The following is a 72,089-nucleotide window of genomic DNA, read 5'->3' on the forward strand; positions in this document are numbered from 1 at the left end:
CAGTAACATAGTGACAGAACAACCTAGTAACAGATTTAAAAAGAAACCAGCAGAATTCCAGCAACACCCAATGAAACAGTAGCAAATAACCAATAGCAAACTCAGGAAGAACCAATTGAAACCCCAGAAATACCAACCAACAACACCAATGAAACAACAACAGTACTAGTTCTGATATTCAGCAGTAAAAGAAAAGACCTCACTTTTCAGTTTCTTAGCTCTCAAACACTGAACCTTTTAGGATTTAAAACCAGCCTGTTTTTTACTCTCAAATTACTAAACTTTTAAATGTTAAAAATCCAACCTAGACTCTCTAAAAAAACTGAAAGAGAACTGATTTTTCTCCCCCCAAAAAACCAGCCCCAAATCTGTCTTAAATGACTCTATTTATAACCCAAAAACAAGCCTGCTATTTCTGCCTTGAAACTATCAGATTCTAACTGCCCATCCCCCTTTGAGTCCCATTACTTAATGTCTTCTTGTTTGAAGTTATTTTGTTCCCCATACTGGCATGCCTTGTTCCCCACTATGTATTAAACAATGCCTTATTTTAATATTATTAGTGCTTAGTAGACAGAGCACTCAAATTAATCATTTTTTAAAACTTTAAATCCCAAAATACCCCTGAAACTATTGAAATTGCTATTCTATCCCATCAGCTATATCCAATCCTCCTAATCAATTAACCAAACTATAGCAGCTATAACCAATCTAAGTGAGAAATCCTAACAATTGACTAATCAAATCATATGAGACTAACTCCCAATTGACAACACTTAGGAATCAGTTCATCATGGTCAGATTCATATCAACTATCAAGATCAGATTCATATCATAACAACATTAAGATTCATCAAACTCAAATCACAATTTAAACTTGAAACTCAATTCAGACCAAATATCATCAAAATAAAGATTCAGTGATTAAACTAACACACTTCTAGATTAAACCTAAACAAGAACAAATGAACACTGTCAACATACTGAATGAAAACAAACTGACTTCATATGCAAGAAAGGATGAACAACGACAAGAAAAGAAACAACATAACATAACTAAGAAAAGATAGAAACTAGAACGAGGAAAGATAATTAAAACAAGCAAGAAGAACTACAGATTCATGAACTTGTACTACTGCTCACTACGTTCGATCATGGAAATACGCAGCTCATTGATATCCGTTTAACCAAAAGACAAGATGAAAATAAAAAGGAAATAGACCTTCATTGTTGCCAAAATGGATTTCCCAAGTGATTGAATACAGAAAACTCTTTGAGCAGAGCTGTACAGCAAAGGCAAATACCGAACAAAAGCTTCAAGCTAATGTTCCAAGAAATTCGAGCAAATCTAGAACCAAGACCCCGTCGGAAACTCGAACTCGCAGACTGAAAATGAGTCATTTTTTAATGGAGGGTTTTGAAGGTTTTGAGCCAAAGTTTCATGGCTGCTCGAGCATGATGACTGACGGAGTGTGTGGTCATTTCTGTGAAGGCTGCTGGTCGACGACTGTGGAGCTGGAGTGGCGGACTGTTGGTGACTGGTTGACGAGTGATGATGTTGGGTCTGTTGGTGGTGTTGGACGTCGATTGAGAAGGCTGGCCAGTGATCAGCAGTGCAGTGACGGGCGAACTGGCTGGAGCTCACGACTGGAGGGTCGTTGGGCTGTAGGTTGTCGACGGGTTGATGGAGTCGACGGTGGTCGTTGGTAGCAGGGTTGGCGTGAAGGGAGGTGGTCGTTTGGACGAAGCTGGTGGTGGCTGCTGGACGTGGTCGTGGTGGACGTGAGGCGGGTTGTCGACGAGTTGATGGAGTCGTCGGTGGTCGTTGGTTTGAAGAAGAAGAAGAAGAAGAAGGGCAGCCATGGATGTCGAGGGAGAAGGAGGGGTCGTTTGGAGAAGATGAATAGAAGAGGGGCGGGTGGTTTAGGGTTTTTTTGTTAGGGATTGGAAATGAAAATGAAAATGGAGAAAGGGGGTGGTCGTTTGGGCTATGGGGCAGACCGGGTCGGGGATGGGGTATGGGCTGGGTATCTGGGCTATCTTGGATGGGTTTCAATTTCAAGGGGAAGAAAATTGTTTGGGATAATGGACTTTAAATTGATTTGGCCCAAATATGACTTAACACTCTTTTATTTTGCTTTTCTTTTTCTGAAACTAATAAAACAAAAAATTCCAAAAATCTTAAATTAACTTATAGGACTAGATTAGTTTATAAAAGTACTAATTAACTTTTAATAACAATTAATACACACACAATTAAATAAAATCACACAACTTAGACATTAAATGCTAAAAATGCAAAATACATTATTTTTGTGATTTTTTTATTTTTGTAAAACAAACTTAATTACTCCTAATTGTAGAATTAAATCCTAAATGCAAATGCGACATATTTTTTTGTATTTTCTTATTAATTAAAAAAATAAACATGCACAGACAAATACAAATAACTATCCAAAATGCCACGAAAATTCTCAAAATTGCACACAAAGGAAAATTGTTTTATTTTGAATTTTTTGGGAGTAATTCTCATATAGGACAAAAATCATGTGCTCACACTGGGGGCCTCGGGTAAGTTTCGAGGGGTTGAACGGATCATTTTTAAGTTAAAAAAATTGCAGATTTTGGTTTTAGCTGTTGCATGCATTTTGGTCTTTGCGTTCGCGAGTGGACCCGTGCATTTGCGAAGGGTCAGGAAGGGAGGCGTTAGGTTTGTCCTTCGTGCTCGCGAAGGGCCGGAATGGTAAGCATCACGTTCGCGAGAGGCCTGGTCGCGTTCGTGTAGGTTGGTGAAGCTGAGGCATCGCGTTCGCGAAGAAGAGTTTTGGTCAACGGAATTTTTTTGCTTCGCGAACGCGAGGCGCTGACCGCGTTCGCGAAGAAGGAAATTAAGACCTGGGCAGAAGGTTTAAAAGGTCATCTTGTCCGGAAATGTGGGGTTTATTTCTTCCATTGCTGGTTGTTTTTGAAGGGGATTGAAGAGGGATTCAAGGGGAATCACTTGGAGGTAAGATTCTTGGACTTAAAACTCGATTCTAATGTGAATTCCACCTAAATAATCATGGAAATTAAGCCAAAAATTGAAGAACTAGGGCTTGGAAATTCATACCTTTGATTGAGGATTTGAAGGACAATTTGAGGTCGGATTTCAGAACTTTTGATATGTATGAACTCGTGGGGAGATAAGAAATCTATTGATGTAAAAATTATCGCATTCCGAGACGTGGGCCCGGGGGTCGTGTTTTGGTATTCGGGATTTTGTGTCGTATTTTGATTATTTTTGCTTGGGCTTCGTTCCCTTAGCATATTTTGATGTCCTCGTTCTGATTTTGGATAGATTCGACGTGAGTGGAGGTCGATTCGAGGGGTAAAGGCATCGTGAGCTAGAGATTTAACCGGTTCGAGGTGAGTAATGATTGTAAATAATGTTCTGAGGGTTTGAGACCCCGGATTGTACATCGTAAAGCTATATTGAGGTGACGCACACGCTTGATGACGAGCGTGGGGTCGTGCACTATTAGGGGATTGTGACTTGGTCCGTCCCGAATGACTATTTTACCGCGTATTTGACTGAAACCTATTTGCTATCATCATGATTTAGGCTGACTGCCATATTTGGGCCTTGTGCCAACTATTTAAACCCTTCGGGGATTTTTACTGGTATTTCCTCACTGTTTTGACTTTTTACTGAACTCAGTCATGTTATATTTCACTATTTTTCGTAGTCAGCCATGTTTACTTTGTTTTGACACTTGCATGACCTTTTTAATGATATTTTTAGGCTAAGAATCATGTTTTACTATTGCCCGAGTGGCTTGTGAGGATTTTGACTGAGTAAGGCCGAGGGCCTATGTTGTGAGGAAATATTTGATACTGATTATGAGGGCGAGGGCTTGAGATATGTATGCCACGAGGTGGCTTGATTGATATGAGGTCGAGGGCCTCGCGATGATGCCACGAGGTGGCTTGATATTGCGCTTGGGCCGTAAGGAGCCCCTCCAAGAGTCTTTACACCCCCAATGAGTGCGGGTACCCATTGTGATGCGAGATTGAGCCCGAGGAGCTGGTATTATTCTATGTGATTGCCCGAGGGGCTGGTACTGTTCTATGTGTTTGCTCGAGGGATTGGTACTGTTCTGAAATGTTGCCCGAGGGGCAGATTTGTTGACATGGTGCCCGAGGGTCGAACCCTTATGTGTTTATCTTTTTCTTATTTGCCTGTAACATTACCTGCTTAATTGTTGAAAATGGCTTTTCATGAAGTAAATTTTGGGTTAAAGGATTTTACCTATCTTTCACTGGTTTACTGTTTTAAATGGTTTTACTGGTTCATTATAGCATGCTTTTGTGCCTTAAGTGATTTCCTGCTTTCAGTCTTTATTTATGATTATTACTCACTGAGTTAGAGTACTCACTTTACTCCCTGTACCCCGTGTGCAGATTCAGGCGTTGCGGATCCTGCTAGTGCGAGTTGAGAGCTCCCGACAGATTTTGGAGTCCACGAGGTAGCTGTTTGGCATCCGCAGTCCCGTGTTTCTCCCCCTTATCATTTCTATCGCTTTATCAGACAGTTTGTAATAGTTTATAGACTTCTCAGACTTGTATTAGAACTTGTAGATACTCATGACTAGTGACACCCCGGTATCGGGCTGTGTTGGGTTATTTTTCGCGAATTATGCTATTATCTGTTAACTTTGGATTATATTATCATGCTTTAGATTTATTTCTTATGGTTTAATTGTTAATAATTGGATATGGGAAGTGTCGGCTGGTCTTGTGTTCACGAGAGGCGCCATCATGATCGGGTCCAGGTTTAGGGTCGTGATAATATCGCGCAAGGTCCAAGTCTGGTTCGATCTCAAAAGAATGACGATATTCTAATCATTGTATCACAATCCTTATGGTTAAGTCCTATTTAACAATTCTATCACTACTAGGAATTCGAAAAAAAAAATGTCTAAAAAAATCGACCAAAGTAGGTCGGTAAAGGCCAATAACTATCCAAAACGCGATCATTAACATGCGATCGATATTTTGAAGGTCGGAAGGGCCTATCGACCAACTTTGGTCGGTCAATTAAATTCAAAACAAAAAAATTGCCGAAAAAAACCAAAGTCGGTCAATTTTTTCCGACTAAAGTCTGTCGGTATTTTAATTATGTAATTAAAAAATGCACCATCTGGGAATCGAACTGGGGTCTGTACTGTGGCAGGATACTTATTTACCACTAGACCATTGGTACATTTTGTTTTAAGACTGTCTTTTATTTTATTTATACTCTTTAATTGTATTTTACCACTAGACCATTGGTACATTTTGTTTTAAGACTGTCTTTTATTTCATTTATACTCTTTAATTGTATTTTCGCACGAAAACAACCGACCAATGTCGGTAGGTTTTATTAAAAAACAAAATTACCGACCGAATTCGGTCGATTTTTTAAAATGACCAACCGAATTAACCGGCCGATTTCAGTCAGTTTTTTTAATATTTATTTTAATTTATTTTAAATGAAAAACCGACCAAAGTTGGTTGGTTTCTTCAAAAATAAATTTCACGGGACTCAAAAATAGTTTCCCGCATTATTGCGCCAAAGAAAACCAACCAAAGTTAGTCGGTTTCGTATAAAAAAAATAATTTTTTTTTTAAAAATCAGTTTTTGACCACGGTCGATTTTTGCCGAATTTCTAGTAGTATATCTCTATGTGTCGGTTTCTACAATTTTTCATGAGCTTGACACTAGCTAATAAGGAGTTTATGTTAAGTGTACTGAAACTATGATCACGCCCAACTATGCCTTATAAAAAGGACTAAGCGATCATTGCAAATATAATCCGGTTTACAAGTCCAAAGTCGAATCCCACAGGGAATTAACGTACTAATCACAACTGCTAGTTGCGGAAGAATTCACGTACTCAACTTCCAAAAATATTGAATAATGAGTTGAGTATTTACTAACTAACAACAAGGTAATTAAAAAGTTGTAATTTTATTACTAACAAAGCAAATGTTGTAGACAAGATTGGAAAGGTCTAGGGTTATGATTTCCCCTCTTATCGGAATCCTCTCTGTTACGTCTCTTATAAATTTGCCTAGATACTCTCTACCGATCGTGAGCACTTTAGGTTTCGTAATTCTCTTCCGAGCAAATACAACAATTTACTAAATGTATTCATCCGAACTACGCTAGCTAGCACTAATTCACCGCTCACTAAGATCGCACCAATGTTTCGTTATTCCTAATCCCACCTTTAAACCCTCGATATTGATCCCTCATATGTGTTAGGAGTGATGTTGTTCAACAACTACCTAAATATGTACCATTTTCCAAGTAGTACACACTAAATAGGCATAGCCGATTGATGGCCCTTCAATCAACCACAATAATCACGTAGTTGAACAAGTAGATAAAATTCAATGGCAAATTTATATTAAACGCAACAAAAATTCTTCCTCCAAGAGGTTCCATCAAACCCTAGAATAAAGAGTTTAGCTATTCATAATTGTTTTCAAAACTACAATATAAGAATTCATCACCAATAATAGAAAAAGGAAAGAAAAAAGATAAAAACTTGTTTCCGAATCTTCCGTCTTGCTCCTTGCTTGTTCTTGCCTTCAAAGTTCTCCTATAATCCAAGATACCCTCTTTTTGGACGAGCTGGGCTTCATATAGGTCAAGGGAAGTCGCCTCAGGAATCACAATTTTAGCCTTGGAATATATTTTCTTTGCGCGAACGCGCACCTGGGCAGGTGACCGCGCATCTGGCCGCGCACTTTGGCCAGTTTCTGCTTGACTGGCGTGGCCTAGTGCGCGGCCGCGCACCTAGGCAATTTTTTTCACTCTTCTTCGTTCTTCTTTTTTTCTTCTTTTTAAGTACACTAACCTCCTTTGATCCTCGAACGAACTCTCAATTTACTCCATAAGTTTTTACTTGGCCTTCAATGCTCCACATTAGCTCAAAAAAAGCTCCCTAACCTCATTGTAGCCACGTATTGCTCCAGCAAAGCATAAAGTGCTCAGTTAGAGAAATTTACATACTCCCTCTGTTCCAATTTATGTGAACCTATTTCCTTTTTGTCCGTTCCAAAAAGAATGACCCCTTTCTAAATTTGGAAACAATTTAGCTTAAACTTATAATTCTACTCTTAATGAGAAGCTTTTATAATCACACAAATATTCTGGACCCTTTTTTGACTTGTTTAGGACCACAAATTCCAAAAGTCTTCATTTTTTCTCAAACTCCGTGCGTAGTCAAACATGTTCACATAAATTGAAACGGAGGAAGTACCATTTAACACTCAAATATCAGTAAAGTACAGCAAATTAGAGTGTAAATAGTGGCCAAAATACATAGTAATAGCCTACCATCAAACTACATATAATATAATATAATATAATATCACGTCAAATTATCCGAACTGTTTATAATAAACAAGATATGATAACCTGAAAATTCGAATAGACCAAAAATAAATTATACACGATTAAAGTAAAAATCCTTTATACTAACTTCAATGTAATTGCGTGATATTTCAGCACTGCAATTTTACACTAATTTGTTGGAAAACGAAAGGAAAAACTGTTGTGGTTGATTTCGTAGACATGGCTTGAAATCCAATCCGATATTGCCATGGAAATAAGACATACCTTTATGTTTCTGTTGCATATAAAAAATGATTATAGCTACCAAGAAAATATTCATCTGATATAGACTTAAATATAAGAAAAAAAACAATATCCATGAAATTTGCCTTAGTTTTTACGTCTACTAAATGGGCATTTTAGATCCCTTAAAAGCCAAGCTTGTTAATATTTTGGACCATTTTCTGTTACAAGACAACCCTTGGAAGAAATTAAAAAAGAAATCCCCCTATATATAACTCAAGATTAAAAATTCAACCTTCAAATTCTTCATTTCCAACCAATTCTTGGATAATTCTCTCAAATATGGCAACCAAGAAATCTAATTCTATGGCCATTTTAATTTTCCTTTTCCTTCTTTGTCACATAAACTTCTCTATAGTAGAATCAGCCAATAAAATACGCGCTCGCCACCCGTGTAAAACCCTAATGTTTTATTTCCATGACATAATCTACAATGGTGAAAATGCCAAAAATGCAACTTCAGCTATAGTTGGAGCTCCAGCATGGGGAAATTTTACAAAATTGGGAGGACAAAACCATTTTGGAGATTTAGTTATTTTTGATGATCCAATTACTTTGGATAACAACCTTCATTCAACTCCAGTTGGAAGAGCACAAGGTTTTTATTTTTATGATAAAAAAGAAATATTCACTTCATGGTTAGGGTTTTCATTTGTTTTCAATTCTACTGAACATAAGGGTAGTATTAATTTTGCCGGAGCTGATCCATTAATGAACAAAACTAGGGATATTTCGGTAATTGGTGGAACTGGTGATTTTTTCATGACAAGAGGAATTGCTACTCTCAGGACTGATGCCTTTGAGGGTGAAGTTTATTTTCGACTTCGTGTTGATATTAAACTTTATGAGTGCTGGTAATAATTTTAGACGTTATTATTGTTGTTATTATTGTTGGCATTCTTTTTTTGTTTTTTTCTTTTTTATGTGGGAGAAAGAGAAGAGGTTGGTTGTTTTTGTCTTTATTTTGGAGGGTTTATTGTTGGTTAAAACATCCAAGAATTTTGTCAAATAAGATGCAACATTTAATTTTCAATTTAAGTTTTTTTGTATTGATAGTGTAAAAGTATTAAATACACATTTATCCTGAGGTTTGCGAAATGGTTCAAATTTACCCTTTGTTAATAGTTAAGGTAAAATATACCCCTATCTTCCGAATTATATTGAACTAGCCAGATCCCACTTGTAGAATTTTACTGGGTTATTGTTGTTGTTGTTGTTGTTGTTGTTGTTGTTTTACCATCAAAGGATGTGGTTTAGTGGATGTGACTGATCTTCCCTTAACCAGAGATCTCGGGTTTAAGCCTAGGATATGGAAAAATCCTTGGTAGGGAGCGCTTTCCTCTGAATGGAGCCTTACGCGGCGCGAACCCGAATATAATCGGGTTCCAATACAGATACCAAATAACGGGTGAAAAATAAAAAAGAAAATCTATACTTTTACAAAGTCTCATGTGTTGGAAAGCTTCTTCCTTTAGTAATTAAGGCATATTTTGATTAATTTTGTAACAGCGGGATTATATTTGATCCCAACTTTAAATTAAGAACAAATTTGAACTATTACACAAAATTCAAGGAAATTTTGGACTTTTTTCCTTAATACAATCATGTCACTTATAAAGTATTTGTAGATAATTTTTATGATAAAATTGATTAATAGGCTAATGAAAATGTACAATTGACCCACTATAAAATGTTAAATTATAAATAGTTGATTTAACTTTCCATGCTCATAGAATCTCCTCTTTTCTTGTTTTCCCACCAGTGTCCAAGCTTAGACATATGGTACTGTAATAAAATAAGTCAAAATTTGTGACAGCCCAGATCATATTGTCCGCTTTGGACTTAGGCCCGTACGGTTTTAAAATACGTTACTAGAATTTAAAGTTTGTCTACTTATATATCTAATATCTCTCCCGTGTTTTATCGATATGGAATTCGCCCAGGGTGTCACAAAATTCCTGCTTATTAGCTGATTACTTTAGTTTCAAACATATTGGGTAATCAGAAAAACCTGCTTGCTTACCTACGTCGAATCTTCACAAGAAGAAAAAAAGGGGAATTTTATAGTATTTGCTTTAATATTAAGGTTTTGTTATTGGCTTAGACAAGATTTAACTTCTCTCTTTTTTTTGTTGGTCAACTTTTTCTTTGTTAAATTATAGGCTAACCTGATATTCTGTTAAATTGACATCTTAACTGCCTAACACACTTATTAATCAACTTCATACCCGAATTTTAGCTAATCAACTTCCTAATGCAAAGTCAATACTTAGCTTCCTAATGTTTTTTTTTTTTCCTTTCATCTATCAGTTTTCATTTTCTCTTTTGTCACTTTAAATAATGGCTCGCTTCTGTTTTACTTCCTAACTTCATTTCTCTAAAGAATTTGAAAAATGTTTTACAATTTCAGGCTTGTAAATTAAAGATTTTTAATCTATATGTAGATGACATTATGTACACAGAACACCCTGCTATCATTAGGACACTATATATTTCATACTTTGCTGTAGCATTATCATTTATCCAAGATCACGTTACGGAATGATTTCCTTCATTGGCTTTGAATATTCATGGATCTACTGGTTCTTTTTATTTTACCTGAGCCGAGGGTCTATCCAAAACTGCCTCTCTTCTTTTTCATGGTAGAAATAAGGTCTGCGTACATACAGGGGTGACCCTTCCCTAAAGTATATATAGCAACTGCTTTAAACCCCACATTTGTGGGGGCCCATTATTTTACACCTAAAAGGCTACATATACGTTTAAAAAAAGCTTCTGCAAGGTGAAAAGGTTTGATTTCTTTTTTTAACATGTATAGATAATAAGGATTTGCAACTCCTATAATTTCTGTCAAAGAAATTTCATTTGAAATGAATATTGAATCCGAATTTTGTAAGAAACGTGTGATATATAGGTAGAAACAATTTGATGAGAATGTTGTTAATGAAATCTCAAAATCTCTCGAAGAGTCCTTTAGAGTTGATTACTTTTTATATATAATAGACAAATCTATTATTTTTTTACTTCAAAATAGATTTGAACAATTCGAAGCATATAAAAATATTTTTGATTTTCTATTTAGCGGTAAAATATTAAGATCACTAGATGATGAAAATTTGAAAAAAATATTGCCTTAATTAATCTTGAATATTCCTTAAAGCATAATAATCAATTTGATATTGATGGTTTAGATTTATTTTCTAAATTAAAAGTGTTAGGAAAAATAGTACAATTAGAAAAAAAATATTTTAATTGATATACTCAATCAAATGAAAAGATTTGCTTCTTTTCCAAATACATATATTGCTTATAGAATAATGTTAATAATTCTTGCTATTGTTGCTATAGCAGAAAGAAGTTTTTCAAAATTAAACTTGATAAAATCTTATCTAAGATCAATAATGTCTCAAGAGAGATTAAATTAATTGGCTACATTGTCAATTGAGAAAAACTTATTAGGAGAAATTGATTATAAAAAAATTATTAATAACCTTGCATATGAAAAAACTAGAAAAATAGACTTTAAATAAATAAAAATATTTTTTCAAAAAAAAGTTAAGGGATCTCATAAAGTTTGGCTTTAAGCCACAAATTAAATTTGTAGGAATATCCCTACGTACTATCCTTCCCAGACTCCACCTATGTGATTCCACTGAGTTGTTATTGTTGTTACTTTGAATATTCGTGGACAAGTGAGAGACGAAAGTTAATTATAGTTCAAGTCAGATAAATCTCGTCCACTAAAATTATACTGTAACGCTTGTCAAAAATCCAATATTCCGCCTAAACATATTGGATGGAAGTGTACTGGACTGAATGTTAACCCAAGTCTATAACAATTACTACTTGAAATACTGTTTATGGAAGTAAAATACGTACATTTACTTGAATTAAGGAATATTTCAAAGTTTCCTCTCCTAATCCAACGAATTTGTGACATTACTAGTGTGATCAAGGTGTTGAATGTCAAAGTCCCGTAAAAGGAGGCCTAATGTTTAGGATTTAAATATACCTCTTATTTGTTTCCTCATTTTTTTAAGGCATTTGTATCTTCTCTCTTTAGTATTATTTCACTTGTAATTTTGGAGTTGAATAAAATATTGGTTGTGTCTGAGGAAGTAGGCAAAATTGGCCGAACCTCGTAAATTCTGGTGTTCCTTTTATTGTTGTCTTATTGTCTTATTTATTATTTAGTGGCTGCCATAATTTTTGGTATAGTAGTTGTGACTCATTCACATTATATACATTTGGCTTCCGCAACAATTGGTATCAGAGCCAAGGTACTGCCTAAGTATGCTCTGTGGTTGCAGCATAGTCCGATCTTCCACATCAGAAAAGATTTATCTTGGTAACTGAGTCAAGGTTCTGTCTGAGTATGCTCTGTGGTTCCAGCTTATTCTGATCTTCCACGCTAAAAAGGATATAATCTTGATTTGTGTCATCAGCTATTAAATAATATTTGTGTCAAAGATGGGAGACAATAAATAAGAAGAATCTACATCAAGTGTCAATAATACGTCATCATTGGCATCTTCGCTTATAGAATTGTGTCAAATGCGAAATTTGCGGTAGAAATTTTTGACGGGTCAGGACATTTTGGGATGTGGCAAGGCGAGGTTCTAGATATCCTTTTTCAATAAGGGCTAGATCTTGCTATTGAAGAAAAGAGACCAGATGTTATTGGAGAAGAAGATTGGAGAATTATCAACCGTGTTGCTTGCGGTACCATTATATCCTACCTTGCTAGAGAGCAAAAATATCCATACACAAAGGAAACTTCTGCAAGTAAATTATGAAAAGCACTTAAGGATAAATTTTTGAAGAAAAACAGTCAAAATAAATTGTACATGAAGAAGAGATTGTTTCGCTTCACTTATGTTCCTGTTATCACGATGAATGAACATATCACCAGTTTCAATAAGTTGGTCACAAATTTGCAAAAGAAGGATGTAACTTTTGATGATGGTGACTTGGCCTTGATGTTGTTGGGGTCACTTCCTGATGAGTACGAGCACCTTGAAACTACTCTACTCCATGGGAATGACGAAATTTCTCTCAGAGAAGTTTATTCGGCTTTGTACATCTATGAACAAAGAAAGGGAGAAAAACAAAAGGACGGAGAAGGAGAAGCACTGGTTGTGAGGAGTCGTTCTCAAAACCAAATGAGGACAAAGAAGGGAAAATCCAAGTCAATATCTAGAACCAACAAAGATGAATGTGCCTTTTGTCGAGAAAAGGGGCACTGGAAGAAAGACTGTTCGAAATTGAAGAGTAAGGCCAAACATAACAATGGAAAGGCCATTGTGGATTCAAATGTAGCTGATTGTGATGATTCAGACTTCTTATTAGTTACAACAGAGTCATCAACATCATCAGACATATGATTGATGAATTCGGCTTGTAGCTATCATATGTGTCCCAACAGGGACTGGTTCGTGGATTTTCAAGAAGGAGAATATGGAGTCATCCATACAACGGATAACAGCTCTCTTACCTCATATGGAATTGGTTCAATACGTTTAAGGAACCATGATGGAATGATCAGAACATTAACAGATGTTCGATATGTACCGGATTTGAAGAAGAATCTCATCTCTGTGGGAGCCCTAGAATCAAAAGGGTTCAAAATCATTGCAGAAAATGGGGTGATGAGAGTATGCTCTGGTGCACTAGTGGTAATGAAGGCCAATCGGAAGAATAATAACATGTACCGTTATCGCAGTGGTACAGTTATTGGGATAACGACAGTAACATCCAGTGACGAAAAAGAGGCAGAAGCAACCAGACTATGGAATATGTGTTTGGGACATGCTGGAGGAAAATCCTTGAAAACTCTATCAGATCAAAGATTGTTAAAGGGAGTAAAGGTTTGCAACTTGGAGTTTTGCGAGCATTGTGTCAAAGAAAAACAAATAAGGATTAAATTTGGTACAGCGATCCATAATACTAAAGGCATTTTGGATTATGTACATTCTGATGTTTAGGGTCCTTCCAAAACACCTTCATTGGGTAGGAAGCACTATTTTGTAACCTTTGTTGATGATTTTTCCCGAAGAGTGTGGGTGTATACAATGAAGAGAAAAGATGAAGTGTTGGGAATTTTTCTCAAATGGAAGACGATGGTGGAGAATCAAACAGGCAGGAGGATCAAGTGTATTGCACAGACAATGGAGGTGAATACAAAAATAATCATTTCAATAAGGTCTGTGAAAATAATGGCATCATCTGACACTTTACTGTCAGACATACACCACAACAGAATGGAGTGCCAGAACGTATGAACTGGACCTTGCTGGAGAAGGTACTGTGTATGTTGTCCAATACTGGCTTGGGCAAAGAATTTGGGCTGAGGCAATTACATATACATGTCACCTCATTAATCGCTTACCATCTGTTGTTATTGATGGCAAGACACCATTTGAAAAATGGTATGGAAAGCCTGTTGTAGATTATGACTCTTTGCACGTATTTGGCTCAACTGCATATTATCATGTGACAGAGTCAAAATTTAATTCAAAGGCAAAGAAGGCTATTTTTATGCGGATTACTTCTGGAGTCAAAGGATATCGCGTATGGTGTCCTATGACAAAGAAAGTAATATTCAGCAGGGATGTTACCTTTGATTAATATGTTGTGGTAAATAAGGTAACAGAAGATACCAAACAAAATGTGGGTGCTTCTAAGTAGGTGGAGTTTGAGGAAAAATTTATTATTCCTACACAAGAAGCAGAGGAGGAAACAAATGAAGATTATCCTCTGGAAGAAGAGCCAGTAGAGAGGGAGATTCCAACTCAGGAACCTCAACAACAACTTGAATCAATAGCAACCAGTAGGCTAAAAAGGACAATAACAAAACATGTTCGTCTTATAAAGATGGTTGCTTGTGCCGCCTCAATTGTAACTGATGATATTCCTACCACTTATAAAGACGCAGTCCAAAGTTCAGAAGAAGATAAGTGGAAGATTGCCATGAATGATAAAATATAGTCCCTTTATCAGAATCATACATGGAGATTGGCCAATTTCCCGAAGGGAAAGAAAGGAATTGGGTGCAAATGGGTATTTGCAAAGAAAGAAGGATTTCCTAACCAAGAAGATGTTCGCTACAAAGCAAGATTGGTGGCCAAAGGATATGCTCAAAAAGAGGGAATTGATTACAATGAAGTATTTTCTCCAATTATAAAACATTCCTCCATTAGAATTATGTTGGCTTTGGTAGCACATTTGGATTTAGAACTATTTCAAATGGATGTAAAAACTGCATTTTTACATGGAAACTTAGAGGAAGAAATCTACATGACTCAGCCAGAAGGATTCAAAGTTGCTGGAAAGGAAAATATGGTGTGCAAACTTGAAAAATTGTTGTACGGATTGAAACAATCTTCTAGATAATGGTACAAATTATTTGACAAGTTTATGTTGCGGCAAGGGTACAAGAGAAACAAGTACGATCATTGTATGTATTTGCGCAAGCTTAAAGATGGTTCCTTTATATACCTTCTCCTATATGTTGATGATATATTGATAGCTTCCAAGAATTCGAAAGAAATTGATAAGTTGAAGATTCAACTGAAGAAGGAGTTCGAGATGAAGGATCTGGGTGAGGCAAAGAAAATTCTTGGCATAGAGATAATAAGAGATAGACGTTCAAAGAAACTTTGTTTATCTCAGAAAGAATATTTGAAAAGATTACTACAACGTTTTGGCATAGATGAAAAGACTAAGCCAGTTAGTACTCCACTTGCTCCCCATTTCAAGCTAAGTACTACTATGTTGCCAAAAGAAGAAGCTGAACGAGAGTATATGTCAAAGGTACCATACGCAAATGATGTAGGTAGCTTGATGTATGCAATGGTCTGTACGAGACCTGACATTTCACAAGCTGTTGGAGTTATTAGCAGATATATACATAATCCAAGAAAGGAGCATTGGCAAGCTGTGAAGTGGATTCTACGGTATATTCATAATATTGTAGATGTTGGGTTATTTTTTGAGTAGGAATGCAATCAGTCTGTAGTTGGATATTGTGACTCAGATTTTGCGGGTGACCTGGACAAACGAAGATCAACTACTGGTTATGTGTTTACTTTTGCAAAGACACCAGTTAGTTGGAAGTCTACTTTACAGTCAACAGTTGCTTTGTCTACAACAGAGGCAGAGTACATGGCTATTACAGAGGCTTGAAGGAGGCAATTTGGTTTCAGGGGTTGCTTAAATAGCTTGGTATTGGACAAAAAAGTATCACAATTTTTTGTGATAGTCAAAGTGCTATTCAATTAGCGAAGAACTAAGTTTATCATGAAAGGACGAATCACATTGATGTTCGGTATCATTTCGCACGAGAAATCATAGATGAAGATGGAGCAACGGTGAAGAAAATTCATATTATGGAGAATCCTGCCAATATGCTAACAAAAGTGGTGACTGCAGTCAAGTTTCAACATTGTTTGGATTTGATCAATATTATTTAACACTAAAGATTGAAGATGAAGACACAATCAAAATTTGTTATGGAGAGAAAATTGAAGATGTGGAATTTTGCCAATGTGGAGATTTGTTGAATGTCAAAGACCCACATCGGTGGCTTGACATATTTGGTTGGGAATTTTTCCCTATAAAAGGAGGCCTAATGTTTAGGATTTAAACACACCTCTCATTTGCCTCCCCATCTTCTTAAGGCATTTGTATCTTCTCTTTTTAGTATTATTTCACTTGTAATTTTGGAGTGGAATAAAATATTGGTTGTGTCCGAAGAAGTATGCAAAATTGGCCGAATTTCGTAAATTCTGGTGTTCCTTTTATTGTTGTCTTATTTATTATTTAGTTGCTGTTATAATTTTTGGTATAGTAGTTGTGACTCATTCACACTATATACATTTGGCTTCCGCAACACAAGAAACCTTGACTCTGTTTACTTCAACGTTACTCCATGTAATACTGTAATTAATCATCAAACCTATAATTAATATACACTAGTTACAATATTTTAGCTCTGTATTAGCTGAAAGCAGGTTCAACAGATGGAAAGCATTTCAAAGGTCGGAAATGATGAATATTTTTATTAAATGTAGGGTTAATTAATAAAACAAATTAATTAATGTTGAGACATCACTATCCTTATTCTGGAAGCATGGTGTTTAATAATCCAAAACCTTAGTATTTTTTAATTTATTTTATCAAAACACACACACACTCTTCTATATAAAGAGACCAAGAATAGCAAGTCCTTCCCACTACTCACAAAGCCAATTAGAGCTCTTTTTCTCTCCCAAATTTTGTATAACAATAGTTTCTAAGTCATTATTTATAATTCTATGCATTCTTCTTCTCTCCATTTCTGCACAGAGCTACACTCGTCGTGCTCGCGCTCCTTGTAAGGAAATGGTATTTTATTTTCACGACATTGTTTATAATGGCAAAAATTATAAAAATGCGACTTCAACCATAATTGGCGCGCCAGAATGGGGCAATAGGACCATAATGGCAAGTCCTAACAATTTTGGGGACTTAATTGTGTTTGATGATCCAATTACACTAGACAATAATTTACACTCAACCCCAGTTGGAAGGGCACAAGGCATGTATTTTTACGATCAAATGGACACTTTTAGTTCTTGGCTTGGTTTCTCTTTTGTGTTTAATAATACAGATTATAAAGGAAGCTTGAATTTTGCTGGCCATGACCTTTTGATGAACAAAACTAGGGACATTTCAGTAATTGGTGGAACTGGTGATTTTTTATGGCTAGAGGAATAGTTGTTGGGAATAAACCCCCTATTAAAATAATATTCACGGTAATAAAAGCGGAATAATAATGTAGCACCGAGATACGGTAATTAATAAGAATAAAAGAGTAACAATGACACCAAGATTTTTACGTGGAAAACCCTTCTGAATAAGGGAAAAACCACGACCCCGAGAGGAACAACTGATATCACTATAGTAAGGAATTTACACTTTGTAGGCCCGAGTAAAATACTACAAAGACCACTACAATACTCAAAAGAGATAAACCTCTTTTGATATTTCACCTCACTACAATATTGCTCACACTCTCTATTTTCTTCATAGACTATTTTCTTATACCCTGTCTGTGAAACCTCACTCTTTCTTTCTAGCTCTCAGATATATTTTCCTCTAATATTGTGACGATAAAAATGAGAGCCGAAGCTCTCATTTTATAGGCAGAATACAACCTACCTCATTTGACAGCTTCATCTCTGTAGCGTGCCATTTTTGACAGAAAACAAAAACGTGGGCTGCTGCTATTACCAACTTTGACAAAAGTGAGGAAGGAAGAAAATTTCTTCCTTGAAATGTGGGCTGGACCCCACAAATCTCCCCCTCCAGTCTCATTCACCCGAAGGAGGTAACTTCGCAGTTTCTAGTTTGAGTGTATGCGGACAAGTTCTTTGCATAGCTCAAACTTGTCTCTTGGTACCACTTTGGTCAGCATATCCGCAGGATTTTCGCTTGTGTGAATCTTTTTGACCTGTAAAGATTCGTTCGCCACCTGCTCACGAATATATTGATATCTCACATCTATGTGTTTGGTCCTTGCATGGTACATAGAGTTCTTGCTAAGGTCTATTGCACTTTGACTGTCACAATAGACGACATATTCCTTCTGATGCAATCCAAGCTCTTGAAGGAACCGTTTGAGCCATATCATCTCCTTGCCAGTTTCTGTAGCGGCAATGTACTCTGCTTCAGTTGTTGAAAATGCAACACACTTCTGCAACTTAGACTGTCATGATATAGCTCCCCCTGAAAATGTAAACAAATATCCAGTAGTGGATTTTTTGTTGTCAATGTCACCTGCCATATCAGCATCTGTATAGCCTTTCACGATTGGATCAGATCCTCCAAAGCACAAACAATCTCCCGTGGTACCTCTCAGGTACCTGAGTATCCACTTGACTGCTTCCCAATGTTCCTTTCTAGGATTTTCAAGAAACCTGCTGACAACACCAACTGCGTGAGCAATATCAGGTCTAGTGCATACCATTGCATACATTAAGCTTCCGACTTCTGAATAATAAGGAACTTTAGCCATGTTCCCTTTCTCCTCCACTGTTGTAGGACACATCTTCTTACTCAACTTTATATGACCAGCAAGAGGTGTGCTGACTGGCTTAGCATTCTTCATGTTGAAGCGTTCTAGTACACGTTCAATGTACTTCTCTTGAGATAGCCACAACTTTCTACTTGTTCTCTCTCGAACTATCTTCATCCCTAGAATTTGTTGTGCTGGGCCCAAGTCTTTCATATCAAATGACTTGGACAGATCTCCCTTCAACTTTGCTATCAGCCCCTTGTCTTTTCCTACAATTAACATGTCATCCACATACAACAACAATATAATAAAGTTATTCTCAGAAAATCTTTTGAAGTATACACATGGATCAGAATAGGTCTTTAGGTATGTTTGACTTTTCATGAATGAGTCAAACTTCATGTACCACTGCCTTGGTGTCTGCTTCAATCCATAAAGACTCTTATTCAATTTGCACACCATGTGTTTCTTTCCAGCTACTTCAAATCCTTCTGGCTGCTCCATATAAATCTCCTCTTCCAAATCTCCATGAAGAAATGCAGTTTTCACATCCAACTGCTCCACTTCAAGATCTAGGCTAGCTGCTAAGCTCAAAATTGTTCGAATAGAAGTCATTTTGACAACAGGTGAGAAAATTTCGTCAAAATCAATACCTTTCCTTTGTTCGAAGCCTTTAACCACCAATCGAGCTTTGTATCTGACAGCTTGCCATTTCCATCTTTCTTGAGTTTAAAGACCCATTTGCATTTGAGTGGTCTTTTACCCTTTGGAAGTTCAACCAGCTTGTATGTGCCATTTTTCTGTAGAGATTCCATCTCTTCTTGCATAGCTTTCATCCACTGGTTCTTTTCTGGATGGGACAACACCTCCTTAAGACTTTCTGGCTCCCCCTCATCACTGATGAGGACATACTCTGTGGAAGGGTACCTGCATGACTCTACCCTTGGCCTCTCTGATCTCCTCAGAGGTTGAGGTTGTTCTTCTCCCTGAGTGGGGTGCTCCACTTCCTCGACACCTTCATCAAGTTGCTCCCCCTGCTCAATAACCTCACCAGGTTGCTCCCCCTGCTCGGCAACCTCGTCGGTCGTACTTTCTGCACTTTTGGGATTGTTAGAAGTAGAAGGAATAGTAACAAGGTTAGGAATTATACCATTCTTCGCCTTTTCTGACATATCAGCAGCAGTTCCAACTTCACTTTCTCGAAAGACTACATCTCTGCTTCTGATGACCTTCTTCTTTACAGGATCCCACAGTCTGTACCCGAACTCTTCATCTTCATATCCGATAAATATGTAGGGAACAGATTTATCATCCAGCTTTGTTCTCTGCTCTTTTGGTACATGTGCAAAAACTCTGCAACCGAACACCTTCAGATGCGAGTAGGACACCTCCTTGTTGGTCCAAACTCTCTCTGGGATTTCAAATGCCAACGGAACTGATGGACTCCTATTGATCAGGTAACAGTCTGTCTAAACTACTTCACCCCAGAATGACTTAGGCAGTTTAGCCATTCTGAGCATGCTTCTCACATTCTCCACAATGGTGCGGTTCATCCTCTCGGCTATGCCATTGTGCTGTAGGGTTCCAGGAATTGTCTTTTCATGTCTAAACCCATGACTTGAACAATACTCTTCAAATTCTCTTGAAGTGTACTCACCTCCATTGTCACTTCGGAGACGCTTTAGCTTTCGACTCGTCTCTCTTTCTACTAGAGCATAAAACTTCTGGAAAACTTGAAACACCTGATCTTTGGTTTTCAAAATATAAACCCATAATTTTCGCGAAGCATCATCAATAAAAGTAACAAAATATTTGTTACCGCCCATTGATTCAATTTCCATTGGGCCGCAAACATCATAATATACTAAATCAAGTATATTCAATTTTCTTTCAGACGATGTCTGAAATGAGACTCTATGCTGCTTACCAAATAAACAGTAGTCACAAGTTTTTACCGTTGTACCTTTGGCATAAGAAATGAGTGATTTCTTGGCAAGAATCTGCAATCCCTTCTCGCTCATATGACCCATTCTTTTGTGCTACAAATCTGCAGAAATCTCATCCTGTACTGCATTCAATTCACCTTGGCATATTTCTGCATTTGTCCTGTACAACGTGCCACGATCAACTCCCTTTGCAATCACCAATGATCCCTTAGTGAGTCTCTACTTTTGATTCGCAAAATAGTTCTCGTATCCATCTCGGTCTAAAGCAATTCCCGAGATCAAGTTCATCCGCAAATCAGGTACATGCCGCACATCCTTTAGAACCAATGTGCATCCGACATTTGTCTTGATACAAATGTCACCAATCCCCGCAATCTTTGAGTAACTTGTGTTACCCATTCTCACTGTGCCGAAATCACCTGCTACATATCTGCAAAAAAGATCTCTTACCGGTGTGGCATGGTAAGATGCCGCTGTGTCAACCACCCATTCCGACTCTGGACCTGACAGGTGCATGCATTCCTCTTCCTCATTTATAAAGAGGACAACATTATCATTATTTTGCACAATGGCGGCTGTGTTGTCGTCATTCTTCTGGCCACTGGTTTCACCTTTGCCCTTCCTTGGATTTGGGCAATCTCTTTTGAAGTGACCTGGTTGATCACAGTTGTAGCAATTTCTGGCTCTTGATTTGGATCGGTTCTTTGACTTCCCACGAGCTCCGGATCTACCATAGTTGTTCGAACTCCTTTGATAACTCATGCCTCTACCTTCTGTGATGAGAGCCTGTCCTTGATTTTCAGGCTTCTTTCTCATCTTCTCATTGAGTAGAAGGGCCGATGTGACATCTTTCAACTCAATAGTAGTCTTACCGTGCAAGATGGTTGTTGCCAAATTATCGTATGAAGATGGCAACGAGTTCAATAGCAAGATGGCTTTATCTTCTTCCTCGATTTTCACTCCGAGGTTGGCAAGCTGTGTGATTAGTCCGTTAAACACATTTAAATGTGACAAAAAATTCGTATCTTCACTCATGTGTAGGGCGTATAACTGATTCTTCAGGTACAATTTATTTGTCAGCGTTTTGGACATGTATAGGCTTTCCAACCTTATCCAAATTCCACGTGCAGTGTCTTCATCAATGATGTTATTTACCACACCATCTGATAAGTGCAACCTGATTGCACTAGCAGCTCTTTCATCCAAGTCAGCCCAATCCTCAGCTTTCATGGTATCAGGCTTTTTGGCATCAGCATCTAGTACCTTGTGTAATCCTTGTTGGATGAGCAGATCCCTCATCCTTCTTTGCCATGTTGAGAAATCATTATCTCCGTTGAATTTTGCTACCTCGTACTTTACTCCGGACATTTTTATTTTTCACCAAGTATAGTACTACCGACAGTGAATAGTATTTCAGTGAACGAGCAGAACCTGTGCTCTGATACCAGTTGTTGGGAATAAACCCCCTACCAAAATAATATTCACAGTAATAAAAGCGGAATAATAATGTAGCACCGAGATACGGTAATTAACAAGAATAAAAGAGTAACAATGACACCAAGATTTTTACGTGGAAAACCCTTCTGAATAAGGGAAAAACCACGACCCCGAGAGGAGCAACTGATATCACTATAGTAAGGAAATTACACTTTGTAGGCCCGAGTAAAATACTACAAAGACCACTACAATACTCAAAAGAGATAACCCTCTTTTGATATTTCACCTCACTACAATATTGCTCACACTCTCTATTTTCTTCACAGACTATTTTCTTATACCATATCTGTGAAACCTCACTCTTTCTTTCTAGCTCTCAGATATATTTTCTTCTGAGATTGTGATGATAAAAATGAGAGCTCTCATTTTATAGGCAGAATACAACCTATCTCATTTGACAGTTTCATCTCTGCAGCGTGCCATTTTTTACAGAAAACAAAAATGTGGGCCGGTGCTATTACCAACTTTGACAAAAGTGAGGAAGGAAAAAAATTTCTTCCTTGAAATGGGGCTGGACCCCACAATAGCCACTTTGAGCACTGATGCATTTGAAGGAAGTGTTTATTTTCGACTTCGCGTTCACATTAAGTTGTAGAGTGTTGGAAATTACTCTAGTTCGCGTCTCATTTTCTTGATCATTTATATTTGCAGTCCTTTGTTGAAAGATAACCTCAACTTGAGGGTCAAGAGCTGTTTCTCGACTTTTATTTTGTTGTGTTTTTTGATGAGTTGTATTTGTGTGGTTTTTGATTGTTTTTCAGCCTTCTATTTTTGCACGGAAGTTTCAATTTAAGATAAGCCTTCATAGTGCATGATATAAAATCGTTGGAATAATTTTTTGCTTTTGGCAAATTAATTTGTCCTCATTATATTTTGTTTTATTTTAGTTTTGAGGTAAACCATTAAACTAATGCCGCCTAATCTTATGTTTTCTTTCGCTTCTTTTCTTTAGTACGTAATAAGGTTTCCTATGTAAGGAGTACGATATATAGATGGTTTGATGAGCAACTTTATTATTGTTTCAGCAAACAAATTTGTTTCACTTGCTGTTTAACTTAGGGAGATTTGCACAAATAGGATCATTTTGCGTCGCTAATTATTCTGTTCCCTCTTTAGAAATTTGTGCAGAAAGATCAATTTAGGAGTAGTTCGGTGGACAAAGTATCCCACGTTTATGTAGGGTCCGGGGAAGAGCTGCATCCCAAGGAGTGTGATGTAAATAGCGTACCCCAATGCAAGCATTAGCATCTTCTTCCACGGCTCGAACCCGTGACCTATAAGTCATACGAGACAACTTTACCATTGCTCCGAGACTCCTTCCAAAATGATCGTTTTAAGTTTAATGAAATTTTGAGCTAAAATAATAGCCTTAAGCTGCTGGAATATCAACATATACCGTTGGGCCTCTTTATAATTGCATCTTTACCATTCACTATAAAAACTAATTTTTCCTCGAAACTGATCTTTAATATTCTGTTATAATATATGTCCTCTCTAACAATACTTCACTATAGCATCCAAAAAATATCGAAACAAATACGTCTATTATAGAGAGATTTGATTGTATTCGATATCTTCCGTCAACCCATCTTGGTTGGAGTCGTCAACTTTGGCAACATTCAAGATTGAGAACAAACTTCTGAATCCTTCTCCTTATTTTGTTAGCTTAATGAACCAGACAAAAGGAGAGCATTTTTTTTAATATAAGTAAATGGTAAGCAGATCTCATTCAAAAAAGATTGAAGTGCAACAGCCGTATCGAAAAGCTAATGTACACTCTTCTCATGATCAAAGTCCGCTTCTTAAATTATCACAAGTCATCACAAATTGACGATGATTTAGTATTATATTTATCCTATCTATTTAGTTTCATTGTTTATAAGTCATGACATATTGACATGACTGTCACTGTCTTCATTGCACTTGTTTTGTTCAATTGTTCACAAGTTATATCGACTGACATAGCTTGATACTATCTTCATTCTACCTATTTTGTTCAATGATCTTGTTCACGAATCATGACAAATTGGCAATATATTGACTTGAACGGTTTTGGTTTTGATGATTGACAAAGGAACACATGCATGAATCAGGTCTATGGACAGTGTACACAGGTGACCGGCAGAATCAAGCAAAAGGCATGCACGTGAAAGGAATAAGTATAAGTGGTTATTCCTGATAATCCCTGAATGAAAAGGCTGCATATTTGATAAGGAGCAGGACTCCTTACTTGAAGAAAACTCTATCCAAGATAAGGAAAGAGTTAGAAGTTGAAGATAACTAGAACTCTTCCACCAAGTAAGAGTAAAGCATTAGATTTCTAGTTAATCCTTATTATACTAACTCTATAAATATCAGTTTTATTCTCTTTTACAGGTAATGCACACATATTGAAGCTAAGCACGAATTGAGAGTAAAATAGCAAGGTATTTTGTGAGCAATTCTTATGAGATTTAAGAGTGTGATCCTGAAGCTACACGAACCAGATTGAAGAACCAGCTCCATAGAGTTTTATGTGTCTTTATTTATTTCTAATTCAAAGTGTAGTAGGCGTTTTAAATTGTACCTTTAAGCTTTCTAAAAAGCAAATTGTACTAGGTACCTGAATTGTATTTTTCAAGTTAAAGTTAACTTGAAGTAGTCACAATAACATGTGTCGTGTTGCTATACGGGTTAGAGTTAATCCTTAGGTTTGCAAGAGGTTGTAAACTCTAATTGTATTGTTCAAGTTAGAATTAACTTGAAGCAGTCGCAACAGCCTGTGGCTGGTTGCTACAAGGGTTAGAGGTAATCCTTAGGTTTGCAAGAGTTTGTAAACTTTGTTGTTGGCTCAGAGTTGTAGTGAAGTGTTTGGAGAAAATCCTACTGGGTAGTAGGCCGTGGTTTTTTCAGCTTTTGAGTCGGATGTTTTCCGCGTAAAAATCATTGTGTTTTTTACTTTCTGCATTATTTATTTCGCAACTGTAGTGTAAGGAACGCATAGAAGAACCATGTCCTTCTATAATCTGTGCATGCAAAAAATTAGACACCACACAAATCACCCCTCCCCCATTGCGTGGCATTGAAGTATAAAACATCAATTGGTATCAGAGCAGATTATCCTTGAAGAGGCTAACACCTTAGAAATAGATCAAGATGAGTGCACTACCTGAAAACTATAAAGAGCAATTCACCACTAGGCCACCACTATCCAATGATCACTACTATATCTTATGGTAGGATAGGAGAAGAGATCGTTTACAGATGACTAATGGATGCTTCAAATGTTGTAAAAAGAACCACATGGTCAAGAACTGTCCTATGTGGGACTGGTTGCTACAAGGGTTAGAGGTAATCCTTAGGTTTGCAAGAGTTTGTAAACTTTGTTGTTAGCTCATAGTTGTATTGAAGTATTTGGAAAAATCCTACTGCGTAGTAGGTCGTGATTTTTTCACCTTTTGAGCTAGGTGTTTTCCACGTAAAAATCCTTGTGTCTTTACTTTCTGCATTATTTATTCCGCAACTGTAGTGTAAGGAACGCATAGAAGAATCAGGTCTTTCTATAATCTAGTGCACACAAAAATTAGGCACCGCACAAATTACACCCTTCTTGTATGATATTGAAGTATAAAATATCACAATAACTTAGTATTATTTTTGTTCTACCTATCTTATTCAATTGTTTACGAGTCATAACGAATTGACATGACTGTCACTGTCTTTATTCTACATATCTTGTTCAATTGTTAACATGTCATGACAGATCCCCTACTATCTTCATTCTATCTATTATATTCAATTGTTCCCACGTTATGATGGATTTGCATGACTTGATACTATTAAAATGTTCTAATAAACAAAAGTTGACATCAATTAAGAAAATATATCCAATATTAAGACTGACACTCTGAGAAGAACTTAAGAGAATTAGATGTGCAGATTTAGGTAAAGCAAATCAAGTTCCACAAAGTGATTAATCTTAATACCAGAAGAAAGAAAGAAAGAAAAAAGAGAGGGGGATTTGGTTTATAGAATGGCAAATTTATATAAAAAGTTAACTTCCTTTTCTGCTTGAAAAGCCAACTATAAATTAAAAGATCATTCGCAAAAAAAATAACAGCAAATTTAGCAAATAATTTGAGCTTACCACTCAATTATTGGGTAAAGCTGATGAAGCAAATAAGGAAAAAGAAGGGCTCTTAAGGAAAAACATGGAGATTAAGTACGAGACAGTAAATATAACAAAAAGAGAAAAGAAGAGCTGGAGAAGAATGCAAAGGGTAAAATTATTTTAAAATTATTAAATTTTACTCACTATAACAATAAAATCGACACAAAATTAATTTTTTATTACATTAGAGTTAACTGAATTTTTGACTTACTATATATAATCTCAAAGTACACCATATTTTACATATTATAAAAGAACAAAACCTACCCGCCAAGCCGTCAGAGTGACTAATTTACTGTTATAATGGGTAAAATTTATGATTTTACTGTTATAATTGTAAAAGACAGTTACTTAAATGTGACAAAATTAGTTATATGACTTTACTGTAATCCCACCTCAGAATATCAAGAACTGGAATTTTTAATTTTCTTCTGGTGATAAAAACGAAATTTTCTGGTTTTTCAATGACGTTTGATATTTTCTTTTTATTATTTGAATTAATCAATCAGTACGTAGTTTTATGACCTTAATTAGCAAGCTGCTAATGCTTAATCGATAGTAATTGAAAAAATAACTCAGATGATAAACGTGACTTGCATCAGCAAAAGCATGATAAGTACATTTGAAGAAAGCTCCATATTCCTAACCCAATATTATATTCTACGGAAAGGCTTTAGCATTGTGACACCCTAGGCAAATTTGATATTAATATAACTAGATAATTGTTAAATTTTAGTGACGCGTTTTAAAGTCGTGCGGGCCTAGGTCCAAAGCAGATAATATCATCAGTGGGCTGGATTGTTGCATATGGTAGTAGAGTCACTCCGCGTGCAACCTTGAACAGTAGTAGGGAAAACCTCAACAAGGACACTAAGAAAAAATACGATAGATATGTTGGATATATAAATAAACAGACCTTAGACTCTAATAATGCATTTTAAAGTTGCGCAGGCCTAGGCCCAAAATGAACAATATCACTAGTAGGCTGGCATGTGACAAACATATTGTTTTGTCATCGAAATTTAGTGAAATGTGAGGATCTCAAGTTAAATTATAATGATTGTTAGTGTACATAAATTAATTTTTTCTTAAAATATGTAAGAAAGTTATATTAAATTAAATTTCAAAAAATGTATACCACTTGTTTCCTGCAGGAAATTGTTCGGTTAGACAGGTGAAGCTAGCTTTTACATTACAGGTTCGACGGAATCCAGTAATTTTAATCCATATCTTATAATTATCTTAAGAAATTCATTAAATATATATAAATTAATAATTTAAAATTTAGTAACTTAAAATGACTAAAATCTTGAACCCGCAAGGGTCAAATTCTAGCTCTGGCCCTGTGTATAGACACTATATTATATATACGTTCCATGGTGTAACGAATAAGCCAACCTACTTACTTGTTGGAGTACTAATTTATTTTGTTTCTCAGTTCAACCTCGTTTGGTATTTAAAAAAAATGCTAATTACGCACATCTAATATTCAGAAAATGCTGCGTATTTTATGTATTAAATTTTACGTTTTTGTTACCCTCTCTGGTCTGGTCAACTTTCTTTTTCTTTTTCTTTGTCGGGAAATTATATGCGAAAGCAAACCTAAACTTCTGTACATTACTTCACAATTTCACATCATAGCAGCTTAAATTTAAACATTTATTGGTAGTGATTAGTTGTACTAATACTTTTCATTTTCCTTAACTGAAAAATCCTTTTTAAAGAATTGGTCTAGAATTTGAAATCTTGTACTAGCAATTATCCCAATTGAAAGAAAAAATCAAGTAAAAAAAATAATAATAATAATGATCGAGGGCAAAATTATGTCCATGTAAATCTTCAATTTTTCATACCCAATTTGTTTCTTTGCTAATTTGATTTCTGATTTTAGCTTAAGAATTTCTGGAATTTGGCGGATTGAATTGTTGTCCATTGCTATCGAGTTGCTCTCGTTTGGTCATCGGTTTGTTGCTGTTATGTTGCCGGATCTCCTCGCCTATTTCAGAAGCTTGCTTGTTGGTTTTCTTCAGTTAATTTCGGCTGCTAGTTACTTTCGGTGCTACACCAGTGGTAGCGGTGATAGCCCTTGTTGGTTTTTGGGTCGTGGTGTTTTTTGTGTTTTCAGGGAAAGTCTCAAAGTGGTTGGAGACAAGTTGGGCGCACGAGCACTAGCAAAGGAGAGCAACCTGGACGAGCGTCAGCAAAGGGCGGTGGGAAGCAGTGCGTGAGCTTGCAAGTATATCGAGGGCTGCAAATCAACACAGATTTAGTTCTCGGGAATTGGTACCTCCCGTTCTACTGTTTTCCTTTTGGTGTTAGCTAAATTGATGTTACTTTAGTTCACAATAGTTAAATCATTCAATAGGTGTACAGGTAGTCACTTTTTTCCTTCTAGTTTGATTCGTTGTCTGTGGTGCACTAGCAAGTCTTTTGTAGATCTGTCGTAGGTGTAGTGGCGGCAGTCTGGGATGATAGATTAAAGGCATGTCCTCAGGTGGGGCAGAGTGTGGGGCAAAGAGTGGGCTCGGGGTCAGGGGGTGGGTCGGGAGGCAGGGGAGGTAGAGGGGGCAAGGGCGCCTATAGGTTGAGAATCGGGTCATGGAACATAGGTTCGCTAACAAGTAAGTCTATAGAGTTGGCGAAGATCCTTCAGAAGAGGAAGATTAATATAGCGTGTGTCCAGGATACTAGGTGGGTCGGATCGAGGGCGAGAAACGCGGATGGGTATAAGTTGTGGTACTCTGGAGTCGTGAGGGGTAAGAATGGAGTGGGTATCCTAGTAGATAGCCATCTTAGGGAGTCGGTGGTAGAGGTTAGGCGTGTGAATGATAGACTAATGACTATTAAATTGGTGGTGGGTGAGTGTACTTTAAACGTCGTTAGCGCGTACGCACCGCAAGTAGGTTGTGATGAGGAGATTAAAAGGCGTTTTTGGGAAGGGTTCGATGACATTATTCGTAGTATTCCGCCTTTCGAGAGGTTATTCATAAGAGGGGATTTCAATGGTCATATTGGGTCGTCTGCAGGTGGTTATACTGAGGTGCATGGCGGCTTTGGTTTCGGGGAACGGAACGGAGGGGGCATCTCACTGCTGGATTTTGCCAAGGCATTCGATCTAGTGATTGTAAACTCGAGTTTTCCGAAGCGAGAGGAGCATTTGGTTACTTACCAAAGTTCGGTGGCGAAGACTCAAATTGACTATCTCCTCCTTAGGAGATGCGACAGAAGGTTGTGCGAGGATTGCAAAGTTATCCCAGGTGAGACCCTTGCAACGCAACATAGGCTCTTGGTGATGGACGTTAGTATTATGATAAGAAGGAAACAGAGGTCAGTACGAGGCCGCTCGAGGATTAGGTGGGGCGCCTTGACTAAGGTTAAAGCCCAGGAGTTGGAAGGAAGGTTGTCGGCAATGGGAGCTTGGAGAAGTAGTGGGGACGCAAACACTATGTGGTCGACGACGGCGGACTATATAAGGAAGGCGGCGAGAGAGGTGTTAGGGGTATCTTCAGGCCGCACTTGTGGCCACAAAGGAGACTGGTGGTGGAATGCAGTTGTACAAGGTAAAGTGGAAGCGAAGAAGGTGGCTTACCTGCGGTTAGTGGGGAGCACTGGAGAGGAGGAGAAGAGAGCGAACATTGCGAGATATAAGGTAGCTAGGAAGGAGGCAAAGATGACAGTGACGGAGGCAAAGACGACAGCTTTTGCTCGTTTGTATGAGGAACTAGGGAACAAAGGTGGGGAGAAGAAGTTACTCCGACTCACTAAGGTGAGAGAGAGGACGGCTCGGGATTTGGACCTAGTGAGGTGCATAAAAGATGAGGACGGCAAAGTTTTGTTGGGGGATGACCAGATAAAGAGGAGATGACAGACCTACTTTCATAAATTTCTAAATGAGGAAGGGGATCAGGATATTGTATTAGGTGAATTGAGGAACGACGACAGCCCCCATGAACTAAGTGATTGTCGGGACATTGAGGTCGATGAGGTCATGGAGGCAATGCGTAAGATGAGAAGGGGCAGAGCTACCGGACCAGATGAAATTCCGGTTGAGCTTTGGAGGTGTGTGGGTAGAGCAGGCTTGGAATGGCTTACTAAGTTGCTTAATGTTATATCCAAGACTAATAGGATGCCCGAAGAGTGGAGGTGGAGTACAATGGTCTCGTTGTATAAGAACAAAGGCGATATCCAGATCTGTAACAACTATAGGGGTATTAAATTACTAAGTCATACCATGAAAGTCTGGGAGAGAGTGGTAGAAATGAGAGTGCGAAGGACAGTGTCTATTTCAGACAACCAGTTCGGGTTTATGCCGGGGCGATCTACCACAGAATCTATCCACCTTATTAGTAGGACGGTGGAACAATACAGGGATAAGAAGAAGGATCTCCACATGGTGTTTATCGATCTAGAGAAAGCGTACGACAGGGTTCCTAGGGAGGTCTTATGGAGATGCTTAGAGGCTAAAGGGGTCCCGGTTGCCTACATTAGGGCGATTAAGGACATGTATGATGGAGCTAAGACTCGGGTTAGGACAGCAGGAGGCGATTCAGATTATTTTTCGGTTATTACGGGGTTGCATCAAGGGTCTGCGTTCAGCCCTTTCCTATTTGCCCTGGTGATGGATGCTATAACGCATCATATTCAGGGGGAGGTGCCATGGTGCATGCTATTTGCTGATGACATAGTCCTAATCGACGAGACACGACGCGGCATCAGCGAGAGGTTAGAGGTTTGGAGACATACCCTTGAGTCCAAAGGTTTCAGGTTGAGCAGGACGAAGACGGAATACCTTGAGTGCAAATTTGGGGCAGAGCCGACGGAAGCGGGAGTGGAAGTGAGGCTTGATTCTCAAGTCATCCCTAAGAGGGGTAGTTTCAAGTACCTGGGGTCGTTTATTCAGGGGTTTGGGGAGATCGACGAGGATGTCACACACCGTATAGGGGTGGGGTGGATGAAATGGAGGTTAGCGACGGGAGTCCTATGTGACAAAAAAGTGTCACTGTTACTGAAAGGTAAATTTTATAGGGCAGTGGTTAGGCCTGCTATGTTGTATGGGACCGAGTGTTGGCCGGTGAAGATCTCACACATCCAGAGGATGAAAGTTGCAGAGATGGGGATGTTGAGGTGGATGTGCGGGCATACAAGGAAGGATAAGATTAGAAATGAAGATATTCGAGAGAAGGTGGGTGTGGCCCCCATGGAGGACAAGATGCGGGAAGCAAGACTCAGATGGTTCGGGCACATTCAGAGGAGGAACACTGATGCACCAGTGAGAAGGTGTGAACGACTGGCGGTGGTGGGTACGAGGAGAGGTAGGGGGAGACCTAAGAAGTATTGGGGAGAGGTGGTCAGGCAGGATATGGCGCGACTTAGGGTTACTGAGGACATGGCCCTAAACAGGGAATTGTGGAGATCGAGCATTAAGGTTGTAGGTTAGGGAAATTGTGATGTCTTTTTTACAGCGCACTAGAGTGAGACTAGCCAGTTAGGAATTAGTCTTAGGATGCTATTGATCAACTACTGATGATGGGCTTTATCTTCTGTGTATTAATACCTTACATCTTTCTCGTATTTCCTATACCTCTTATATTGCTGGTACTTTGTTTTGTATGGTATTTATGTTATGTTATGGATTTTATGGTACTTTATGTTGTTTTATTATGAGTCTATTGATAGTACTAATATAGTGTATCTTGTTGCCTCTTTGAGCCGAGGGTCTCCTGGAAACAGCCTCTCTGCCCCTCGGGGTAGAGGTAAGGTCTGCGTACATATTACCCTCCCCAGACCCCACTTGTGGGATTACACTGGGTTGTTGTTGTTGTTGTTGTTGTTGGAACTCCAGGAAAACTCGCGGGTCATCACAACCTTTGCCAAAACCTCTGTCCTTCGGGTGAACACTCTGTGCGCACTGGGTAAACCCTTCCACCGTGTAAATAGCCTGCAAACCACACAGAGAATGTAAACTGCACCATGCAAGCTCCGTGCGACAGGCTCGACGATCCAAAAGGCATTAAGGGGGATCGATCCCATGTCATCTGCTCTCCAAACCAACTGGGCTACATTTACTTAAGTAAATGATAATTTTCCTCTCCTAATCCAACGATTTTGTGACAAATAATTACTTATAACAGTGTGACCAAAGAATCTTGACTTTACTTGATCTTTATTCTTGCATCATCCCTATAATATGAATGATTAAAGCCTATTGTTTAGATCCACTAGTAATTACAGTATTTTACCTATGCGTTAGCGAAAGGCAGGTTCAACAAATAGAAACAAGTCCTAAATGTCAAAAACTTGATCAATATACACGGCTAATTATATTAAACCAAGAAATATCACGTTGAAACATCACTTTCCTAACTCCAAATTAAATGCATGGTACTTTAATTTTAATTTATTTTATCAAACACATGCTTAGAACTCTATATAAAGAGACTAAGAGTAACCAGTCCTTCCCACTACTCAAAAAATAAAGAGCTAATTTAATTTAATTTAATTTCTCTCTGAAATTTTGTCTAGTTACGATCAATGGCCTCTAAATTATTATTTGCATTTATCTGCATTCTTCTTCTCTCCATTTCTGCTCAGAGCTACACCCGTCGTGTTCGCGCTCCTTGCAAAGAAATGGTGTTTTACTTTCATGACATTGTTTACAATGGTGAAAATTATAAAAATGCGACTTCAACCATAATTGGCGCACCAGAATGGGGCAATAGGACCATAATGGCAAGTCCTAACAATTTTGGGGACTTGATTGTATTTGATGATCCAATTACACTCGACAACAATTTACACTCAACCCCAGTTGGAAGGGCACAAGGCATGTATTTTTACGATCAAATGGACACTTTTAGTTCTTGGCTTGGTTTCTCTTTTGTGTTTAATAATACAGATTATAAAGGAAGCTTGAATTTTGCTGGCCATGACCCTTTGATGAACAAAACTAGGGACATTTCAATAATTGGTGGAACTGGTGATTTTTTCATGGCTAGAGGAATAGCCACTTTGAGCACTGATGCATTTGAAGGAAGTGTTTATTTTCGACTTCGCGTCCACATTAAGTTGTACGAGTGTTGGAAATTACTCTAGTTCCGCGTTTTGTTTTCTTGATCATTTGCATTTATGTGCTTGTTGAAAAGATGTATAACCTCAATTTGAGGGTCAAGAACTGTTTCTTGACTTCAATTTCCTTTTTATTTTCATGAGTTGCATATATATGTGTGGTCATTGATTGTACTGTTTCAGCCTTCTGTTTCTGTACGGAGGTTTCGATTTAAAATAAGCTTTCAGACTTTACAATATATGTCACGTACGGTAGCAAAATAATCTGTCATTTGTTTTGTTAAAAACTGTTTCAAACTAATTCCCAGCAACTCTAGATACAATTGCTTCAATAATGACCTCGTCGCCCATCCAAGCAGAAATCTTGCCCTGCTAAAAGGATTGGAATTTGCTTTCACAAAAAATCGAATTTCGATCGTAGTGAAAACAAACTGACAGGTATTACTGAACCTTTTAAACGACAAATCCCACAGCAAAGCTAATGCTAATTTTCTCCATGATTGCAGGTTCCTACTCGACGTACAGGGCCAGCCGGATGTTAGGCATGTCTACCGAGAAGGAAATCAATTGGTGCACACACTAGCACAGTATGGGAGCCACTGTAACTTGCATGAACCACCTTTATTAGCTTTCTCTACTTTCTGCAAAGGCTTACTTGGGACTATTTTGTTAAGATCATTCTGGCACTGTAATAACTATCTCTAGCACTTACTTTTTAATAATAAATCCAGCGCCTTCAAGCAACAAAAAAAAAACAAAGAAGCCAAGTTCTTTTTTTATTAACCTCAAACTGCAGCTTATAAAATATGTGAAATGAAGTATAAATATTTTTATGCTATTTACGTGTAATTTAATCTTTTGTACATAAGATTACATATAATGACATTTAACTACCTTTAAGTTAACCTGAATACCTGATTGTGAATTTTTTTTACATCGTATAAAAGTTGAACTGAAAGAAAAATACGTGGAGGTAAATGGTAATAAAGTAAAATCTTGGCGGGGAATGGATAATAACAAAGAAACATGTAACGGTCTAACAGGCGCGCCTTTTTGATTAGCTTATCTTCAAGTGTCCTTGTTCTGTCCACACTCCCATTTCTTCTTTCTTATTCTTATCTTTCTCAATCAAAACCCTCAAAATTCACTCTCTTTCTCTTTTGGTGAAATTTTTGAAAAATGCAAAGCCTAGCGCTCTCTTCTGAGAGCAGCTTTTTGTTTAGGTCTTCTGCTACTTTCCCTAATTTCTCCTCTGCTAACTCCCCTCTAATTGCTATTTCCAGGTAAATTTGATTTCTTTAGCTACCCTTTTATTCTTTTGTTAAAATTGGGCATGAATTGTTACTGTCTTAAGTTATATTTTCTTTTCTTGATTATCTGAAGTTGTTGTGTTCTTGTTTATGGTCAGCATTTAGAAGGTTGTCCGCACAATTTTAATTGTGGACAGGCTATTAGCCTTTTTGTTAATCCTTTTCTCTGTCTTGATTTATGCAACCTGCCTCGTATAAACAATGTGTCCGGTCCAGCTTACATGCGTACTCTGCTCGCCGGGGCAGATGTAGGCTTTCGACTACGGGTTCAATTGAACCCATAACTTTGAATTTCGAGTCAAGAAAAAAATGGCTCGAATGGTACGATCCCTCCGTCACCCCAGAATGAAAGGGATGATCTCGTAGTTCTTGGACGCGGAATATAGATTTCTACGTAAAAACCTACTAAAAAAGGGCAACCCGGTGCACTAAGCTTCCGCTATGCACGGGGTCCAGGGAAGGACCGGACCACAAGGGTCTATTGTATGTAAAAACCTACTAAAATCTCAATAAATATTATGTTTTAATCCATATTAAATTTTAACAGTACAATACGTTAGATGCTAAACATCTTTAAATTTAAATCCTGTATGTCTGCCTGCCATAACCAGTGGCAAAAACACTTACAACCGAATGGTGGTATCGTATGTCTCTGCTTCACTGGAAAATTTAATTAAATTTACATATGTAAATAATATCTTTCGAAAAAATGTGTATACATACAATAGGCCCACAATGCTTGAAGTACATTGTAAAGTGAACATCAATTTTGAGGATAGGAAGAAAAACCTAAGAATCCCACAGCCCCTAGACCCAAACTATTCTACAAGTCGAATTGTGACAACAGGTAGTAAAAACTAAGAATTCCATAGCCTAAACCCAAGCTATTTTACAAGTCGAATTGTGACTATAGGTAGATATTGCTTGTCTGAATCCCCGCTTATCCACTTCAAGGCTTATGTAGATGAGAAGATATCACCTATCGCTTTCTGTCTATGATGTGATTTGAAGAAGATGTGAAAAATATCTTTGTAAATAGGTGGCAGTAAAACTTGAACAATGAGCATCTACGTACCATGTAAAATTGTGCAAACCACCTCATCTAGAGTTTAAACGGGGCATTTATATTTTTTTTGGACATTCAACATTCTGTTTTGGAATTATGATATCTAACGATTGTACTCTATTTTTCTATTGATTGGGTTGTTTACAGGTTTTCTAGGCGGCATTCCCTTAGCGTACATCATGGATGGTTTGAGGACTTGTCCAAGGTTTTTTCTTTTCTTCATATTGAATTGTTTCATATTTCGTTCCGTAAAACCAACATGGTTGTAAGGTGAATTGTTTCAGCCTAATTAATTGTTGTGTTGTAAGGGGTGAAAAATCAGCTGCAAATCAAATTAGTATAAGGGGATATTGTAATGTGTGGGAGAAGGCTTCAAAGAACTAAACATGGGAGGTTGAGATACTGAAATTTCAGCCCCAGTTGTGCAGAGAATTATGATATGCATTTCCCTGGAAAGCATTTCATATAAGCCAAATTCCTTTTCTGATATTTACTCATAGATTATAGACCCACCTTCTCTTGAGCCGAGGGTCTATCAGAAATAGCCTCTCTATCTCCCAAGGTAGGGGTAAGGTCTGCATACACATTACCCTCCCCAGACCCCACTTGTGGGATTATACTGGGTATGTTGTTGTTGTTGTTGTACACATAGATTATAGACCCAGATTTAACACCCATACTGCTTTAACCATCAATTGTTTATCTAAGTCAACGAGATATATAATCAGATCACTTCCATTAGTTCCTTGTGATTAGTCAGGTTATCGTTGTTGTATAAGAACTTCTGTGTGGACTGATCATTTCATTATGTCGTAGTTAAAGGTTGTAAGTCTCACTTTGAAGATACATGATCCGATATTCTGGATACTTCTCAGGTGGTCAGGACTAGGAATTACAAAAGCTGCTACATAGCAAGGTCGGCTTGTCGTTCCGAAGAATGCAGTAGTACAAACAGATCAGCATTGTCGAAGAGGAAAAAAGAAAACACTTCTGTTCTTCAAGTTTTAGACATGCCACAGATCAATAATCTGAAATCTGTTGTCATTTCTGGGCTTTTCACTCTTTTGTTCACACAACAAGCAAGTGCTGTTTCAGAGGTTGCCACTGGCTTGCAGTCGTTTCCTTTCTTCGGGGACCTCGGAGATTTAAGCACAGGTTTTGCTTCAGTTAGGAAAATCTCCCAGCAACTTCCATTTCTAAAATCTTGCTGCTGTTTTTACCTTATCCTGAAAAAGGAAATAATAGATGAAACGAAATAACAATGAAAGCATTTCATGCATCATCTGTTGTCTTTTGTATCTTGCCAACTATTCTATTCTCCTTCATGGAACACATAGCACAAATGTACATCATGTATCCAACAAAGAGAGACTTATTCCTTCTTTTGCTCCTATAAATAAAAAATGACTGGCGCCATTGTGTCGTATATGAACTGTTTTAGAACTGCTTTCAGAGTTATTCAGATACTTGATTCTTTGCAAACGGAAAGGAGGACCAGAATTTTGTTGCTAGGATATCTGGCCTTATATTGAAATATATGCATTTGGAGTATTCTGATATAGTGAGGTTTAACCATGGTTGAAAATATCATGTTTAATGTGTTCCTGATTGCAAAGGTGTTCACCAGAATATTATTTCTCTTTTATCTTCTTTGGTTTTATACATTCGGACAAGTATTCCATCAGTTGTTTTTGGCACATAGCACGTGAATGTGATTAGGAAGAGCCTTACCTTTAATTCTCTCAAACTTTGCTTGCTTTTTCCAGCTGCATCACCAATCATCTGTTTTGCACTTTTTCTCCTCCCCTCGCCATATTATACTCTATTTGAGATTGTGAAGGAAAAGTGTTCCACCGGAGAGTAATTAAACCTACTTTTCTTTGTTCCAATTTTGCAGGCATTCTTGTTGATATTTTTCTCAGAGCTTGGGGACAAAACCTTCTTTATTGCTGTAAGGGGACTTTATCATTCAAAAACTATATGTAGATGAGACATTACTGGCTGAATAAAATAATGATATAAAGGCTTTTACATGTGCGTCATCAAAGAGAGGCTCCTTCTAATTTGTTATATTATACCCTCACAACTAATTTGAATATTCATTTATATGAGCAGGCTCTTTTAGCAGCTAGGAACTCTGCTGCCGTCACTTTTTTGGGGACTTTTGGTGCACTTGGGTACGTTATCTTTCTGCACCATGTAATATAGATGGTTTTTATCATTTGTTCTCAATTATTTAAGTTTAACGCAGTAGTTTGGTTATTCTCACTAACTAGAATATGTAATAAACAAGTGTTTTGATGTTGAACTTATCATATCCCGCACAACTTTTTTAATATCCTGGAAGATGTTCTATTTAGAAACCCATCTAACCACTCTAAGCAAACAAAACTGGAATTCATTCTCTTTATATTAATAGTGTCTGTGTCATTGCAGGGTAATGACGATCATATCAGTGGTTCTCGGACGAACTTTCCACTATGTCGATGACGTTCTTCCTTTCAGGTTAACAACCTTTCTCTCCGTATGATTATGCATTTTAAGTATTACAGATAAACTTCTAAAGATGCAATTGTGAGAAATATTTTCAGACAATGCATACCAGGAGGATTCAAACTTTTTCCTTTCTTAGTTCTTATAGAAGCAAATAACTTACAATGTTTTTCTGGTTTAATGCTGCTACAAACTCCCTAACCTTATCATGTGAGTAGATTTAACCAAAAGTCTTTTTTGTTGTTTTTGTCCAATTCATTTTTCTGTTAGATATCTGAGCAAGCAGAACACTTTACACTCTACTTCAGAAGTTAGATAATATGTACCAAAATTAGTATAAATCAATATCTGTAACTATAGAATGGAACCGATCTGTTAAAGGCCCATGATGTTGCCGTAAATTATGTTCAAATTGTTTACCTTAGGTTGCGTCCACTGGACTGAAACCACCTTTCTGCCTGTGAGGAGGTTTGTCCTTCTGCATGTTTATCCAAACTATTATGTTTTCTGGCGTATCAACTTCATTTGTGTTTGACATTTCCCGCCCATTATCTCAACCTACAAGCCATCCTTATATCAGACTTTTTTAATCGAAGGAGACTGCTATAGATTTTCATTCTCATTTTCATTAATGTGTGAAAGGTAAGTTCAGCAACCGTCTTAACGTAATGAGCAAGAAAGGACCCCTTACTATAGGCCCTGGCACAACCTAATCTTTTTCCGCAAATACTACTTCTCCTATGTTTTTGGATGGTATAACAGATTATAAGATGTTCTTTTCACTTTTAGAGCAAGGAAAAAAGATACGTAGCTGTGATATTGTTGAGGATCTCGATCATTTTTTCTTTACGTTGGGAAGTGTAATAACCTTCATGATATAGTGTTTTCCTCTACCTTTAGTTTTCATTGATATTCAGCTGTAAGAAGCATGGTAATATAGCTGGATCACTCTATTTTATTTAATTGACTTTGTTAGCATCTTCCATATCTTCAAATAAAGGAAATATCATTGGTGGTTCATCTGTTATACCCTAATGCAGCTGCGTAACTGCAGGTTTGGTGAAAATGATTTGCCAGTGGATGATATTGCTGCAGTTTGCCTTCTGGTAACACATAATCTGAAATTTAAGCCATGATAATACTTGCACCCACGTGCAATGTAAATTTGACGTGTCCGACCCGTATTCAATTTTGTTACAGGTTTATTTTGGAGTGTCAACCTTGCTTGATGCCTCCTCCAGCGATGGCATGAAAGCCGAAGAGGAACAGAAAGAGGTAATCCAATCAGCATCCCTTCTGCTATTAAGTACTGTTCTAATTTTAAGATGACAAATAGAATTAGTGCAAATGTATGATAATCTTTGACTTAGTATCTTATATCTTATAGGCTAAAATCAGCACTATGAGCACTTATAATAACTTCTTTTGTTTCTCGTGTTTTTGTCTCCACTAGAAAGCTTTAAAAACTTGAACTTTTGGTTCATGATCAAGCAGAGATGAAATAGGAACTATTTCTTCGTATTTTTGGAACTTCCTATCTATTACAAGATAACAGATTGTTTATGGTTTTCTTCTGTCTAATAGAATGTTTTTATCCATGGAACAACATATTTGCTGAAAAAATGGAACCTTCGTCTATAATTTTCGATTTCACTTTCTTGGACTCAAAACAAGTCAATTTCTGAAGCACTTACCTACTGCTTAAAACAGTTACCGAGGATCTATAAGGTTAAAATTTACATAAAATTATGAGGATCAAGAGATCAACGCTTTATTATAAGATGTCTACTGCTATTTAAACCGTTGCTGGCATCTGCAATGAGCTTATTCTAATTGTGGGCCTCTTTGTTTTTGAGACCAGGCGGAGCTGGCAGTTTCTGAATTTTCAGGAAATGGTGCCGGAATATTGGCTGCTGCAAACACTATAGTTAGCACATTTGCGTTGGTCTTTGTTGCTGAGTGGGGTGACAAATCATTTTTTTCTACAATAGGTTAGTCATACTCAGGTCGATGCAGAAACTATTGTTTTTACTATTTGTTCGTATTATGAATCAACTCGTACAGGAGTCTATTCTTTTACAAACAGCCAGAGGTATTACAATCTGCAAACATTCACAGAAAGCTAAATAAGCAAGCCCAAAATCCTTTTATAAATCTCAATCTTTGTTTGGATAAATTTATCGTCGAGGCCTAGTCTGGGTAAATGAATTCACATACGGTTTAAGTACTAACACAGTATTCTACTTTTAGCTCTTGCTGCTGCATCTTCACCTCTTGGAGTCATTGGTGGCGCATTAGCCGGTCATGGAGTTGCAACTTTGGTAAATACAAACCTTTAGTGTAAACACTATTGCTGCTTGCAGCCATCACGTACAAGCTACAATGCGATTTCTTTTGCAAATAATAGCAACCTGAAAATCATTTATGTATAACATTTCAAGGGAAATGTCATCATGATATGCTAAATATTTATTATTATTAAAAGCCGCTGATGTTTGCTTCAGGGTAGGATGCATACATCACACCCCATTAGGGTGCGGCCCTTCCTCGGATCCTGCGTGAACGCAAGATGCTTTGTGCACCGGGCGGCACTTTTTAAAAAAAGAAAAGGAAAAAAAGGCCTTTAACTTGATACCTTCAGCATATTAGTTCGACCTTTTCGGGAAATAAGAGTACCATGGTCTGATTCCTAATGAAATGTAACCATATCGATATTTGGTGCATTAGTTCTTTTTCTTACTTTTGGTATTGGTCTGTAATGCATTTTTATACGCATCGGAAATTGATTGGTGGTAAAATTTTCTCTGCAGTTGGCTGTTCTAGGAGGTTCATTACTGGGGTCATTCTTGTCTGAGAAGGTGAGATCACTCTATCTGATAAGTTAAATACAAGGCACATTTATTTGATCCCCTGAATCTTCTGCTCGAAACGAATTTACCCTATAGATTTCTCCTCTGGAATCCACTATAACAAGAATATGTTCCTTCTCAAATTGCTGACCCGAAAAAGTACACAATGATGCTGTCTGTTTATTTCTTTTTAAGCATTTAAATAATATCAAATGATTCAATTCCAGTGTTGTTATTGTACTTATATTGACTAACAACCTCTGCCACTTGCACAACCTTTGTTAAAACCCAAGAGAGTTCATATACTAATATTATATAATGAGTTGTTTTTGGAATAATTTACTACATAATTAATAAAACAGTAGCTGTATTTTATGTCAAATCTGCAAACCAGATCTTTCCAGTTATAAATAATCTCCTGCTTACGCAACAAACACTGCTTAAGCCAACTTCTTGTCTTGGTCATCCTATTACCAACCTGCATTAGTTATATTCTTCCAGTTGACTGCAGAAGTCCAACTTAATGGTCCGTCATGAAAAATGCCTTCCTTAGCAATTCGCGTCCTGTTTATCAGTGGCGAAGCCACATGGTTATATAACAAATATTGAACATCCTTTGTTGGAATTTTTTTTCACTTATTTTAAATTTGAATACCCTTGGAAAAATTCCTATCTTCGTCACTGCTGTTTATAATGTTATTACTCGGAAAAGGAGAGAAAAGAGAAACTTTGACTCTATACATTGCTAGTGTGTTTGGCATGACGGAAGCCACTGTCTATGGAAAATGCTTTCTAATTTTTGGTTGGTGGATGGAAAAAAATTCTAAAGAAAACATATGCTAAAGATTGATACTAATATTTAGCAAATTCAAGAGTGCTTCAATGAATGTTTTGAGTACAAAAGATTCATAGTAATGTCGAACTGCTAACTAGAGCAAGTAATATGAAGTTAAAAGTTAAGATAATCTAAGGAAAATGACGATCGCTCTTAACCCCCTTTTGATAGAAAACTTGGAAAATATTTTCTAGTTATCCAATTCGAGAAATTATGACTTTCTCATGAAAATTATTTTCCGTGAAAACGACTTCTGTTGTATCACTTCCAAATGCACCTAAAGATTCTAAGTTTAAGATTTGATATGTTTGATGTTTTCTGCACATGTTAAAGAACAAATCTCTTGTTTCAGGCCATTGCATACATAGGTGGTACTCTCTTCCTAGTATTTGCAGCAGTGACAGTTATTGAGATAGTGAGTTGAAACTACAATTATTTCATGTTATATTTTTTTGTAGCAAAATTGTACTTGTTATTTAGACCTGATTTTACTTCCATAGCTACAACCAGTTGGAGAAATCTTGAAAATCAGAGCATTCTAGCTAGGATAATTGTTTGATAACTTGTGTTTCTTTGTCCAAAAGAAGAAACTAACATTTCTTTATTACTCTTTCTGTTAGTCAACTTACTCCAACCCCCCCCCCTCCTCCAGCAGAACTAAATAAAAAACTTAGGGGCCGTTTGGTAGGGTGTATAAGAATAGGATTGAATAGGTTGTATTAGCAATGCTGAGATTAGTTATGTTGGGATTATTTCTTATTGATTGTTTGGTTTGGTGTATTAAAAATAATATGCATTGCATAATTTTTTTTAAAAAAATTACTAATTATTAAAAATAATATGCATTGCATAATTTTTTATTTGTTTACAAAAATATCCTACAAAAACATTGGAAAGGAATATGGATTTGGATTTTTTTTTATTTTGAAAAGGCAGTTCTCTTTTTTTTTTTATATATATATACATGCTTATTCTGTGTATTAAAGACCACAATATTACTAGAGCCATAGATTGCTATCTATAAGAATAGAAAAACACTACCAAATAAAGGATTAGTAATACCGAAGCTAATGCATGTACTATTTTCCCTTGTACATCCTACCAAACGACCCTTAAAGAAAAATATGATTTTACCAACTCTGGACCAAAGACTACTACAGAGTTTAGGTTCTATACACGAGTAGTGTAGATTTTAACACCATCAAATTACGTTGACCTATAACAACAGAGAAATTAAGTAATTACTGATGTACTCGGTTATAAATTGAATTTACAATAACAACATACCCAGTATTATCCCATACCGTGGGATATGGGGAGGGTAGTGTACGCAGACCTTATCCCTGCCTTGTGAGGATAGAGAGGTTGTTTCCAATAGGCCATCGGCTCAGTATTATCTCACACCATTGAGTCTGGGGACGGTTGTGTGTACGCAGAGCTTATACCATCAATTTTTTTTTACACTGTCAGTATATTTATATGAAATCCATAAATAATATGTGCAACTTGCAATTATCTTATTTCATTACCAGGAAGCTTTACAGCCTTTGAATGTGTAGTACAAGTGTCAAAGATGGGAATCATGGTTTAGAGTTAAAGAGGAATTTAAAACCCAATAGCTTTTCAGCCTTTAACATCCATTAATAAACCACAATGTTTTTTCATGTCTGAAATATAATATATGCCTTTACACACAACCCAAAAGTCGAATCTAAATATAGAGACAAGACATACCATTCTAAGTTCCTACAATGTTGTACTAATATCTTTCTCCCTCTTTAACTTTTTCTATTGAAATAACTTTCTTTTAATCCCATTAGCATAACGTACAGCTACCAACACCATTGGTGGACATAGCTTTACTTTACTTCAATAGGTCCAGAATACAATTGCACTCACTATGACTACAGTTTTTTTTTTCTTTTTTGTTTTTTTGCTTTTCCGTCCGCTATCTGGTATCCGTTTTGGAGCCCCGACTAATCTGAATTTAGTGTGTAAGGCTATTAAAAGATGAAGCGTTAACAAACAAACAAACAACAACAACAACAACCCAGTAAAATCCTACAAGTGGGGTCTGGGGAGGGTAGAGTATACGCAAACATTACCCTACCCCGAGGGAGTAGAGAGGCTGTTTTCGGAAGACCCTCGGTTCAAGAACACGAAAAGATAGACAATATACAGTATTATCGACAGAAAACAATAGAAATAATGACAGCAAAATAAGAACCAGAGAAAAGATGCAAAGCACTAACAATAATCAGTAGATAAGGTCCGGCACAAAGAAAAATAGTATAATAGTATGAACACAACATGACAAAAAGATGAAGCGTTCTCTACTAAAAATATTTTACTCTCACAATTTGAACTCGAAATCTCTTACTAAGGGTGACGATACACCTGACACCTTGATAGTCACTGTGATAATAGTCGTCACCACAGTCGTTTGATGTTAGATCATCTTAGTAAAGAGAATTTTATATAAACGATATATTTAATTCGCCAAGAAGGACCTAAAACCTTTTTTTTTTGTCCCAATTTGAAATTTTAAAAAATGATGAGCTTGGTCACAAGCTTAATACCCTTGTCCACTAAGGCAAAACTTTAAGTATTACCTTTTATACCACACGTTCATAGGTGGTTTTAAGTTTAAATTTGATGGACTCGATCTTTAAATTCTTGAAGGGGAGTCTTGGCGTAACTGGTAAAGTTGTTGTCATGTGATCAGGAGGTCACGAGTGTAAGCCGTGAAAACAGCCTCTTGCAGAAATACAGGGTAAGGTTGCGTATAATAGACCTTGTGATCCGGCCCTTCTTCGGACCCCGTGTATAGCGGGAGCTTAATGCACCGGGCTGCCGACCTTTAAATTCTTATAAACAAATTCATTAAACTATAAAAATTATTGGTTCAAACAAGAATTGGTAATTATAGTGTTATTTCTCACACAAAGCTGAGTAGAAATCAGTATGCCGCATAAGCTCATATTATATATATTGTTTTCTTCTTATCAGCACAATGTAAAGTCACATTTTTTCTTTTGGCCGTCACAGTAATCAAAGAAAAATTTCATTTTCATTGTACACTATGAAAAAATAAGCAAATACTTTGGTACATAATAATGGAGTGTGGCAAATCAATGTAGCTCAGAGTTCAAAATAGCAGTAAAATAAAATAAAAAAAGGTTAAGCGATTTTTTCGTATTTGTCCAAAATTGTTGAGAAGAGTTATTCAATGATGGGAGATAGCCCGTATTTGATAAAATAGTTAAAATGTGCACAAATTGACTTCATCATCTTGCCGAAATCGGTTTCCACGCTCATAACGGTCCCGACAAATAAAAGAAAGGATAAAGTTAGACTCTAGAACTCCTTTATTAAGAATTAATCTGAAACGAAGCACTTTGTCTATAAGTATTGTAAAATAACAATAATTTAGGCCTAATCACTCTTTTCGAACCACTCTAGTACGATGAATTGGAGATTCTGCCAGAAAAAATATAACACGATAGAAGAATTCATTCCGCCGCGCCCATATACCACTATTATTAAGAAATAATGGAGCACAGAAAGTTTGAAGAAAATGGGCTCATGCACTTGATAAAAGAACACGTGCATTCTATAGCATAGAATCTTAATGGCATATTCTTGTTTGAAAACCCAAAGAAAATATATAGTAATAAAAAAGCATAAAAGGAACCTGTCCAATTCTCATCCTAGATTTAGAAAAAGAAAATCAAAGGTTGCAAAAGAAGGAATAGACAAAATTAAAAGATCAAGAAAAAGCTTTCATGCCCACAAATATTTTAAACATACAAACACGGAATATATGCTTAGCTGTTTCCCACTGCTCTCACAACCCTTAATGATTTTTTTTTTAAAATCAAAATAATAAAATAAAAATTGAAACTACAAGTAATTTCTATAGACAGGGTTGACTTAGAACGAGTTTTGCTGGTTTAACCGAATTCATTCCTTTCAATTAAAAATATGTATACATATATCAATATATATGTGTTAGGATATACTATAAATTATGCATATTGTTACAGTATTTTTTATGTAATAATTGTTTATTTATTTATTTAATTCAATAAAACTTTATTTTAAATAGATCATGTATTTGTTTGTGTGTCCATTGGTTGTATAATAAATAATTTAGTGTATAGAGTTTATCTTATACACGAAAGATTAAATCATCGGTTCTTATAAGTCATAAAGTTTATGTTCACAACCTAATGATGAAATTGGACAAGCCATTGGAATGGTTGTAGCACAAGATTAAATATAATTTATCTTGATTATGGGAATGGTCTAATTCCAACTTCTTGTGCTAGTACATTTTGTATGTATTGAACGGATCAAGTAGAGATAGGTATTTTATACTGACTTAATAAAATAATTTCTCTAGTCCATTCAATGTACTTATACTCTTAATCTTGATATAATTATTATTAGTTGTGTATATTATTTATTGTTTTGATTTATTAAAATGCGAGATTCTTCCGTGGGTCAATAAGCCTGGTAAGTTGGACAATAATGATATACATTGGCGAAGTAATAATTAGTTGATAGAATCCATGTCTCGGTTTTTTGAGATTGATGATACTCCTCTATGAACGCTTATAAGTTTTCATGTGTAAACCCAGCTGGTGGATTTTATATCCAACACATGAAATAAGTTAAGTGAAAGTCTAAAGGAAGTAATCAATAAATTAAATTGTCAGTAATTTAATTTGATTGGTTAACATCTGAATCTTAACATGGGGAATTAAATAAGGTGTTATGCAAGAATTTCGAAACTAAACTAAGGAGTGCAATTACGATTTTTAGTAGAATAATTTGTAATTTATTATGGTAGAAATTAATTTTAAAATTTTGAAATTAATTCCATAATAGGAAGCCTTGTTAAATAAATTTTGTGGTCCATATTGTGCCTAAAAAATAGGAAATAAAGGAAACCTTTCCTTAATGGAAGAAGAAAACCTAACAGGTTTTGGAAAAGGGTTTTGACCTATAAAAAAAACGTAGCTATATATACATGTTATATAGCTGGCTGATCAAGGCCAACCCTGTATTACTATGAAGTAGCAAGAGGGGTCGAAGCAGCTTTTACTCGAGAAAGTCGGGATCGATTTCCACAGGGAGCTAGATATTGGAGTTGAGTTTCTATCTAAACGGGAGTTGTGTAATTGTTCCTAATTGCACTTCTAAACATTGTTTGTTTTGGTTTTACTTCTAATTTTATATTACTACGATGCTAAATCAAGCTAAGTAAAGCTAAGATTAAACTATTGAGAGTTGATCAAATAGATAAAAGGTACTAGGATAGTGACTTTCTCCTAGGTTGTTAATTGACGGATTCTTGAGTCTAAGGCTAGATTGTCACATTTAGGGAATATGATATAACCATTGCACGATTTTACTAACTCTATATCTCTCGGTAGTTCGAGTGATTTTGCCCGAATTGACTTTCTCAAGATCAATTGGGTATGCAAATTTGTACAAGCAATTGAGGTTCAAGTCGGGTATTACTATCTCTAGGTTTAACCCTTTAATTTGGGCTATCAATCTCTTGAATACGCCCCAATTCCTTATTGGACCAATTTCATGGACTTAGGCTCTCTTTCTCAAGAAGAGCCAAAGTCTACTAGGCATAAACTAGTGTTTGCAACCACTAAGTCAACATTAAAACCCTAAATTAGTCCAAATACCAAACACCCATAGACAATCAAGCATCAAAACACAAGACCCACCAATTACTCACACTAGGTTGAGCCACAACCCTAGCTAATGGGTCTAGCTACTCCTAATTATCGAAGAAAACAAAGAAATAGATGAAGAAACGCCCATAATAATTAATTACTAAATAAAACTTGAAGATTCAATGTTGAAACTAAGCTAAAATTACTCAAAATGGTAAAAGAGAAGAAGTCACGACCGCAGCTCTGTCCCAAAATCTATCTGATGACCTAAAAATGGGAAAAAAGCTATTTATACTAGGCTGAAAATTCTGGACAAAAATATCCCTGCGGGTCTAGTGCGGACCGCACAAAATCAAGTGCGGCCGCACTAAGGCTATTGGCTTGACTATTTTGCTCTCTGAAGTTGGCCACCACAGACCGCACAAAATGCACAGAATGGACCGCGGACCGCATTGACCAGGTTTCCCAAAATGTTACCTCTCTATACTTTGGCTCTGCGGACCGCACGAAATCGAGTGCGGCCGTAGTAGAATCAATGCGGACCGCACAAAGTCCTTTGCGGCGACATTGCTTGGCTAACTGAGAGGCATACTCTCTGATCTTCATCTTTGCGGACCGCACAAAATGGTGTGCGGCCACATTGGCCCTGTTTGACTGAGCTTGGTCTTGGTCTTGGTACTTGTGCAAGTTTTACTCCTTTTTGAGCTGGTTTTTGACACCTTGTCACTCTGTTGATCAAACCTGCAATCAAATACAACTTGTGAGCCTTTGGGATTATTTTGTACACATTTCTAATCAAAATTTAAGCAAGAAGGAGTGTAAAATGCATCATAATCCCTACTTATCAACTCCCCCAAACTTAAGCTTTTGCTTGTCCTCAAGCAAACAAAATAAGACCCACCCTTTAAGAGTCAATCCAAGAAAATTCAGTCGACCTAAAGTGACCTCATCTAGCATCAATTGGGACTAACAATTGTCCTCAATTCAAATGAATCATTAACAACATTCACTCTTTTAAACACCATGGATTTTGTGCGACACAAGAGTATCTAGAGTTGACTCAACACATCAAAGAAACTCTTTCTATTACTTTGGTCGTTGTGGAACCCAAGCTCACACATCCTCAACTCTCCCTAAGCAAACCTCACCTTTAGGATAGTGGCACTCAGAACGAGGTTAATATAAATACACTCATCTCTCTCAAGAAAAAGTTACAAGTCCGGCTCTAAGTACCATATGCTTGCCCCTTATGTAACTCACCACTCATGAAAGTTTCATCCAACTCAAGATCATATAGGGCTTTTGTGGAGACATAGTGAAGGCTTTTGGTTCAGGGTAGGAAATATTTGGTCTAAGTAGGTTTCATCTTCCCTTTAACACTTCTTTTGTTTCATTAGGCACACACTCACTTGACTTTTTAAATCATTTTACTTCTTTCCAAGGGGTTAGAGAGACACACTGTCACTCTTTTTTGTTCATTTCAAATTTTTTCTCCTTTCTCAACTTTCCACACCTTTCATTCTTTGCTTTTATTGAATCCTCTTATTCATTTCTACATTGATCATTCTTTTTGTCTTTTTTTTTTGTTTTTCTTTCTTTTTCATTGCCTTTCCTTTTATTCCTTTTGTAAATTTTTACCACTTTGTTGTAATCCTCGTCTCTCCCCCCAAACTTATACTTTTGTCATATGCTAAGGAAAGATCGGGTGCTAAGAGAGGGTATCTTTAGAACGGGTAAAAGCTTGTATCATGGTTCTTAAAGGAAAAAGGTCTAAGGCTCAAAAGGGTTGACTAGGGATTTTATCATTGGTAGGCTATGAAAGTGTTCAATATATCATTTGGATCAAGGAGAGCCTACAATCATGTCTCAAGTCAAATTATACTTAGGATTTCGCCTAGACAAACATTCAGGCAAGCTCTAGACTAATGGCTCGGGACTTGGGCTTGCAATGCAATTTCTCACCACACAAGCTATGGGATCGCTAAAGACACAGAGTCGGGGGCCCACAACAACCTTAGATTAGATTTGAGCATACAATAGTCCCGAAAAACCACTTGATGATTATCGGCCAACACAAGAGTCTCAAGGTCACAACTTTCACCATCCTATACACAACGATTTGTTTTTTGACCATAGGATCAAAGGCAAATGTGTTAGGCCCAAGTGAAGCTTTGCTCGAGGTACCCTTACCACTAACCACTAAAAAGCAAAAAGAAAAGAAAAATGGACTCAAACCCTTAAGAAGGTTGTCATGCCATCCATCATTGGGAAGAGCCACTCGGTTCACACAAATTCCACCTTTGGAAAGAACCGTGACATTAAGAAAACCAAAGGCTTATTACAAAAACTCAAAACAAGAAGCTACGAGTATAAAATAAGAAGCTAAAAAAAGGAAAAATGCGGAAAGTAGAATGAATATGTACAAGAAGGGATTTAATCGAATATACAATAGGGGAGATGAATATATACAATGAAACGTAACTTTTATATACAGGCCCAAGGTAAAAAGTACGAAAATGTAATGAAATACTGAAATTATATACATACCAAAGATAAAAAGGAAAGAAAGAAATTATAAAATCTGTCATATATATATAGTCATCCAAATCCAAATAGGTCATACCCCCTCAAATGAAAGCTGGCATTATCCTCAATGCCAACTAAGCAAAATAAGCACAAAAATAGAGGAAAGAGGAAAAAGGAACTCCCTATGGGTTGTCCGTCTGCATGGGGTCCTCTCTCTGGGCCCTTGGGTCCTCTCTATGCTCGGGAACCTGAGACTGGCTCCCTGTGATCTGTGGCTCTGCTGCTGGGACTTGGGCTGCATCTTGAGGCTGACTGGAGGAAGTCTCTGGTGGGTCTGCCAACTGAATGACTACATCATCGGACTGAGGGATCACCCTCTTCCTCTTAGGAGGCCTCTCGGACTGCTCTGGCTGGGAATGGGCTGCTGGTGCTGGGTCATGGAGTAGCAAATCCAACGGCAGGTGATCCGCCTTCAATCTCTTAACCTCAACCCGTAACTCCTTCAACGACTCTTTGGAAGCTCGAGTCTTCCTCAACTTTTTTGCCTCCCTAGCAAGCTCCTTGAGAGTCTTTCCGTGTGAATCAAAAAAGTCCGTGAGCAATTTTTGGTTCTCAAGGATCTTCTTCTGGTTGTCCAGAAGATCCTTGAGAGTGTCCTCAATGGACTATGGGACCTGTGGAAGAGGAGGTGCTGACTGAGCTGCCACAGTAGAGATAATACAGATAGCTTAGAAGTAGCTGTCTGCATCCAGTTGTTGATGCCGGTGAGGGCCTAGCTCAAACAGTGGGAAGTCAATGGATAGGCAGTGGTGGAGGGTATCTCTGGATTTGTTGAAGTAGATGGGCCTAGGGTCATGTCTGCTAAAATAGAAGGGGGCTATGGAGTAGTCACTACCACTACTAGCTCGTCAGACTGGCCTGTTGAAGTAGTCGATTTTCCCTTGAAGTGTTTGTTCTTAGGGTTGTCATCACCCTGCAGGCTATACCACGAGAAAGGTACATTTGCCTTCACTTTCACGTCAAATCTGCGCTTCTCCACATTTTTGTCCTTCAGGTACATGGTTAGGAAGTTGGGGAATGGGTAAGACCTGTCACCCTCATTCACTACCCGTGTAATGACCCGAGACATCACATTCCTGACATTGATCGGGTACCCCGCCATGATGGATGCCACTAAGATTGCCCGATGAATTGGGAGTGAGTTGTCATGGGTGGTAGGATTTAGCCTGCTGCACACAAATGTATCCTACCCCTTCGCCTCAAAGTTCAATGTCCTCCTCAATATCTTCACCCCCCGCAGTCAACCACTCAGGGGTGGTACTTGGGATTGCCAAGTACTCCGCCAACCACGGACGAGCTTCTTCACCCAACTTCATTTTGTCCAAGTACAGGGACTCATCCTCCTCCGTGAAGCCCAAATAGTTATTGATGGTCTTTCCATCAAACTTCACTTTCAGATTCCGCACTTTGGTGACCGTGGTACCCTTTTTGATGTGGGCCACATTGGTGTAGAATTCTTTCACCAAGTGCTCATTGGCGTCATACAACTGCCCTATGAAGTAGTCTCGTCCAGCTTTTTCTCTGAATTGCCTCAGCACATTGGGATTGTGAGGCAAAAGATCTCGGGTGATAATTTTTCTCTCAAGTATTAACCTCTTTTCTGGCCACAATTCTCTGAATTTGTGGTAGACAATCTCACTGACGAACCGGTCCTCCCATGCCTTCGGGTTCCTAGTCCGCTCTACCTTACCAACTTGAGGCCCACCCCCTTCTGCTTCTTCCCCTTCTTCTATTATTGCACCCTATTCGGATAATGAAGCTGTAGGAGAGGTGGAGTACTCATCCCCACTACCTTCAACTAAGCCCTTAGATGACTCAGAAGATATATGAACTGAGGCTTGGGCAGTGGGGGATGCTGGAGGTGTATCTCTCAATCGGTTCCTCTCCGGCCAGTCAGGAACATACTTTGGAAAGGAGTCTGAAGATGCCTCCCAGGAGGGCTCATACTCACTCCGCGACTAATCAATTGCTATGTCTGCAACTTTAATGATTTTTCTTGTGTTTTAATGTTTTGTCGGGCTTGTGGGGTTAATTTTATCATTGCTTGCTTCTCACGGCCGGGAGGACTCTCCTCTTCCTGCTTGTTTACCACCTTTTCCTCTTGATCTACCATTGTCTGCAAACAACATTCATTCAGACTTTGTTAGTATCCAGAAAAACAATGAAGTTCACAGTTGCAGAAAAAATGTTGCAGATAGTATGAAAATTGCAGAGCACGGACCGCACAAAATGCAATGCGGCCATAAAGAGGCCATTGAGGACCGCACAAAATCCATTGCGGTCCGCACAGAGGTGGGGTTCAAACTACTCACTCTCTGAATCTATGCACCGCGGACCGCACAAAATTCCATTGCGGGCCGCACAAAAACCAATGCGGCCGCGGTCCTCAAATTTTCAACTTGCGGGACTTTGTCATTGCGGTCCGCACAAAATACCAGTGCAGACGGCACAAGGGAACCACAGACCGCACAAAATCCACCGCGGTCCGCACTGAACGCCCAACAACAATACCAACCTAGGGTTCATATTTTGATCAATTTTAGTCCAATTTTACATCTATTGATGTGTCCCTAGTATTGGTTCAGTGTTTTAACTACCTAATCCTAATTTAAAACAAAAAATTAACTAACCTAAGCTACAAACTTGAAAGAAATACAGACAGGGAAAGGAGAAGAACTAAGGAAAATAAAAATTCAAAGAAAATAAATAAATTAAACAACTAAGAAGAAGTTAATGTTACGAGAGATGAGATGAAATGCTGAGTAATGAACTTGAGCAGTTGATTTCGTGCAGATTAACAAGAGGAATAGTAACTTTTATGTTCTGAGAGTAAAGGAGTCGAAAATTTCGAATGTAGGGCCTCAGGTCCTACTTATAGAAAAAGGTCCTGGGGCCCAGTTTACCTACCCACCGCGGACTGCACAAAATGGCACCGTGGTCCGCGGTGCTGGAAACCAAAGGGAACTGACATATTGGCCACTGTGGACCGCACAAAATGTAATACGGCCACAGTGGACCATTGCGGTCTGCACAAAATGCAATGCGATCGCGGTGGTAAACTTTAAAGAACCCCCACTTTTGTCAAATCATCAGTGTGGTCCGCATTGATTTCTTGCCCCCGCACAATGGTCTTTGTGGTCGCACAAAATGAGTGTGGTCCGCATTGACAACTTTAGAGAATGGTCAGTTTCCAACTTTTTCCTGCACTGCATCAACACAATCCTACAGCATCTCACAACCAGTCAGTCCAAAAATAAGTCTTACACTACAATGAAAATCAAAGAAAAACACATAGTTTGCCTCCCAAGAAGCGCCTGATTTAACGTCGCGGCACGATGCATGTTACCATCAAATCATTTGAGGTGAGGAAGTGCCACTACGTGACTGTCATCAATCTTTCCCAAGTAATGCTTGACCCTGTGCCCATTCACTCTGAAAACTTCCCCATTTTTGTTCTTCAAGTCAAGTGCACCAAACGGGGTCACAAATACCACTTCAAAAGGTCCACTCCAATTTGACTTAAGCTTTCCCGGAAACAAACGTAATCGAGAGTTGAACAAGAGAACCAAATCACATACTTTGAACTCCTTGCTACGAGCATATTTATCATGAACGTACTTCATCTTGTCCTTGTACAAGGACTAACTAGAGTAGGCATGGAATCGAAATTCATCAAGTTCATTAAGCTGCTCCACACGAAGATTTGCTGCTACATCCCATTCAAGATTCAGCTTCCTCAAAGCCCACATGGCCTTGTGATCTAACTCAACTGGTAGATGGAAAGCTTTCCCAAACACTAACCAATACGGAGACATACCAATAGGAGTCTTGTAAGAAGTCCTATAAGCCCATAGAGCAGCATCCAACTTCTTTGACCAATCGGTCCTATTTGCATTGATCGTCTTTGACAATATACTCTTGATTTACTTGTTTGAGACTTCAACTTGGCCACTCGCTTGAGGATGATAAGGAGTAGAAACTTTGTGGTTGACACCATACTTTGCAAACAAAGTGTTAAAAGCTCTATTACAAAAACGAGACCTCACATCAATTATGATTGCACGAGGAGTGCCAACCTTGTAAAAATGCTCTTCTTGAGAAATGCAACAACACTCTGGGCCTCATTGTTGGGTAAAGCCACTGCCTCAATCCACTTTGAAACATAGTCAACCGCCACAAGAATGTATGTGTTCCCACATGAGCTAACAAACGGGCCCATAAAATCAATGTCCCACACATCAAAAATATCAACCTCAAGAATGGTATTGAGAGGCATCTCATCTTTCTTTGAAATTCCACCCGCTCTTTGACATTCGTCACATCTCTTCACAAGTTCACTTGCATCATTGTAAAAAGTTGGCCAATAAAACTCACAACTAAGAACTTTGGAAGCCATCCTCGCCCCGCCATGATGGCCACTATGGGGAGAGGAATGACAACCCTCCAAGATACTCAATTGCTCTTCCTCCGAGACACATCTTCGGATCACACCATCCGTGCAAATCTTGAATAAGTACGGCTCATCCCAATAGAAATCCAAACTATCCCATTTGAGCTTCTTCCTTTGGTTAGAAGAGAGCTCACACGGGATTATACCAGTCACAAGGAAATTAGCAACGTTCGCAAACCATGGCATACAATTCATCGACACTGAAGGGAGTTGTTCATCGGGAAATGAATCATTGATCTCTAGTCCATCACGAGGCCTCTCCTCCTCCTCCAAGCGGGACAAGTGGTCCGCCACTTGATTTTCACTACCCTTCCGGTCCACAATCTCCAAATCAAACTCTTGAAGTAACAAGACATAGTCATCAGTCTAGCTTTGGAATCCTTCTTCGTCATCAAGTACCGGAGTGCGGCATGATCGGTATGAACTATGACCTTGGCACCCATAAGATATGGCTGAAATTTTTCCATTACGAACACAATAGCCAAAAGTTCTTTCTCGTTCACCGTGTAGTTCACTTGAGCATCATTCATTGTCTTGCTTGCATAGTACACCAGATGAAACATTTTGTTCACTCTTTGACCTAAAACCGCCCCAACCGCAACATCGCTCGCATCTCACATGAACTCAAAGGGCAAGCTCCAATTAGGTGCGGTAATGATAGGAGTGGTGGTCAACTTATGCTTGAGAAGTTCAAAGGCTTGCATACATATCTTATCAAACACAAGCTTGACATCCTTTTTCAATAGCTTGCATAAGGGGTTCACTACCTTCGAAAGTCTTTGATAAATCTCCGGTAGAACCCCGCATGCCTAAGAAAACTTCTAACTCTCTTAACAGAGGTCGGGGGAGGGAGCCTTGAAATCACATCAATTTTTGCTTTGTCTACCTCAATACCATGCTTTGAAATTTTATGCCCAAGAATTATGTCTTCTTCCACCATGAAGTGGCATTTCTCCCAATTAAGAACAAGATTGGTTTCTTCACAACAGACCAAAACTCTATCAAGATTTTTCAAACACTCATCAAATAAATCACCCACAACACTGAAGTCGTCCATGAACACCTCTAAAATATCTTCCACCATATCAGTGAAAATGGCCATCATACACCGCTGAAATGTAGCCGGTGCATTACACAACCCAAAAGGCATCCGAGAAAAGGCAAAGGTGCCATATGGACAAGTGAATGTGGTCTTCTCCTAATATTTCGGAGCAATCAAGATTTGGTTTTACCCAGAATACCCATCCAAGAAACAGTAGAAGTCAATCCCAGCAAGTCGATTTAACATCTGGTCAAGAAAAGGCAATGGAAAGTTATCATTGCGGGTCATTTTATTCAACTTGCGGTAGTCCATGCACACCCTCCAACTGGTGATAGTTCTGGTAGAAATCAACTCATTTTGTGAATTTGCAACAACGGTCATGCCACCCTTCTTCAGTACACATTGCATCGGCGAAGTCCAAAAGCTATCAGAGATGGGGTACACAACCCCGACATCCAACCACTTGATCACCTCCTTTTTCACAACTTTTTGCATTGCTTCGTTCAACCTCCTATGATGTTCCAAGGAGGGCTTTGCATCATTTTCCAGAATAATCTTGTGCATACAGAATGCGGGGCTTATCCCCCGAATATCAGCTAAAGTCCATCCAATTGCCTTTTTCCGCTTTTGAAGCACCGTCAATGTGGTATCAACCTGCATGTTAGTAAGACAAGAGGAAAGAATAACTGGCAAAGTGGAACTAGGGCCTAAGAACTCATACCTGAGGTGTGGAGGAAACGACTTCAACTCCAACACCAAAGGCTCCTCAATTGAAGGTTTTGTTGGTGGAGTCTTCCAATTCTCAAGGTCCAAAGATAGTTTTCTAGGCTCATAAGAGTAAGAGCCCATCCCATGTAAAGCATTCACACACTCCACTAGGCCCTCATCATCATTGACATCAAGATTCAACAATACGGCCTCAAGAGGGTCCTCTACATTGATCATTGCACTGGTATCATCAACTATCACTGCCGTGACAAGGTCCACAAAAGAGCACACCTAGAAACTGTTGGGCTGATTCATTGACTTGCACACATAAAAGACCACGTTTTCATCACCCACCTGGAAGGTGAGTTCTCCTGCTTCCACATCAACTAAGGCCTTCCCAGTAGCAAGGAAAGGTCTCCCCAAAATGATTGGAACTTCATAATCCACCTCACAATCCAAGATCACAAAGTCAGCTGGTAAGATAAATTTGTCCACCCGGACAAGGACATCATCAATAATACCCAATGGTCTCTTCATCGTTCTATCCGCCATTTGCAATCTCATAGAAGTCGGCCTCGGTTGCCCAATACCCAAGGTCTTGAAAACTAAGTATGGCATCAATTTGATACTTTCCCCCAAATCACATAAAGCCTTAGCAAAGTCCGCACTCCCAATGGTGCAAGGAATGGTGAAAGCACCAGGATCTTCAAGCTTTGGGGCCATTGAATGCACTATTGCACTAACTTGGTGGGTCATCTTTATAGTTTCACAATCCATAGATCGTTTCTTTGTCACCAAGTCCTTCATGAAGTTAGCATAGTCCGACATTTGTTCAAGAGCCTCCATCAAAGGCACATTAATGGATAAGCTCTTCATTATATCAATGAACTTTTTAAACTGATTCTTATTTTTCTGCTTCGCAAGCCTTTGAGGATAAGGTGGAGGTGGCTTTGGAAAAGGGGTTTTGGCTTTCGGCACAACTGGCTCTGGCATGTCTATTACGTGTTTCCTAGATGGGTTCACGTTATTTTGAGTTTCCACCTCGACATCTTGAATATCAATCCTCACTTCTTTATTCATATTCTCATCAATCACATTTTCAACCACCAAAGGAACTTCATCTTCTTGCAACTCAACTTCATCACTCAAAATCTGCTTTTGTTTGGAAGCATTCACATCACCACCTCGTCCACTCCTTGTAATTACTGCCATAACATGATTGTTCCCACCCTTCGGGTTTATTACCGTATCACTTGGTAGAGCACCCTTAGGGAAAATATTCAAGGACTGTGAGATTTGGCCTAACTGAACCTCCAAATTTCTAATTGAAGTATTGGGGGGAGACAACTGAGTATCAAAATCCGCACTCTTCTTTATCATCTGTTCGAACATCATTTTAATTCTCCCCATGTCAGGATTAGAAGAACTAGGACCTTGGGATAGAAATGGGGGCGGATTGTTTGGTTGTTGATACATTGGGGGCCTTTGAAAGCCTTGCCCCTGATTTCCTTGATTGCCATTGTTTCACTCACCTTGATTGTCGTTACCACCCCAGTTGTTGTTGTTCCCATTCGAATTACCCTGATTGTTCTGATTATTGTTCTGATTACCCCAGTTGAAGTTTTGGTTGTTGTTCCCCCAATTACCATTGCCTTGTTGTAGTTGATTTCCCCAATTCCCTTGGGGTCTCTATTGTTGTTGGTTGGAAGAATTGCCCCTTTGGCCTTGATAAATGTTCACGTATTGCACCTCTTCATTCTGCCTATCATAACTATCATCTTGGAATCCAACACAATCTTTGTCAAATTGCTCTGAATTCTCTTGGTTCTGTTGACCTCTTTGTCTTCTTTTGTTGACTAGCATGTTGACACCCTCTATGGCATTCACTTGGCGAGGATTTTGAACTTGTTGCAATTGTGTCTTTGCTAGTTCGTTCATTGTAGTTGTCAACTCAGCTATAGCCTGCCCATGATCATGTAACTCCTTGTGCAAATGAGTGACTGTGGGGTCACCCTGGGGCATATTGGCTCTACTTTGCCAAGCAGAAGAAGTGTTAGTCATATCATCAAGAATGTCACAAGCCTCATCATAAGACATCTTCATGAAGTTGCCCCCAGCAAGTTGGTTCACTATGCATTGGTTTGTTGTATTAATGCCCCGGTAGAAAGCTTTGTTGGATCATCGCCTCAATCCATCATTGTTGGGGCATTCCTTTACCATTGTTCTATAGAGCTCTCAAATCTCATGCAAAGGTTCAGTGGGCTCCTGCTTGAAAGCCAAGATCTCATCTCTCAATCCTGTCATATGTTCAAGTGAGAAAATATTTGCAATAAACTTGTCCGCCAACTCATCCCTTTGCAATCAATTGAGATCCCAAATCAATTGGTCTTTCTTTATATAACTTGGCATTTTCATAAGCATGCAACCGAAACTCATCAAGTTCATTGAGTTGTAGCATTCTTTTTTTCTCCAGCTAAGTCCATATTCATATTTAGTTTTTTGATAGCCCAATAAGCTTTATGTTCTATCTCAACAGGCAAATGACATGCTTTTCCATAAACCAACCTGTATGGAGAAGTACCTATTGGAGTCTTGTAGCAGTTCGATAAGCCCACAATGCATCTTCTAACTTACTGGACCAATCTTTCCTATTTGCGCTCACAGTTTTCTCCAAAATCTGTTTTACCTCCCTATTTGACACTTCAACTTGACCACTCGTTTGAGGGTGATATGCAGTAGCAACCTTGTGTCTTACACCATATTTTGCTAGAACATTTTTCAACAATTTGTTGCAAAAGTGTGTTCCTCCATCACTTATCAACACCCTTGGAGTTCCAAAGCGTGTGAAAATGTGCTTCTTCACAAAACTTACCACTACCTTCGCATCATTAGTAGGAAGAGCAATGGCCTCAACCCACTTAGACACATAATCCACTACAACCAAAATATATCTGTGCCTATTAGAATACGGAAATGGTCCCATAAAATCTATTCCCCAGACATCAAAGAGCTCTACTGCCAAAATATTTTGTAAAGGCATCTCGTGCTTCTTCGTGATCGTTCCGGTTCTTTGGCACCTGTCACAATTTTTAACAAAAGCATGTGCATCTTTAAATAATTTTGACCAATAAAAACCTGATTGCAAAACCTTTTGTGCAGTTCTGTCTCCACCATGATGACCTCCATAAAGAGAAGAATGACAGTCATGCAATATTGCATTCATCTCCTCCTCAGGGACACACCTTCTTACCAATTGATCTGCGCATTGCTTGTCTAGAAAAGGCTCGTCCCACATGTAGAATATCACATCATGTAAGAACCTTATTCTATGGTCAGCTGTGAATTCTGGTGGAGCCACCCCACTTGCAATGAAATTCACATAATCCACATACCACGGGGTTTCATCCGAAGTGATGGCAAGCAAATGTTCGTCAGGGAATGTTTCTTTGATTGATTCTCCTTCAGTGACATGGCCTCTATTTTCCAGCCTGGATAAATGATCTGCAACCTGATTCTCTGTTCCCTTTCGATCTCGAATCTCCAAATCAAATTCCTGCAAAAGAAGAACCCATCGAATTAACCTTGGCTTGGCATCTTTCTTTGCAAATAAATACCTTATAGCTGAGTGATCTGTGTAAACTATGACTTTGGTCCCCACTAGATAGGACCTAAACTTATCAAATGCCCATACTACTGCGAGCAACTCTTTTTCAGTAACAGTGTAATTCATTTGAGATGGATTAAGAGTTCTACTCGCATAGTGAATGGAATAAAATATTTTCTCTTTCCGCTACCCCAAAACAGCTCCAATGGCTATATCACTTGCATCACACATCAATTCAAATGGAAGTTTCCAATCTAGAGCAGTGATAATTGGTGCAGTAACTAATCTTCGTTTCAGCTCATCAAATGCTTTCATACAAGCATCATCAAACTTGAAAGATGTATCTTTCTCTAGAAGCCTGCACAAAGGAGATGAGATTTTTGAAAAATCCTTAATGAAATGACGGTAAAAACCCGCATGGCCTAAAAAACTGTGAATGCCTCTAACTGATGTCGGTGTAGGTAATTTTTCAATTGCTTCCACCTTTGCTTTATCCACCTGCAATCCATTCTTGGACACTTTATGCCCTAGGACTATGCCTTCTCGTACCATAAAATGGCATTTTTCCCAATTTAGTACCAAATTTGTTTCTTCACACCTAGCAAGGACCTTATCAAGATTAATTAAACATTCATCAAAAGAACATCCAAATACAGAAAAATCATCCATAAATACTTCCACAAATCTTTCAACCATATCAGTGAAAATAGCCATCATACACCTTTGAAAAGTCGCAAGTGCATTGCAAAGACCAAATGGCATTCTTTTAAATGCATATGTCCCATAGGGACATGTAAATGTGGTCTTCTCTTGGTCTTCTGGGGCTATAACAATTTGATTATATCCCGAGTAGCCATCCAAAAAACAGTAGTATTCCTGCCTGGCTAATCTATCAAGTATTTGGTCAATAAAGAGAAGGGAAAAATGGTCTTTTCGGGTGGCATTATTCAATTTTCTATAATCTACGCAAATCCTCCACCCAGTAACAGTTCTAATGGGAATCATATCATTGTTTTCATTTGTCACTACGGTCATTCCTCCTTTCTTTGGAACACATTGGATTGGACTTACCCATTTGCTATCAGATATTGGAAATACAATACCTGCATCAAGCCATTTAATCACTTCTTTTCTTACCACCTCTTTCATGTTTGGATTTAGGCGGCGTTATTGTTCTATGCTTGGCCTGTGCCCTTCCTCCATGAGAATTTTATGCATGCAAAAAACTGGACTAATACCGCTTATGTCAGACATTGTCCACCCAATTGCTCTTTTATGCTCACGTAGTACTCTTAACAATTTCTCCTCCTGCAATTCAGACAAGTCAGTAGAAATAATAACAGGTAACGTTTCAGAACTACCCAAATAAGCATAATGAAGGTGAGAAGGTAAAGGCTTTAATTCCAATTTGGGAGCTTCTTCAACTGAGGGCTTCAGAGGAGGACCATATGGCCTGTTCAAAGGTTCAAAGGGATTTAAACCTTTTATATATTCACATGTTGCACTCAAAGTATGTTTCATCTCCTCAACCTCAGCATTAATCTCCAAACTCTCAAACAACACAATTGTTTTTTCTAAAGAATCCTGCAAATATACACTTGGGGTAATAAGTTGTTCATCAATCTCCATGACATATATCATAGACAATTCTTCATAATGCCGAGGAAGTTGAATTGCTTTATATACATTAAAAACAGCTTCCTCGTTGTCAACTCTCATGATCATTTTTCCTTCTCTTACTTTAATTATAGCATCACCTGTAGCCAAGAGAGGTCTTCCCAATATAATAGGAACTTTTTCATCGGCCTGAAAAATCCAAGATAATGAAATCAGCCGGGAAAATAAATTTTCCAATTTTCAGTAGCACATCTTCAATCACCCCTTCCGGGTAAGCTATGGACCTGTCTGCTAGTTGCAACATCACCGTGGTGGGTTTTGGAGCCCCCAAACCCAATTGTTTGTACAAAGACAATGGCATCAAATTTATGCTTGCTCCCAAATCACAAAGTGCATGGCCTACATCAACATTGCCTATTCTCACAGGGATAGTAAAGCTGCCAGGGTCCTTAAGCTTTTGAGGAAGCTTATTTTGGACCCTTGAAGTGCACTCTTTAGTAAGTGCAACTGTTTCAAATTCAGTCAGTCTCCTCTTGTTAGCCACAATGTCTTTTATGTATTTGGCATATTTTGGAATATCACGAATCGCATCTACCAACGGAATATTCAATTGAATCTGACTCAACATAAAGAGAAATTTGTTGAACATGCGATCGTCATTCTTTTTCTGCAATCTTTGTGGAAAAGGTGGTGGTGGCCTTGGAACATTCGCAGGTGCTGAAATTGTATCATCTTTCTTTACTTCCTGTGTTGCTTTGGGAATCAATTCACCCTTAGGTACAGGCTTGTCTTTTCTCTTCTTTGGAACTTCTTCTAATTCCCTTCCAGTTCTAAGTGTAATTGCACTAACTTGCGGATTTTTCTCTGTATCACTTGGAAGAGCACCTGCAGGCCTAGTATTTTGATTTGCAGCTAGTTGTCCCAATTGTCTTTCAAGATTTCTAAAATCAGTTCTGAGTTGTTGGTTGTCTTGCAACAATTTCTTCAACAAATCATTTGTATTTTCTTCTACCTGCTGGGATGGCCTTTGTGGTTGATTAAAATTTCCTTGGGTTCTATATTGATTCTAATTTGATTGATTTCCACCCTAAGAGAAATTAGGATGATTCCTCCAATTTGCATTGTAAGTGTTCCCATATTGTGCTTGTTGGTTCATCGGACCTCTGCTTTGTTGCCCCACATAATAAATAGATTCAGGATTCGTTGGGCACATGTCACTTGCGTGATTATCGCCACACATTTCACAACAAATCGACATTTGTTGAACATGTTGCATTTGTTGTGTTTGGTTCATTGTCATTCTATTCATTTGATTCGCCAATTTTGCTATATCTGCTCTCATGGCGGAAAAGTCATCAAGTTCAAGTACCCCTACTGCTTTTTGTTTCATTGCTCTCCTTGGTTCTCCCTCACCTTGCCAATTATGATCATTGGCAGTGAAGTTGTTTAGCAAAAGTTGTATTTCACTATATGGCTTCGCCATGCAACTACATCCACAAGCTGAATCAAGATTCATTTTTGAAGTCTCATCTAATCCATCAACAAAAGTATGGCCCAATACCTCATCAGTTTGACAATGATGTGGGCAGTCTCGAGGTAATTTCTTGTATCTTTCCCAATCTTGGCGAAGAGTTTCACCATCTCGTTGTTGAAACCCAAGAATCTGACTCCGCAAAGACTTTGTCTTTTTAGTGGGGAAAAACTTGATTAAGAATTTCTTTGCTAAATCATCCCAAGTATGGATTGAATTAGCAGGCTCCTTCTGCAACCATTCTTTAGCTTCCCCCAGCAATGAAAACGGAAACAAGGTCAGCCTGACATAGTCCTTGGAAACATTTGGATAGTTGTAAGTATCGGTGATTTCCAAAAAATTCTGAATGTGCCTTTGCGGGCCTTTATGAGATAGACCTACATATTGCCCGGTGGACTGAATCAGCTGTACCATTTACTGTTTAAGCTCAAAGTGACCAGTGATATCAGGCTTCACAATAGCCTGAGTCATATTAGCAAGATTTGGCCTTGCAGCTTCTATCACTGGACGCCCTCCATTACCTGCCATCATTGTTGGTTGTGGTTGAACTAAGATATCCAACGCTCTTTCTGTTTTGTATTTAGCTTCCAACTCTTTCCTTGCCTTATGAAGTGTCCTTTCAATTTCAGGATCAAAAGGGAAGAGATTGCTTGTGCTTCTACTCCTCCGCATTCAAGAGAAGAGCCTGCGTGACACAAACAAAGTGAACTGAAAATTAATGCTTAAACCAATAGCTGATAAAAGCTTAACTCAGTCAAGTAACTAATTTCCAAGTCCACAACAATGGCGCCAAAAACTTGTTGCGACCTAAACACTCACGCAAGTGTACGCGATCGACAAGTAATATAGTAACAAGTAAAGTATCGTTCCCACGAGGACTTGTGATTAACTTATCAACTGATGCAAACTCAAACAATTATCGATTTAAGCTAATTCATTACAAAATACATAAATAACCAACTTAAAACTTAACTGGTAATTTAACAATAATACTACACAGAATTACTACACCACTTATAATTTTTTCTTTTAACAATTAATAAGAGAGATATTCTGGAGTCATGGGCTTGCTAGAGATCATGCTACGCTTTTAGCTTAAAGATAATTTATTGAATTATCTAGGTTATTTATTATAGGGTTAATAATACTCATAAGAATCTGTCAATTTCTTATGCGCCTATTCAAGTTAAATTAATACCTATATTTCTATGGTATTAATATTAACTCAAATGCATTTACAAATCCTATTTCTCAACCAAGCAAGGCAATTAAGTATAGCTCTATCTTAATTGCGAATCTTTCACCCGATGCCCAGGATCCGGATCTTGCTCTATTTGATTCTATATGCAATCAAGAATTTCCTTTTTCAAGTTTAACTCAAGATTCGTAAATAGTATTTTACTGTTAGCTACGCAGTAAAATAATTAACAGCAAAATCAAATAAACAACCCATAATGATAAATTCAAGATCATCAATTTAAGCTTCAAACAACATAATCATCTAACACCCATAACCCCAGAATACTTGAGTTTTTAGCTACTCATAATTATACAAATATCAACAATAAAACTCTTAAACATAATATAAATAAATACAAGAAGAAAGTTTAGAAAAACTCTTTTAGTTCTTGCTTCAAGATTGTAATCCCCTTCTTTTCTTCACTTCAAGATTGAGTCTTCTCTTTACTTTCTCTCTCTAAAATTATTTCTTCCTCTAAAATCTGATCAATCCAATAATGGAGTTTTTGCTTTATGTAAATTGAGTGGGATTAAGAAGGAATTCCAATTTTACCCCTAAATAAAGTTTCTCCGGATAGGACACGCGCGAACTATTGCGCGAAGTATGGAGTTCGCGCGATACTTCGCGCGCCTCTTCTGGATTCCAGGCAGAAAAGCTCGCGAACTATTGCGCGAAGTTTGCAAGTTAGCGCAATACTTAGCGCACTTCTTCTGGATTCCAGGCAGAAAAGCTCGTGAACTATTGCGCGAAGTTTGAAAGTTAGTGCAATACTTAGCACACTTCAGTAGCTCGATTTTGTCCATTTTTCCGTCTCGTCCTTGCGCACACTCGACTCCTAGGGGTTGTTCTTGCTCATAAATCATTCCAATCTCCTCTTGAAAGCATCATTTAGGCTCCTCATCCTCCAATGTATACATATCACAATTAGAGCCTATGTTTCATCAATTAACCATAATATGTCATCGGAATATAATCAAGCGGAAGCATAAACAATAGATAAATCACCTAGATTTTGCCTATTATTACAACTCATCCCAACTAGTGATGGAATGGTTGGAAAGTCGCTCAAGCCAATCCAATCCCTTCCCTCTAAGTGAAAATGGGAAGAGTCTCAACTGAAGTACATCCTCGGACACATTTGTTTGCTTTCTCCCCCAACAGGTATCCACGAATTCCTTGAGATGTTTGTAAGCATTTTGATTGGCAGAGCCCGTAAAATACCCACGCGGCTCTAGCAATGTCAGCATCACATTGGTAATTTGAAAATTGGCCGCCCAAATCTGGGGTGGGACAATTGCACTTGCATAGCCTTGGTTTGGAAGCACTCGAGGAGCCACTCTTGGAGGTGGCGGGGAGGGTCTGGAATATTATTATTAGCCTGGCGGCCTCCCCCTTATCCTTGATCGAGGCCAACTCTGCACTACTATTGAGTAGCGAGAGAGGGTCGAAGCAGCTTTTACCCGATTAAGGTCGGGATCGATTTCCACAGAAAGCTAGAAGTTAGAGTCGGGTGTCTATCTAAAGTATAGTTGTGTATGTGTTCCATATTGCACTTCTAAACAATTTTGGGTTTTTTTTACTTCTAATTTTATCAAACTACAATGCTAAATTAAACTAGAATAAGCCAAGAGTAAACTATTGCGAGTTGTTCAAATGATTAAAAGGCATTAGGGTAGTGACATTCGCCTAGGTGGTCAATTGACGGATACTTGAGTCTAAGACATGATTAACATATTTGGGGAGTATGATATAACCGTTGCACGATTTTACCCACTCTACACCTCTTGGTGGTTCGAGTGATTTTGCCCGAATTGACTTTCTCAAGACCAAGTGGGTATGCAAATTTGCACAAGCAATTAAGGTTCAAGTCGGGTATTACTATTTCTAGGTTTAACCCTTTAATTGGGGATATCAATCTCTTGAGTACGCCTCAATTTCTTGTTGGACCAATTTCAGAAACTTAGTCTCTCTTTCTCAAGAAGAACCAAAGTCAACTAAACACAAACTAGTGTTTGCAACCACCAATTCAGCAACTAAACACAAAATTAGCCCAAATATCAAACATTCATAGTCAATCTAGCCCTAAAGCACAAGACCCATCAATTACCCACACTAGGGTTGAGCCACAACCCTAGCTTGTGGGTCTAGATACTCATAATTAAAGAGGAAAACAAAGAAATAGATGAAGAAAAATTCATATTAATTAATTGTTAAGTTAAACTAGAAGATTCAATGTTGAAATGAAGCTAAAATTACTCAAAATAACTAAAATATTTGAAGTCACGAGCGCAGCCCAGTACCAAAACTATATGATGACCTAAAAATAGGAAAAGAAGCTATTTATACTAAGCTGAAAATCTGGACAAAAATATCCCTGCGGGGCTAGTACGGACCGCACAAAAGCATGTGCGGCCACACTAGGGCTCGGAACTTGAAAATCCAACTCTCTGAGCTCGGGCAATGCGGACCGCACAAAATCAAGTGCGGCTGCGGTAGCTTCTAGTGTGGTCCACATGAAATGGAGCGCAGACCGCATTGGGCTTCAAACTCCAAACTGGCACTTCTCTGATCCTTGGTTTTGTGGACCGCACTAAATCGAGTGCGGTCGCAGTGACTCCAATGCAGACTACATTAAATCTCATGTGGCTGCATTGCCTGTTGGCCTGGGAGTCCACCTCTCTGAACCTCACTTGTGCGGACTGCACAGAATGGTGTGCGGCCGCATTAAGCCTGCTTTGCCTGAGCTTGTCTTGTCTTGGTCCTTGTGCAAGTTTCACCCCTTTTGAGCCGATCTTTGAGATCTTGTCACTTTGTTGATCAAACCTGCAATCAAGCACAACTTGTGAGCCTTTTGAGACTATTTTATACAAATTTCTAATCAAAACATAAGCAAGAAGGAGTATAAAATGTATCAAAATCCCTAGTTATCAACTCCCCCAAACTTAATCTTTTGCGTGTCCTCAAGCAAACAAAATAAGACCCACCCTTTAAGAAAAATTCCCAGAAAATTCAGTTGTCCTAAAATGCCCTCATCTAGCATCAATTGGGACTAATAATTGCCCTCAATACAAATGAATCATTAACAAAATTTTACTCTGTGAAACACCATGGATTAAGTGCGACACAAGAGCATCAAGAGTTGACTCAACACATCAAAGAACTCTTTATATTACTTTGGTCATTGTGGAACCCAAACTCACATATTCTCAACTCTCTCTAAGCAAACCTCACCTTTAGAATAGTAGCACTCAGAACGAGGTTAATGGAAAATCACTTATCTCTCTCAAGGAAAAGTCACTAGTCCGGCTCTAAGTACCATATGCTTACCCCTTATGTGAATCACCACTAATGTAAGTTTCATTCAACTCAAGATCATATAGGGCTTTTGTGGAGACATAGTGAAGGCTTTTGGTTTAGGGTAGGTAATGTTTGGTCTAAGTAGGTTCCATCTTCCCTTAAGCACTTCTTTTGTTTCATTTTGGCTCAAATTCACTTGAGTTTTTGAGTCTTTTCACTTCTTTCTAAGGGGTTAGAGAGACACCCTGTCACTATTTCTTATACATTTCAAATCTTTTCTCCTTTCTCAACTTTCCACACCTTTCATTTTTTTCTTTTCTTGAATCCTTTTTTATTCAATTCTACTTTGAGCATTCTTTTTGTCTTTTTACTTTTCTTTCTTTTTCATTGCCTTTCCTTTTCTTCATTTTGTACCTTTTTACCACTTTGTTGTCATCCTCGTCTCTCCCCCCAAACTTATACTTTTGTCATGTGCTAAAGGAAAGATCGGGTGCCAAGAGAGGGTATCTTTTAGAATGAGTAAAGGCTTGTATCATGGTTCTTTGAAGGAAAAAGGTCTAAGGCTCAAAAGGGTTGACTAGGGATCTTATCATTGGTAGGTTATAGAAGTGTTCAAGCTATCATTTGGACCAAGGAGAGCCTATAATCATGTCTCAAGTCAAAATTCACTTAGGATTTCGCCTCAACAAACATTCAGGGCAAGTTATAGACCAATGGCTCGGGACTTGGACTTACAATGCGATTTCTCACCACACAAGCTACGGGATCACTAAAGGCACAGAGCGGGGGCCCACAACCACCTTAGATAAGATTTGAGCGCACAATGGTCCCGAAAAACTACTTGATAATTATCGGTTAACACAAGAGTCTCAAGGTCACGACTTTCACCATCCTAAACACAACAATTTATTTTTTACCATGAGATCAAAGGCAAATGTGCTAGGCAAAAGTGAATCTTTGCTTGAGGTACCCTTAACCACTAACTACTAAAAGCGAAAAGAAAGACGGACTCAAACCCTTAAGAAGGTTGTCACGCCATCCATTATTGGGAAGAGCCACCCAGTTCACACAAACTCCACCTTTGGAAAGAACCGTGGCATTAAGAGAACCAAAGGCTTATTGAAACTGTTCAAAATAAGAAGCTACGAACATAAAGAAGGATCTACGGAAAAGAAAAGAAAAATGCGGAAAGTAAAATGAATATTTACAATAGGGGATTTAATCGAATATACAATAGATGGGATGAATATGTACAATGTAACATAGCTTTATATACAGACCCAAAGTAAAATAAAAGTATGAGAAATGTAACGAAATGTTAAAATTATATACAAAACAAAGATGAAAAATAAAGAAGGCATAAAAACTGTCAAATATATACAATAATCCAAATCCATAAAAGTAGGGCCTACCCTCTCAAATGAAAGCTGACACTGTCCCCAATGCCAACTAAACCAAATAAGTACCAAAAAGAAAAGGGGAAAAGGATATAGAGACACTCTATGGCCCGTCTGTCTGCATGGGCTTCTGAGTGGTCCCTGGGTCCTCACTATGCTCGGGAATCTCAGACTGGTTCCCTATGGCCTGCTGCTCTACTGCTGGGACCTGGGCCTGGACCTGGAGAGGCTCCTGAGGTGCATCTTGTAGCTGACTGGAGGAGGTCTCCGATGGGTCTGCCAACTAGATGACTGCATCATCTGCTCGGGGAATTATCCTCTTCCTCTTGGGAGGCCTCTAGGACTACTCAGGCTGGGGATGAGCTACTGGTACCGGGTCTTGTATCAATAAGTCCAAAGGTAGATGATATGCCTTCATCCTGTCAACCTCAACCCTCAGCTCCTTTACGGACTCCTTGGAAGCCCGCGTCTTCCTCAACTTCTTGTGCTCCTTAGTAAGCTCCTTGAGAGCCTTGCTGTGTGAATCAACAGCATCCGTGAGCACTTTATGGGTGTCAAGGATTTTCTTTTGGTTGGCCAGAATCTCCTTGAGGGTATTCTCGATAAACTACGAGACCTACGAAGGCGGAGGTGCTGACTGAGCTTTCACTATAGTAATGAGGATAGACAACTTGGATGAAGCTGTCTGCATCCAGTTGTTGATGTTGAGAAGAGCCTGGATCAGTCGGTGTGCAGTCACTGGATAGGATCGGGGAGAGGGTATCTCGGGATCTGCTGAAGTGGATGGACTAGGAGGAATGTCTGCGGAGGTGGAGGTAGGCTGAGTAGGATCCACTACCACAACTGGCTCTTCAGACTGGCCAGTTGGAGCAGTAGCCGTTCCCTTGAAGTTCTTGCTTTTTGGGTTGTCATCACCCTGCATACTGTACCATGAGAACCGGGCCTTCGCTTTTACCTTTATATCAAATGGCCTCTTTTCAACTTTGAGGTCCCTGAAGTACATGGTCAAAAAGCTGGGGAAGGGGTAGTTTCTGTCACCCTCACTGACTACCTGCGTAATTACCCAGGACATTACCTTCCCGATATTAATCGGGTACCCCGCCATGATCGATGCCACCAAAACTGCCCGATGAAGAGGGAGGGAGTTGTCATGAGTAGTGGGGTCCAATCTGCTGCACACAAATGTTTCCCACCCCTTGGCTTCGAAATTTAGACTTCTTCTCAAAATTTTCACTCTCGCATTTAGCCAGTCGGGGTGGTACCTGGGATTGCCAAATACTGTGCCAACCAGGGACGGACCTCCTCGCCCAATTCCATCTTTGCCATATACAGTTCCTCATCCTCCCCATCAAAGCCAAGTTAATCATTTATTGTTTTCCCGTTAAAAAGCACCTTCAGATTTCGCACATTGGTCACTTTTGTGCCCTTTTGATGTGGGCAACATTGGTATAGAATTCCTTGACCAGGTGCTTGTTTGCATCCTCACAGTTGTTTAAGAAATACTCCCAGCCAACTCTCTCCCTAAACTGCCTCCTCACATTGGGATTGTGAGGTAATAAGTCTCTATCTACAAAACTCCTCTCCGGGATCAACTTCCTCATCGGTCACCATTCCTTAAATTTGTGATAAGCTACCTCACTCACATACCGATCTTGCCACACCTCCGGGTTTCTAGTTCGTTCTACCCCACCAATCTGGGGCTCACCCCCTTCTCTTACTACCTCTTCTCCTACTGCATCCTCTCCGGATAATGAAGTTGTGGGAGAGGTGGAGTATTCATCCTCACTGCCTTCAACTGAGCCCTCCGACGACCCAAAAGATATATTTACTGACGCTTGGGCAGCGGGAGAAGGTGGAGGAGTGTCTCTTAGCCTGTTCCTCTCCGGCCAGTCAGGGATGTATTCTGGCACAGAGTCTAACGATATCTCCTGGGAGGGCTCGTACTCACTCCCAGACATGTCAATAGCCCTATAAGCAGCTTTAATCATCTTCCTCATGTTTTTAATGTTTTGTCGGGCTTGAGGAATCAGTCTTATCATTTTTTGTTTCCCTCCCCGGGAGAATTCTCCTTTGCCTGGTTGCTTAGAGCCCTTCCCTCTTTGTTTCACCATTTTCTGCAAACAACATCCATTAGTCTTGTTAGTATTAGTATAAGTAAGTAAGATCAAAGTCGCAGAAAATGTTACAGACAGTTGCAGAAATCACACAGTACGGACCGCACAAAATGGAGTGCAGCCACACAGAGGCCAATGTGGAAGGCATGAAATGGACATGCGATCTTTACAGAGGTAGGTTTCAGACTACCCACTCTTTGTATCCAGGCAATATGGACCACACAAAATGTAGTGGGGCTGCACAGGGACCAATGCGGACCGCACAAAATGTAGTGCGGCCGCAGTCCCTGAAGATTAGATTACAGACAGTCATCAATGCGGTCCGCACAAAATGCCATTGCGAACCACACAGAATCGACTGCGGTCCGCACTAAGTGCCCAGAAGCAACACTAACTTAGGGTTCAATGTATTTTGATTTCAAGTTCAATTTTACACCTATTAAAGGTCCCTAAGTGCTTGCTCAGTGATTTCAACTACCTAATTCTACTTTAATCAAGAAGTCAACTACCCTAACCTAACAATCGAAGAAAATACGGGAAGAACAAAATAATAGACAAGAAAAACAAAAGTAAAGGAGAATAACAAAATTAAAGCAATTAAAAAAGAAGACAAATTACCAGATGTGAGATTTAGTGATGATTTCTCATTCCTAGCAGCTAGTTACGAGCAAAAGGGATGATGAACAGTGTTTTTAGGGGTTCTGAGAGTAAATGATCGAAAAGTGTAACAGGAGGGCCTCAGACCCTATTTATAGAAAAGGACCTAGAGCCCAGCTTACCAACCCAGTGCGAACCGTACAAAATGGACTGTGGTCCGCACCACACAGCATGTTTCAAGTTTGAGAAGGCAACCCACTGCGGTCTGCACAAA

General features: G+C 38.4%; 4 protein-coding genes across 4 annotated transcripts; all 4 read left to right on the forward strand.

Moving 5' to 3' along the window:
* Positions 1–7,837: 7,837 nt before the first annotated feature.
* LOC107788397 (dirigent protein-like) lies at positions 7,838–8,699 on the forward strand. The gene has a single exon (XM_016610077.2). It carries the CDS (start codon positions 7,949–7,951, stop codon positions 8,522–8,524), a length of 576 nt encoding a protein of 191 aa, XP_016465563.1. The 5' UTR covers positions 7,838–7,948; the 3' UTR covers positions 8,525–8,699.
* Positions 8,700–13,881: 5,182 nt separating this feature from the next.
* Positions 13,882–22,760, forward strand: LOC107782816 (disease resistance response protein 206-like). The gene is made up of 3 exons (XM_075217792.1): positions 13,882–13,941; positions 16,874–17,418; positions 22,688–22,760. Exons 1-3 carry the CDS (start codon positions 13,882–13,884, stop codon positions 22,758–22,760), a joined length of 678 nt encoding a protein of 225 aa, XP_075073893.1.
* A 10,036-nt stretch (positions 22,761–32,796) lies between these two features.
* On the forward strand, positions 32,797–34,080 carry LOC107782817 (dirigent protein-like). The gene has a single exon (XM_016603751.2). The coding sequence runs from the start codon at positions 32,847–32,849 to the stop codon at positions 33,405–33,407; it is 561 nt and encodes a 186-aa protein (XP_016459237.1). The 5' UTR covers positions 32,797–32,846; the 3' UTR covers positions 33,408–34,080.
* Positions 34,081–34,426: 346 nt separating this feature from the next.
* LOC107782819 (protein PAM71, chloroplastic) lies at positions 34,427–42,537 on the forward strand. Its single transcript, XM_016603753.2, has 12 exons — positions 34,427–34,663; positions 35,904–35,961; positions 36,632–36,922; positions 37,654–37,707; positions 37,872–37,933; positions 38,193–38,261; positions 39,304–39,355; positions 39,450–39,524; positions 40,111–40,240; positions 40,500–40,570; positions 41,060–41,107; positions 42,286–42,537. Exons 1-12 carry the CDS (start codon positions 34,560–34,562, stop codon positions 42,355–42,357), a joined length of 1,086 nt encoding a protein of 361 aa, XP_016459239.1. The 5' UTR covers positions 34,427–34,559; the 3' UTR covers positions 42,358–42,537.
* Positions 42,538–72,089: the final 29,552 nt, after the last annotated feature.

This window comes from Nicotiana tabacum, chromosome 1, assembly GCF_000715075.1.
Source record: "Nicotiana tabacum cultivar K326 chromosome 1, ASM71507v2, whole genome shotgun sequence".
Lineage (NCBI taxonomy): Eukaryota > Viridiplantae > Streptophyta > Magnoliopsida > Solanales > Solanaceae > Nicotiana > Nicotiana tabacum.

Coding starts and splice junctions, on each gene's coding strand:
- LOC107782817 (XM_016603751.2), top strand. CDS start 32,847: ATGGCCTCTAAATTATTATTTGCATTTATCTGCATTCTTCTTCTCTCC.
- LOC107782819 (XM_016603753.2), top strand. CDS start 34,560: ATGCAAAGCCTAGCGCTCTCTTCTGAGAGCAGCTTTTTGTTTAGGTCT. Junction 36,923..37,653: donor TAAGCACAGGTTTTGCTTCA/GTTAGGAAAATC, acceptor CCAATTTTGCAG/GCATTCTTGTTGATATTTTT. Junction 38,262..39,303: donor GATGACGTTCTTCCTTTCAG/GTTAACAACCTT, acceptor GCGTAACTGCAG/GTTTGGTGAAAATGATTTGC.
- LOC107788397 (XM_016610077.2), top strand. CDS start 7,949: ATGGCAACCAAGAAATCTAATTCTATGGCCATTTTAATTTTCCTTTTC.
- LOC107782816 (XM_075217792.1), top strand. CDS start 13,882: ATGGCATCATCTGACACTTTACTGTCAGACATACACCACAACAGAATG. Junction 13,942..16,873: donor ACAGAATGGAGTGCCAGAAC/GTATGAACTGGA, acceptor TTCTATATAAAG/AGACCAAGAATAGCAAGTCC. Junction 17,419..22,687: donor GATTTTTTATGGCTAGAGGA/ATAGTTGTTGGG, acceptor GCTGGACCCCAC/AATAGCCACTTTGAGCACTG.